This window comes from Sylvia atricapilla, chromosome 3 (assembly GCF_009819655.1).
Source record: "Sylvia atricapilla isolate bSylAtr1 chromosome 3, bSylAtr1.pri, whole genome shotgun sequence".
In the NCBI taxonomy this organism is placed as follows: Eukaryota; Metazoa; Chordata; class Aves; order Passeriformes; family Sylviidae; genus Sylvia; species Sylvia atricapilla.
In genome coordinates, this window is record NC_089142.1 from 96,948,988 (window position 1) to 97,017,236 (window position 68,249).

At 44.8% G+C, this 68,249-nt stretch overlaps 1 protein-coding gene across 1 annotated transcript; it reads right to left on the reverse strand.

Annotated features, from left to right (window-relative positions):
- Positions 1-334: 334 nt before the first annotated feature.
- Positions 335-32,797, reverse strand: PARP1 (poly(ADP-ribose) polymerase 1). The gene is made up of 23 exons (XM_066316298.1): positions 32,657-32,797; positions 28,739-28,901; positions 28,111-28,229; positions 27,185-27,399; positions 21,806-21,902; positions 20,269-20,385; positions 18,590-18,766; positions 18,025-18,166; positions 16,408-16,548; positions 15,449-15,691; positions 14,412-14,480; positions 13,561-13,693; positions 12,212-12,407; positions 10,810-10,938; positions 7,515-7,598; positions 6,612-6,734; positions 5,978-6,106; positions 5,177-5,275; positions 4,482-4,634; positions 4,072-4,199; positions 3,654-3,715; positions 2,512-2,626; positions 335-1,178 (listed from the first exon to the last, which is right to left on the reverse strand). The coding sequence occupies exons 1-23, from the start codon at positions 32,774-32,776 to the stop codon at positions 1,097-1,099; spliced, it is 3,036 nt and encodes a 1,011-aa protein (XP_066172395.1). The 5' UTR covers positions 32,777-32,797; the 3' UTR covers positions 335-1,096.
- Between the last annotated feature and the right edge of the window lie 35,452 nt (positions 32,798-68,249).

A 68,249-nucleotide genomic window follows, 5' to 3' on the forward strand; every position in this document is an offset into this window, starting at 1 on the left:
CCATCAGAATGAGCTTGAATTGTTCCCTTCTTGGGAATTAGCCCTCACTTTCCCTAATCCCTCAGGCAAATCAGTAATTTTTGAAGAGAACGATCTGCTGTTGCTCTATGGTCGAGTGCTTCCATACTGCTCAATGACTAACTAAAAGTGAGAAGTAACAAACATCATGAAACATTGAAATTATCACTTTATATTGCTGCTTTGAGATGGATTTCAAGACCACTGATAGCAGAGCAACGGATCTCACTCCTGGTCTTGATGAGTGAAGCTTGAGCCCAGACTCAACTTACAGCTTTGTTAGGACGTGAGTCTACAACAACCAGCTTACATCATGTTGAAGGTAGGTATTTAAAGGAGGTTTATTTGGGCTAATACTAAATTCAGACAGCCACAAGCTCATTTTCCATATTTACCACACCAACTGTTGACAGACGAAGTCTCAGTGGAAAGTCCAAATTTTAATTTCACCATAACTTCCTGAAACATGACTACAGATTTCAATATTTGGCATTTGATCCTCAAGAGAGATACCATGTTTAAGAACATTCTACCAAATACATTTAAATTATGACTCGAAACCAAAACAATTTGGAAGTTTTGAAACATAAAACTGTTAGTATGAAATTAGCTTTTATTTTTTTTTTTTACCTCAAAATAAATGCACATTTATTGTGTAGTCAAGTGAAAACTGAAAAAGAGTATCTTGAACAAGGGGGAACCTTAACAGAGCAAGTATCACAAACATGCTCAAGTTCCTTCTCCTGCTTTTGCCCAGCTCTGTTTGGCTAGGAACAGCAGATTAATTTCCTTTCTTCTTTCTTGTCTGTTTGGTCAATTAAAAGAAACACTTAAAGCACCAGAATTAGAAGTGGTATAGAACAAAAACAGGTACTTGTTCTCATCAGAATTCGGGTCCATGTATTGCCACACTTTTTATATAAAACTTTCACTAAGTGTTGTACTAAATAGGATTTAGTAATTTCTTCTGCAGTTTAGCTCTTGATATCTTGGTAAGAGAAGTCAATGCATAAGCATGTCAGAAGTCAACGCTATAGTGTAACTACCGTATAACTCTAACAGGGCTTCTAAATACTGTTCACCAGAGTGATGTCTTATAGTTGAATTTCAGCTTCAACAGGTACTTCAGATTTACCTGAGCAACATCATACACAATATATCTAGGAAGAACGTTAAGGAATAATTACAGTAGTTGATATTAATGCCACAGAAAAACCTCAAAACACAGTGAACTTCACCTTTGAACTTAAGTTACCATACAGATGCCTGTGTGATTAATGAATTCTTAGAGCTCAAACCACAAAGCTTTAAAATCTGACTTTTCCATGAAACTGAAAAGATTTTATACAATAGTTAGGAACAAGCAATTAAGTCCTGTGGAGAATAGTGCAGCAGGAATCCTGAGTGACAGGCAGGTGAACTGACTTAGATAGGGGGCTGTGGCTCCTGAAAATTATTTTTTGTCAGAGTAACACTCATCTCTCTTGTTATCTAAGAGGATAGATGTAGCTCAGAGGAGTCAGAGGAGTCATGTAGCTTAAAAAAGAGCTACAGTTTCAGACCCAGCATTTAAAATTATCATTTCAGTTCTATTGCTACCTTCCAGCACAAAGTCAGTAATGCCCTCTTAGTTTCCCACTAAAAATCCCAATCTGGAATGACAGAGAAGAGCTCTACAGTGATTGTCAGTGTTTGCACATTCTTATTTTTCTAGAGACATTCCCAACTCATCTATATGTTTCACAATGCTTTAGGCCTCAAACTTACCTCTAATTCCAAAGTGTAAAACAAAATGAATATACATCATAGTACCTCAACTAGCCAATACCTAACTGTATTATAGCTCATTATCTGACACGTGGTGTATCTAAGAAAACTCAAGATAAAACCAGTATTGCCATGAGTTGTGTTGCCCAGACTCCTTGTAGGAGGAAAACAGCACACCAAGGCCAAAGGCAGTTTCTACAAATCCAAAGATTGCCTTACTGGGTTATCTGCATCACTGGCAGTGAAGAGAGTGAGCTGGATCTTAGACATCACCGATTTGTATTCTTACGATCTCTTGTGGATTTAAAGCACTAATGGATTTGGAGGCACTTCTGCCTAGAAAGACACTTAATGGCGACGTCTCTGATTGGCATTTGGGGCTTACCTCAACACTCGCATTGCCCTCCTCTTGTCCTGGCACATCTCTGGACAAGACACTACAGGGCAGTTTTGCCTGACCACTCCAATAACTTTTAGTAGGATACCTGTTGGGAAACAGCTATTGGTACGTGCACTGTTTCTTTTTTCTTTTGCAGAATGACAATGTAAGTGCAACAGCTGTAAGATCATCCCCCTTGCAGAAGAGATTGTCTGAAAATACTCACCAAAGCAGACCTAAACCAAACAAAACACAGTGAGGCAAAACTCCTAACTGGCCTTAGCAAGGTCCTGCAAATGCAGGGGCCCTCAAACACCATGTGCAGCCAACGTAACAACAAAGGATACTCATTATACAGAAGACAGGTATCATTAATTCCTGTGGAGATCCCATTCCCTAAGGGAACCTCGACACCACCAAGGGTGGTAGTGGCTGTGGGATCAGGCGCCGTTTTGCCCAAGCCTAGAAAGGAAAAACAACATTAGTTACAAATCTAGGCAGCAAACACAGACTTTGCATGAAAAGAAAATGATCCAGCCAGCTAAATACTACTTCACATATACTTTCAAATCAAGTGTAGCAACAGAACAAAATACATCTGTTTATTCAATTCAGCATCGCCATATTTACGGCGGTTGTACTCTGCTACATTAAAAATGAGAATTTTAGACTTGCAACTGTTAATTGTCTAATCTGTATGATCAAAGCTAAACCAGAACAGATTTGTAGCTCTCATATCCTAGCTCCATTAATGAAAGCATGCGCATCACAACATTTTCAGACAAGTGCAACGAATCAATTCTTATTCTTGTTAAAATATTCAATATAAATCTGATTTGACACCCATATGAACATGAGTAGTATGTATAGAAAAAGCTGGAAAATCACTTTTTATTCTATTTTAGGCAACCTATTTTTTAAGCCTCTCGAAATGAATAGTTCAAGATAAGCCACCCATTACTGATGATACTGGTACAGAAGACAGTCATGATTACCATTTCTTTTACTTGAATTAGACAGCTAAGTCTTTTCTCTTCTTTTTCAATATATGACACCTTTTGCAGATAGAAGTGTAATGAGAGCAGTTGTTCCACCTAAACTTTTATTCCTACCTTTTCCCTTCTGTCCAAGCTTCTAAGCCACTTTGAAAGCGAAACAATTACTCTTCTGATCTATTCATCTCTCTTCTAAAATTCACAGTATTGTTACAATTAAAGCGAGTAAGAAGTTGGAGAATTTTGTATTTTCTCCAGTGTGACATCAAATAGAAGTTTCCTCCTGAACTTCAGCACCTTCAGTCTTAACACTCCGAGTGTATTAACTTGCATCTTGAAACACCACATACGCATCCTGATGCAACTAAAGGGCAACATTATACAGCTTAAAAGAAATAAAGTTAAGAAATGACTATAGCTGTCTTTGTTAAGCAGAGCACCACATCCAGTCTGCAATCAATTACAGACTACCAATGACAACTACTGATGCTTACCTTTGACACTGTGTTTTCCCTTGGGCAATTTTGTGATGTGGGAAGCATTCTTTAGTTCATACCTGGACAGCACAAAGAACAACAATAGCACTTTGCATTCATCTTAAACCATCTTACTAAAAAAAAAAAAAAAAAAAAAAAAATCACAAATTTCTCAAGCTTTAGTTTATCATGAGCTAATGTAAAGTTAATCTAAATTTTAGTCTTCTGGAACACAACAGCCCTTCTTGGTCTTGGTATGTTAGCATTTTCTACAAGATTCAGCTAGACCTGTTATTTTAGGAAAAAACAGATCTTGTTTCTGAAGAAGAAACACATGCTTTTTCTTCACATTGAAAAGAAGGTTTTCAATCTTAGCATCACCTTCTGTGAGGACATATTAAACATATTTGGCAAATACTCTTCATAAGTTACGTACATATTTCCAAGGGCAACTTCTCCCAGTAGTACTAAACCTATAGGATCAGCTTGAGATGTGTGACAGTAGTTTGCACTCTTAGATACCATGTCTGCAAAATAGATGCCTTTGCCGAACATGTAGCCAGTCTGCAAGAAGGAAATAAACAAATAAATTTTAAAAATTGGGGCAATAAAATAACACAAAGGCAACATTGAATCCAGCTGGCTGGGCTCCCAGGAGAGCAAAGCTGCAACTCAAGCTCTTGTGGACACCAGTAAACACCCCACTCAGAGGACATGACATTGTCTAAACGGTGGCAGAAAACACAGGGCCCTCCCCACAGAGAAATTCCCTTATTTAGGTTGTCCCTGACAGTGTCCATCTCCGGGCACAGGGATGTGGGCAGGCAGAGAAGCAATGTCACCTACCACAGGGGCTTCGGGCGGAGCTATCCGCAGACCCTGAGAGAGGATCCCGGCGAAATTGGTGGTGCGGGAGCCGTGCCACAGCAGCTGGCGGTTGTGGAGCTGCTTGAAGGGCTTGTAACGCTGGCTCTCCCCCTCGCGCTCAATCCTAAAGATCTTCCGTTCAGAAGAGGACACGAGGAATAGAATAACCAAGCAAAGAAACCATTACCTTCATGCAGCTCATCAGAGGGGAGAAAAAAACAAATCATCCGATCTGCAATGTACATTGATCTGCTAGGGAAATTGATCAGGATAGGTTTTGGTGTTTATAATTGGCTGTGTCCTGCTAGCAAAAGAGATGGCAGCAATCACGCAGTACTTGTTATTGATTACTTCTCTGCCTTTCCTTCTGCATTTTCATGAGGCCCTTTTTCTGAAAAAATCATTCAATGAACTAAGGCTCAATTTCAGATGATTACTCCTCCGCCTTGAGGCAAATTAAATTAAAATAAAAACACCAAAGCAAAAACACCTCATTAGATCCATCTCTGCCTAGACTTTCACTATTCTAATTAAAAGAAAATGTTCTATCAAATCATTCCTTCAACAGAGGAAACTGGATAAACTACTCGAAAATATAAGGCAATTGCAAACAAGCAAGTCAACTTAGGAGAGTCCATCCTCCCAAAAATAAACCCCAGAACTGCCCAGCTTACATCCACGACTTTGAGGTCATATGCATTGTGCGTAGCAGCATGAGTGTTCTTCACATACTGTTTGATAATCTTGGCTTCTTCTGAATCTTTGTCAACAACCTGTAAAGAGGCAAATGAGAAGTTTCCTCAGCACACAAACTAGCAGCCATCTTATAACAACATCCACCCTGTGCCTGCAACTGCCCCTTTTAAACCTCCTCAACCATTTAAGTGGAAATACATTCCTAGCTAGAGAAGATGGACAGATATACAGACAGCCACAGAATGTCTGTGACAACGCTGGAAATTGAGATGATTTTCAATTTCACTACTCAAAGAAGGATCAGCCAAGGAATGAATCCAGTCCAGCTTTCAACATCTTCAAGAACAGGGCCTCCATGGCCTCTCTGGGCAACCTTTTCCAGTGTTTGACTACTGTCAGAGTAAACAAATTAAAAAACCCAAACCAAACAGCATCAACAACAAAAACTTTTTCTTTTGTTTAAACACAAATTCCTGTATTTCAATTTCTGCTCATTGCCTGTTGTCACAAGAAACCACTGAGGAAAGTCTGCCTCTGTCTTCTTTCCTTCTTTCTCCCATCAGGTATTCCTAGATATTGATACAATATCCCTCAAGCTTTCTTTTCTCTAGGTCAAAACAGCTCAGCTCTTTCAGCATCTCCTTGAACACATACTCCAGTTCCTTAACCCATCTCAGTGCCATGTATCTGTCCTGTTAGTTTGGGTGATTTGTTTTACTCCAAACTAACAGGACATCAGCTTGTATTCACAGCCACTCATTGCCTTTTATTTCCTTTACCTTAATATCTGTTTTAAGTTTTTCATAGTTGATGTCAATTGGGTCTTTATCTCCATCTTCATTTCCACCTCTGAGAAGGCTGTAAGCAACCTCAATATCAAGCAAGTTGTCCAACATCTGCACTTTAGCCTGAAGAATTGAAACAGGTAATGTTATGTTACTTAGGCCTTTGACATGTTCAGAGTAAGTCTGGAATACCCCAAATTAGAAAAGTGTATGACAATCACTGGCTACATGGCGCCATCTAATAACACAACAACACTGTCTTTAAATATATATATACACACTTAAATATATTAAAATAAACACACACACATATATATACACACATAACACCTCTATCTTCTAAAACCTTATGCATATAACTATTTACACAGATACATGCATATAAACAAACAAAGATTTTTTCTGAAGAAAAACAAGTTTAACTTTATGATGGCATGAGGTTAAACTTATTTTTCTTCAGATTATCTTTTTGCTTGTGAGGTTTCAATGCTTAATTTAACTTCTGCTTTTATGAGGTTAAGTAAGCGTTGAACCTCATATATTCTCTATATTAGATGTCTAACATCAAGACCTGTTGCCTGCAAACAACATTTTCCAACATTTGCAAAAACCAGTTTCTAGTCAATACCTGAATGTATTCCAGGTTATTTAGGAGAGGTGGCTTCTTCATCCCAAAGTCATGAGGAATCAGTGTATAGAAGCGGTTGGAGAGGTCCAAAATCTGGGATTCTGAACCACTGTCAGAAACTGCCTAGACACGATAACAAGCACCAAAGAAAATTACTGAGTAAGACTATTTCTCCATTGCAATAAAAACACACAAGATACTTAAGGACTAACACAGAAGCAGCAATGCAAATAGTGCTTTTGCTGAAACTCTCACAGGACTAAAAAGAACACTTCAATTTAATTGTCTTGTGTGTAGCAAGTCATAGTATTTGCACAGAAATACATAGAATTGTGTATGAGAAAAATTCAATGGGGATTATGCTTCTGGAGAGCAAAATAAAGTCTTCAGGATATATAAGTGGTGCATAACCTTGTCAAGGTTCTGGTCTATTCTAGCAACTGAAAATCTTCCTGTATCTATGCTCTCCCAGGGAGCCTGTGATAAGAAAAAATAGGTTACGCTGACACATTTTTGCAATCTGTAAAGGCCATACTATGCAGTGATTCTGGAATGGTTCAGATCATGATGTGTAAATACAGCAACGTTATCAAACCAGACCCTGTCCTGTGTCAACTTAACCTTTATTCCTATCCTCTGACAGACTTCTCTGGGGTGAAAACACCAGCTGACTACTAGATCAAGGCAGCAGCTTCATTTGCTCAGCCTAAAGTTTGTGCTACAAAAATGCTGAAGACAAGTACTGCCCACAGTGAAGGGAACTAACTGGTTACCCATGGAAGCCACATCCTCTCCTCCAGAGAGAGAGAAGGCACAGATCTTTATAAGCACAGCTCAGCATTCATCCCACTGAGCCCAGTACACCAAATTCCCTTTTTGCTCTGACATCTCTTTTATGCTCACCTGCTGAACCTCATTCAGGATGGAGTATGCACTCTGGATCTGTCGCTTGCTCAGTTTTCCCAATGGCATCTTCTGCAAGTCAATCTGATAAAGATATAAGTATTAACCCCAAATTTCACTACAATTAAACCCCTGCAGCATTCCCCCTCTGGTTTCTAGAGAACTAATTTCTCCATGCTAATAGAACCAACAAAGAATGGGAACATTTTTCATTCTGTGGATCGAGGCATTATATCAGAAGGACACACCATTGAGAAGACATCCTATAACCAATGGAATACTGCAACAGGAAGCGCAGCACACATGCTAGGGCAACAGAAAAAGTACAATATTTAGTGTCTGGCATGAAGTTTAATGTTAATCTGGTGTCAGATGCATTCCTTCATCAGCTGAGTAACTACACGCTTAAGGCTGGCAAGGAAGCAAACTGAATGAAGTAATTCTTGCTCATAAGATCATCTCTGTCTCTAGGTACAATCCAGACACCCTCTTCCAACTTTACCCTACAATTATCAAGAGTCAAATGCAAAGATGCTGTGAGGTGCTTCATATTCATGAAAAATGCGTTGAAACCCCTCAACTAAGTTAAAAGCAATGTCTTGGTTGCCTGCATTTATCCATAGATTTAATTAATTGTTGGTTTTCTTTATGTATTGATGCATCTTGGGAGAGTATTGGAAATTGTTACATTGTTGAAGGACCACCTGAATGCAAAAACGTTCAACAAAACTCAAGCCCAGTGGAGGCTTTTAGAAAGATCACAAATACACCCGCTAGACTCTCGACAATACACACCATACACTCTGCAGGGCAAACTAGTTTTTACTGAAGTTGATGAATTTAAGATTTGGCTCAAGGACAGAAGATCCTATGAAACCATGACTATCACACACTGTCTGGCCAAGTCCCACATTATTTATCCACTATGGAGCTAGGAAACCCAGCTGTATGCGAATCTTCTCAGCAAGATAAACTCAGAAGGCTCTTCCAAGCCACAGAAACTGGGGTGATGGCCCTGAACTGATTTTGCACGGAGATTGCATGTCCTGCACTGGACTTCAGAGAACTTTCACCTTTAGTGACAGCTAAGTGTAGGTAAAGCCAGATACAAGGAAAAGCCAAGATGGGCTGCAAGAGGGAAGACAGGCTTCAAAACTGATCATATCTTGGGGACACAAGAGGCACAAAGACAATATTAATAATCTCCCAAACTTCTGGGCCAATACTCTCTTGCTGAGTGCCACTTGTACCAGTCTGTATTATTGTCATTATTAGCTGAAAAATCATGCAGGACACATGAAAGTAAATTAGGCCACTTAACCTGGATGTGCAGAATAGCTGCAGACTCCTATACCAACTGTAAGTTTTATAAACACGTAAAGTAACACACATAATCACTAACAGATAAACACACCGATAAAATGAAGCAATGCCCAATCATGCGATTTAGGAGCACAACTCCAACAGAGCCCACAAGCAGACAAAAGGCTGGAATTTGTGTCTCCTATGACCTATGGGAGGTAGACAGAATCCTGCAGAGCTTTGGTTTAAAGCTAAACTGCACCCAAAGCTTTATCATTAGATGTGCCAAAAGAGCACAGCAGCCAAGGGGCTAGGCCTAATACAGCAGCACTGAAATTACCACTAGGTGCACTGAGTGCAATGGGAAGAATTAGCTCCACATCTCAGATGTGTGCACTAGGATTGTCACAAGAGACAAGGGAGATGTTTGCCTTCCACCCAGGCAAGAGAGGACACAGCACTAGAGTCGACTCAGTCCTCTAACAAGCCACTTCACATAAACCAGTGACACAGGTAATGGCAATAAACTCCTGTATGCTTGGTGAGATGAAATTCTTGAAAGCTAAGTTAGAAGCAAGAGGATAAATGCATCAAATAGATCCACTGTCATGCAAAGGAAAGACCAAGAATTTTCTACACTGTTGGCAAAGCAAAAGGTGGCTGGATGGAACAAAATACTCAAGATCAAGCTAATTAAAGGAACTGAGCAGTTGTTTCTGGAGGACACATAGAAAAACCTCTAACCAGGAAAAATATTATTTCCTCTAACAGAAAACAGCTGTTCAGCAGCATCAGTACAGGAAGATAAATATAATAGGAAGACTGGCCCATCTGGAGTCTCAGTTCTGCCTATGGATCTGCAGATGGTATGAATTAACGTAGTTTCAAAAGAGTTCTACAAAACCAAGTGACATGAGATGATGATCAGTTCAGTCTTTAGCCAGTTACAAAAAATTATTCCTATTTTACAAGACTTTGATATAAAATATCACCAGAGATACAGGAGATCATAATTAACCCAAGGTACTACAAAATGTTGGGCAGGCCATCTGAAAGCTTTCAGGTAAGCTGCAGAAAATGGTACAAAGCCTGTTCTAAAAGGTAGCCACACCAAATAATGATAGAGAGGGCAAAGAGCAGCTGCTAAAATGGCAAGTCTTAGGCAGCATAACTAAGCTGGCTGAAGAAAATTGAAGTTTGTTATTTAGAATTAGTTTGAATGGCTGCATTGAAACAAACTGCAGGATCTCTGCACACCAGTAAAACAGTGCAGGGAGAGACATCATGCTACTAAAACACTCCCTGAAAGCTTGCCAGAGGGATGGATCAAGAAGTATGGAGGAAAGAAGAATTGATGAAAATAAGAGTTTTATAAGAAGAAATGAGAATTACAACCAAAACAACCTCAAGTCCACCCTGTGCAGAAGAGGATCCGGACTTTGATAAGACACTTCCACTGCTGTATGTATCAACTAGCAGCATTTCTCTAGTTGGAGGTGCATCTCATTTGCTACCTAAATCCATGGTATTCCTGCACTTCCCAGCCCCTAAATGTGGTTCCCTGCTTAGAAAAAAAGGAGTGTCACCAGTGTCACATGACCAGCACATTGGTTATCTGTGTTAATACTGTAAGAGCAGTCAGCAAACAGCAGTCACACCTATGCAGGTGTGACTGGAAAAAAACAAACAAAACCACAGAATGATCACTACTCCCAGAACTGGCAGTCAATTCTCTCAGAGGCTTGTTAAACTGAAGACATTGATAGATAAAAAATGCACCTGTGTTTTAAGAACTGCATGTATCATAACTAAAGTTACTACTTCCAGGGCTTGGCAAATTCCAGTTTAACTCTTGCCCTAATTTTAAGACAGATCTAAAACTCATACTTGGCTTTTGGGAAGTATGAAGCATTCTGAATTGTAAAGAACTTGCTTATGTTTGTGCAAGCATGACGGAAGGTTAGAAGGGAGAAACATGAATGTGTGTAGTCACCTCAAATTCCACCATTGCTTTCTTCATGCTTTCCACATCAAAGATCATCTTAATAAGATCTTGGATTGGCTTAGCGAGTTTTGATTTTGTCCCGGCACCTACTGTCAGTTTCTTGACAGCTTCTTCATCCTGGAAGGTAAAAATAGTATCAGAATTAGCAAAATCACAAAGGATAAAAGTAACAGGCTGGCTGCCATGGCAACAACTCAAAACCAATTTAGTGTGTGCATACTATGACTAGCCTGAAGTTCGTGGGGAGCGTGGGACATTGCTCTGACATTCTGGAACAAAATGGGCTTAGAAAACCACCTATTCAGTAATTTGGTAGATATTTCAAGAGATGGCATTGTAAAAAATAAGTAGAATTAAGTGAATAGGAACTCTCTTTGCATTGCTGCTTCACCTCAAGCAAGTATTAATTACTTTTTCTGCAAGCTTTCTGCTGTATAGAGACTTTCACATGAAAAAATGACTGTTTACTTTGCTGCTTTTATGAAAAAAACAGAGATAATAACTAGTTTCACCAAGTTTTTGTAATAAAAACTGCCATAGATGTGTACAGGAATCATCCATTAGCCATAATACCATCTTGATGCCTTCGTGGAGAGAGCATTGCATGAATAAATCATCAGCCAGGTGCTTTGAGTAACACTGTACATTACACTGAGACAGACACTTTGCCACTGCAATATTCAAATTTCCAGAATTAAAGCAAAGCTTTGAGTGCTTTGCACTGAAAGATGACATCCATTAATTTGGCCACTGAAAAACACAGTGTCTTGAAAATATGTGCTCTGGCAACTTTATAGCTATTAACAACATTCAACTATTTAGTCTGAAAATAGTTCAGGTAACAGGTATGCCCTTATATAAACACACAAACCCCCACTGGAAAGAAGGAAGAGAATCTTATTTAGCTTATCTGTCTACATAGCCAAATCTTAGTGTCAGTGAATAATTTCTGTCTCAGCCTGCTCAGTATGTGCACTAAGTGGAATACTGCATTGGAGTTGCTACAGCATTTGGGAAGATTTTGGAGGCAGCAGAAAGATGAGAAGCATCTATTTTAAATTTTAAAAATTTGAATTTTCAGACAGGATGTATATGAACTGACTGCTGGATAAAGTTCAAATTAATATCCTTAAAAGTTACAGAGTAAACAGGGAAAAGCACTGAAGGGACATCAGATTTGATAACAGAAAACTCTTTAGTTTCCCAACAGGTCTATTTTAATGGATGGTACTCCTTGATCTACACTTTTCCCCTGCAGAGAGAAGATGCAACAGCTGCATTTTAATTCCCCTGATTTGTTAAGGGCAAGTGATTCAAAAGCAAGCCCAGAACAGTGACAGCAGGGAATCTCAGCAATGCTCCACCTGGGACAGGGGCATTTCAGGCTTACCTGTCCATAATCTATTTCCAGTGGGTAGAATTTTTTGGGATATTTAGTGAAGTTCTTCGAATGCCAAGAATTGCCAGTTTTCTCTTCATACAAATTCAGGAAGTGCTCAATGGCCTCTTCCTTTGATGGCATCTGCTCCAGCTTGTTACTGCCGATGACAGTGCCCACACGGCCCCAGGATCGGAACACCCAGTACCTGGAGAAATGGACGGGAGGAAAGAACAGCCATCAGCTACTCCAGTGCTATTGGCAGCCCATTAATTTTATGGAACACACTCTCTCATCAGTGATTGTGGGAAATCAACAGAGGAATCACTGTATGTCCAAGACCTGGTGTGAAAAATGCCCAGTGTTAACAGACCAGAGCTAGAGCCCTGAGCACAAATGGGTGCACAGCAGGAAGAGAGGCCAACATCTCTTCAGTCTTGAATGTTTTGCAAATACAAATCTTCATACTATTGGGGCCATATATTTGAAAAACAAAGACAAAGCATCTTTAAGCCTCAGGCCCCAGAGTTCAGTATTTTACAGAAACCAGAAGTAAATCAAGTATTTGTTTGTACTACTAACAGCACCTTGAGTGAGCTTCTGTAGTATTTATGGGGATACAATCAATCATCCTTTCCAATATGTCAGGTATGAAATGCAGGCACTGAAATTCCTCTACGTACCAAATCCCAGACTTGATACAACCTCACACAAATGAGACAGCAACAAAAGCTTATTAAAAACACGATAAAGTGCAATAAATCTGGAGCTGGACCACACTTGTTGCTACCCTGGATTTCTGTGTCACTTATGTGCTTGGCAGGGGCAGTTTTATTTTAAAGACCCTTCTCAATCTCTTCACCTAATCAGCAATGCAACCACTGGACAGCTCTGCCATGCACCCAATGAGACTGGAAAGCTAAACACACAATCAGCTCCTGACTATTTCATGCATTTTGTTATGCTTCAGGGCACACAATTCAGACTAACACTGTGGTAGAACAGCCACAATCTGGTTTTGTTTCCCAAGGTTACAGCTCTGTTATTAGAAGACAAAATTAAGTTAGAGAACATGGGGGAAAAAAAACCTCACCTTAGGTTTTGTGAACACCCACAAGGAATGTCTCCATGTACAGCAGAGACTTCTCCATGGGTGGCTTGTTTGGTAGGTTTGGAGGAGTTCTTTTAGTTTTGGTTTGGCTTTTTTCATTTGTGTTGTAGTGGTTTTTTTGTCAAGTAACTATACCAGTCCATTATCTCCCCAAAGACATTTTATTCACACTTGGCTTCTGGAGTGTCAAAAATCCAGTATTTATTAGAAAAAAGTGAATGAAAGTATTTAAAGGGAAAACTAAACTCACCTGTTCTCTCTGTCATCCTCCAGCAGCTGCAGTTTATAATAGGAATTTGTTCCTTTCACAATATCTACTAGTCCCAGGGTTGCACTGAAAATTTTCCCACCTTTTTCAAAGACATGAGCAGAATCCTCCAAACCTGCAGAGAAGAAAAATTAGAACACAGAGGAGGAGGTTACTGTTTTAGCTTTCCTTCCTGCACTTGCACTCATCCAAATGTTTCATGCAGCAATGTGATTTAACAAAAATTCTGCAAAAACAGTGACCACACAGCTCATTGAAAACTACTTGGAACATATTTTCCTTTTAATGAATTGTGAGCACATCCCTTTAGATAAACTGAGTGAATATCAATCCTAACTACAGGAAAAAAATTGTAACCTTTGATAGAGGATGATCTATCATGAGTGGTTGAAGAAATCTTCAGGAGAGATGCAGCTCTGCAGGTGTCACATTAGCAAACGGACTGAAAACCAAAGGCTGGCCTTGGATGCAGTACAAATTGTCAGAACATCCATGCACCACAGGTTTGGAGAGCAGCATCAGCAGATGCTTATGCCAAACCTGTGTCCTCTGCTGCCTGGGCCTTTACTCACCCCACTGAGTGGGCATCCTAAAGCTGAACAAGGTGCACATCTTAGTTTAAGTGCTCCTTCTGAAGAAAGCTGCACTAGAAAATCCTGGAATATCCAGCCTCAGATGTCAATCAATATGCTTCCTTTGACAGCAATGTTAAAGGTTTAAAAATTCATGCTCTTTTATGGAACCCTCATCCTTTCACAGAAAAACCCTTTTGCAAACCATCATGCATCCTGAAGACTGTGGGTGGTGCAGGCACAAGGGCTGTTATCACTCACCAGAATCAGGGTCTACTGCTGCTCCACCCTTCACTGTTAACTTCATTTTCTTTTCAGACTTGCTAGGTCCTGCAGTGAAAGACAGTTAATTTTCTTCTTAGGTGAGCAACAGTCTGACTTGAAACAACCTTAAAACTCTCAATTTGCATAATTATCACTCCAAGGTGAATCAGATTCCCAGTATATGAGCACACCGACTCCAGTGGCTTTTTTTAAACCTAACTCTAGCAGCCAAATCACAGCCCCAATCCATCAAGTATATGAGAAATTACACTTCTCCAGATTCTATCTATCTATCTATCTATTTTTCTCTCGGCCCCAAGGGGTGGCCCCATGTCATTTTTTCACCTGCACTGCAGATAAACACAACCACAAATATGGAAGTGGGATTTAAAAACCTCAGAGGGCATGGAGTGTTTGGATTCCCTGGGGATGTTACTGTGGTGAGAGTCTGGCAATAACACACCCAACTGTATGACAGAAACCTCCGCTTGAAGGACACAGAGAACAAGTTCTCAAGAGAAGTGAGCAAATGTGAGGGTTTTGTTCACCATCCAGCACTAATAATGCAAGCTCTCTATGGTATTGGTGAGCAATGCCACCAACATTTTTCCTCCTCTGTTACAAAAATATTGCTCTAAATCAAGTACGACAGAAACTCAGTGCTCTGGACCTCTGTATTTTCTCACTTGCCAACACTCCCTGAGTAGTGTCTTTCATTTGGGTGTCCCAGGACCTCCTTGGAGCTGCAACACTAACCCAAACTGGCAGAGAAGCTGATGTTTTATGAGGAAGAGACTGGGCTGATGGCAGGGAGCCTAAGCAGACTGAAGTAGGGGAACAAGAGCCAGCTCAGGAGATAGTTCCATGTTTACTTCAAGCTAGTTTTGCCCTGAGATCCATTATATAAACTTATCCTGAGGAAAAAAAAAGGCAGAAAATTCAAGGAAAGAGTAAAGACAGATCACACTCAGGTTTGCTTTGTGCATGCACAGTACTGAACAGGCCTGTGGAGAAACCACCTCTTTGTTCCTCACCTTGTTCTTCTTTGACCTTCCCAGCGCTCTTTGTACTTGGGGGCTTGCTGCTCTTCCCATCCACAGCCATTTCCTCGTGCTCCATTTTCACCTCTGCACCCCAGGGTGAAAGGGCATGGAGAGACACAAGCTCCTGGAAGTCCTTGCTGGAAGATTTCACGTCCTGAAGAAATGCCTCTGAGACCACACGGACTTTGGCCTCCTTCACTTCTTCCATCTTCTTGCTCATTTTCTCCACATCCTCTGCAGAGACAGGATAGGAAGGGGAGAAAAAAATGCCTCTGTGAGATTTTACACCTCAGCCTCTCCCTCCGGCCATGATTCAAGGCTCTGTAACACTTTGTGAAAACACAGTTCCACTACATTTTGGATTCACCATGTTCTTTGGAGAGCCAGGTTCCTCCTTGGTTCAAAGATGCAGTTTGGGCTAGAGCAGGAACACTCCTGTTCTACCTGGCTCGTCCAGCTCTCCCTTTCCCAGATCTCAGCTGGAGCTGGACTTTCTGATGAATGGGAGCAGATCTCCCACCCCAGCAGTCAGTTTGCACAACTCCAAGGTAAAGCAAGAGCAGACTCTAAGCTGCCAGCAGAACAAACAAGTGCCCTCAGGCACCCACAGTCAGCTCTGGGTATTCTCCAAGGCAAGCAAGGGCACAGCCCTCAGCATCCCTCATCCCAACAGAGGTGGCTTGCCACCACCACGGTCTGCACACAAATCCCAGCTGCCACTGACCCCCGAGAGCCTTAAGGCACAGCCTGCAGGGTTAACTTGCCGGGTAAGCAGAACTCAAACAGCACACATCTGTCTACTTTTCCAAGCACACTCAGGCCATGTGTGCACACAAAACACTCCCCCTAATCCAAACACTGATCCCCAGACTGCTCTGAGGACAAGTGTCCTCTGTGATCTGCTTGGTTGTGTTACCACTGCTGCCAGTAACCACAGCATGGCTGCTCACTCTGGGTGCTGATGCACAGGGTGGCCTTGTTAGCTGTTGTCGTCATCTTCCCTCCCAGGTCCTCCACAATGCTTTTCACCTCCTCCTTGTTCTTTGACAGCTTCCCAACAACCAGGATCTTCATGTTGGTCAGTGGTTTGTCTAAAGGTTTGGAAATGACACGTTACCCACAGGCACAGAGCAAGACAAACAGCAAGCACCAAGTGACAACATCACCCCCTCTCTGTACAATCGGCTCAGCTGGCAGGGAGATGAGAGGCCAGGCAGGTCTGACCTGTGCTAAGCAAGCAGGAGAGAGTTCCCCTTCCCAGAGGAAAGGCAGTGAGGCTCAGCAGCTGCCAACAAACAGAAGGGATGCAGGACAGGGAAATTTTTGCACCCTTCTTGATTTATTTTGTTAAGTAAAAAGAATCAGTCTTCTTCAGCACTGTGCTACTAGGGACTGTGCTCTGCTTCCCTTCTTTTCTGGTGCCTGGGTAGCATGGCAAAAATTCACTGTTACATGAAAGCTTTTTTCCTTTTCAAAAGGAAATCTTTTCTTGAGGGGTTGCAGAGAGAATTATCTCTCAAGAAACACTGTTCCAGTCTTGATCTTATAGACAGTAAAAGGTTCTACCATTCTACCCAGAAGAAGTCAAGAGCAAGCTGGTAACCATCTGAGGCTCCATCACATCGTGTCAACATTGCCAAGTGTCTAAAGCATATTTGCACTGCTATAAGATAAATGCTATCAACTCTAATTGACTAGTCTAGAGCTGTGCTTTCTTTTCTCCCCTCAACTCAGATTGGTTTGGTTGTTAGCAAACAAAGCAACCTGGCTTTAATCTGGTCAACCTTTCGAATTTACTTTCAGGGGACACGGGGCTGGAATCAATTTGCTAATCAAAAACAACACCTGGGTTACTTTGTCTTCATTGCTAAAATAACATGATCTGGCTAAAGTTAACTGTGCAGAATTACTCCCACTTTTTTAACCAAGTAACAATAATGCCCTGCAAACAAAATTATGGCCAGAACTAGAAAGGCTGAGTAAGAAAGAAGTCAGCATAGTTCTTAACAGACAAGCTTTATCATCAAAGCATGCAATTCATTCCAGCAACCTACAATGGGTTTCTTAAGACCAGCCAGTTGGAGATAGCACATTTATTCTGTATAAGGGGAGTCAGTGATCAGTAAAGCCAAATCTCAGTAGGTGATGTAGAAACAAAACAACCCCCTGAGAAATCCTCTGGCCCTCAAAACCTAAACTTATTTGGAATATCTGGCATTATGGACATCCCTGGATGGTTTCCAAGAAACCAAGTGAGGTGGCATTTTGAAGCAGGTCTCCCCTGAGACACAATTTGCAACATCCGCCTTTACATTTCTGATTCACTCTATACACATCATTTCCTCACAATCAAGAAACACTCAAAATGATCCCTGAGTAAACAACAGAACCTCAGGCTCATGACCCCAGACAACCCAGCATATCAGGGCCTGCCTGTGCTGAGAAGATGAAGCAGGTATGACACTTTTTTACCAGGAGGGCAGAACAGTGGGACTGTTCAGGGGGGCCTGTTGTCTGGCTGGGAATGGCAGCCTGAACTCCACCAATCCATGCCCACAGACACTTACCCCTGGGTGCAGACACGGCCTCTGACAAAGGAGCAGATGCAGAGGGAGGAGGTGCTGAGTTCACAGTCGCAGCATCTGGAGGGAACACCCTGTCCTGCTTCTTACATTTAAATTTCTTCAGGTAAGGAATCTCCCGGAACTCCTGTGGGATGGAAGCACAAACAATTTAAAGCCAACAAATATTATTATAATATTTAAAGGATAAATTGAACGCTAGCCAGATGTTGACATTTATTTCACATCTTGGAAATGATTTTCAAGACACCCACACTAAGATGGACAAAACCCCACTTTACTGACTGAGAAAACAAAGCTGGAAGAGGGTTATGAGTTTCAAATCAAATCAACGACGTCTCTTTCAATTTAGCATTACTGGAAAAAATATGATCTATTTATGCATTAGCTGCCTACTCCTGGAGGGATGTGGCTGTGACAGGACTTGCCCGCTGTCACAGCTGCTCAGCACTGCAGCACATTCTGCTCTCCAGCATCCAGCACTGACTGCTGCTTGTTCAATCAGCTCAGAAACGTGCTTCAGAACATCAAATATGCGGTAAACACTTACCTTTGGGATTACCCAGTCTTTCCTGTTGGGAGTCTGTGTTTTAGCCACACACTTTGTCCAGGCAGTGATATCCCCTGAACAGTAATAAGCATCACTCTTGAACACAAACTGCCCCTTGCACTCCTCGCAGGGCAGCAGAGCTCCAAACGCCATCCCATCTGCTACTCGGTCCAAGATCTAAAGTAACAAAGAACACAGAGCAGGTCATGGAAGCACAGCAGGAAGCTGGAAGCACACACACTGTGTTACCCTGGGCTGCACAAGAACACAGCTGCCAGGCTGCTGGCACGGACACTTCCAGCACATCACACACGCTCTGAACACAAACCAAGCCTCTCAGCTGTACTGATGGATATATGATGCCTCAGAGGCATGGCACAAGGCTCATCCTGCTCACACCCCTGGCTCAGTCTCTCCTCTCCAGGAAGTGGGAAGTGATTCTCCTCCTCTGCTCTGCTCTCATGAGACCCCACCTGGAGAGCTGCACTCAGATCTGGGGCTCCCACCACAACAAGGACATGGACCTGCAGAAGCGAGGCCAGAGGAGGGCCACAAAAATGACCAGAGGGTTTGAGCATCTCTCCTGTGAAGACAAGCTGAGAGATATGGGATTGTACAGCCTGGAGAAAAGGTCTCCAGGTCTCCTTTTAAGACCCTGCAGAATGTAAACTACAAGGGCTTTACAAGAGTGCAGTGAGGCACTTTACAAGGCCATGTAGTGACAGAACAATGGCTTTAAACTGAAAGAAGGTATGTTTAGACTGGATATTAGGAATAAATTCATCACACTGAGGGTGGTGAGGCACTGGAACGGGTTGCCCAGAGGAGCTGTGGATTCTCCATCCTTAAAAGTGTTCAAGACTGGGTTGGATGGGGCTTTCAGCAACCTGATCCAGGGGGTGACATCCCTCCCCATGGCAGGGGGTTGAAAAGAGACGATCTTTAGAGTCCCTTCCAACCCAAGCCATCCTATAACCCCGTGGTTCAGGAGAACACACCTACCACACAGCACCTGACCAGGCTGCTGCGCCAGAACAGCAAGAGAGAAGACGAGCTACTGCATCTGAGCACATGAGTAGGTAGGTGGGAATGTAGGCTCAGACAAGTCCTGGTTTTCCTGCTAAGAGTATCCCTGGACCATTTTGAGTCTAGACACTTCCCACACTCCAGCCCACACTCCTTACAAGGAGTCTTGATAAATACAAATACTTAAAGCAGTATGTGGCCTTGAAAGAGAGCAGACTTCCACAAGTTACATAGACCAAAATGGACTGTTTTTAGAAAGGAAACTGGGAAAGAATTTGTACAATTTTTGCTTCATTTTGCATACTTTAACAGTTGAGGGAGGCAATGTGAAGTACCTTAACTAACCTGCTCATGAAGAGCCCACACTAAAAAAAAAATTTGGACCACTTTGAGCATAGCAGAATAAAGGCACTACACCACGACTAGGGTGCTGAATTCAGCATCACTCACCACCACACCACCCTTCACAAGCAAGTGTAACAGCAGTACCAGAGTCCTGGGACAGAAGGACTGGGTTTTGCAGCACATTTCTTTCTTAAGTGTTACGTTAGGAACATTCTCCAGACTCGTGGACCTCGCAGCAATACTGGGTCAGGTCAGCCACACCAATTCCAAGACCCCAAACACACACAGAGCAACTACAACCAACTCACGGCATTCTCCCCTGAGGGGACCTCCTGCTTGTTGGCAATCAGCAGCTCCTTCAGGTCATTGGTGGAGCAGACCTTCCTCAGCTCATCCTTGATGCCCCAGATCAGCTCTGTCTGCTCCTGTTGACAAAACCCAGCAGCTTAGAAAGCAATTGATTGCAAGCAACTAAGAACACTCCTCAAACTGCAGTATGTGCACAAGGTTTTAGCAAGTCCCTGTTATCTTAAACACAGATTATGAGATTAAGAGCTCCAAGAACCAGTGACTTCACCAAAAGGGAGAGTCACACATTTTACCAAACACCTAAAACACATCCTTAAAGTCACATCCTTCAAATGTTCCTGCCCTTACTTAGAAAGCTGTCAACGTTCTTTGCAAATTTCACCTACCTAGCTGACACTAAGAACAGTGGGGGATTTAGCTGCATTTGAGCCTTCTATTAAAAAATAATCAGAAATGCTGATTATCAATGTTCTTTTTTTAAGAAAAAACTAAGCATTAGAGGAATTTCTACCAGATCAGACACCTGCAGCAGTGTAGAGGAGGAGCATGTATATTCTTTTGGGCCTTTCTATAGAACTTGAAAGGCTTGGGAAGAAAAGAAACATCCTAAAATATCTCAGATAGTTTCTGAACATTATCCACTGGCTACAGCCAAAAATGTAGTCTGCACTGGAAGAAGTGATTTACTGGGTTAAGTGGTGTAATTTTCAGTGTTAAGATCATGCTTAATGAAATGCTGTTAAAAAAAGTGAACCCAAAGTTAACTCTGATCCACAAAGTGCCTCCATTTGTCTCCTAAACATCTGCATGGCAGCAGCAAAACTTTGAAAATATCTTTTTTGAAAACGATGGTGCTGCCACACAACAAAAAAGAAAACTCTTGTACAAAGCTAGAGCCAGTGCTTTTCTACAGCTCCATTAAGACTTCAGTTGCAGCAAAGACAGCTTGTTAGTTTTTCTTCTTGGGAACTTTTAATAAATAAAGAATTCCTGAAGCTCTACTGGGAATTCTTCCCACAACATTCTAAAAAGTGACAGGTAGAAAGCTGTGATCTATCACAATTTGTACCCAAGAACTGAAGACATCTCCCCAGAGGGTGAAAAAGATTTGATTTTTCATTAATCTAGTTGTGCACTTTATCTCTGCTTAATTTTTACGATGAGCTATTCATTGTTTTCCAAGCTCTTCTGCAATAGTGCTCGGGCTCCAAGCTTCAGCCACCACAGCCAGATGATACAGGAAGGAGCACAGAACCAGCCTCAGAGAAAAAGGCATTTAACCTAATCTCTTTAAATCCAGTAAGCCCAAGTCCTAGAGAACATCCTTCCTGTCTTTCAAGAGAAAGGGGCAGGGTGAATTGCCCTCAGCAAAGCCTCAGTGACAGGGCACCTCCTGTGCCAGGACAGTCTGTGCTGCCACTGCTCTGTCTGGGTACAAGGTACTGCCTTCTCCAGAGACTACAGCTCTTCAGTAAATGCCTGACACTGCACTCTTCCAACAAAGCAGTTCTTAGGTTTTGAGCAGCTAAAACTCACCTTCAGCTGTTTTTGCTGCTTTGATTCTTTCTCTTTTTCCTTTTTCTGCTTCTTTTTTGCAGTCACGTTTCCATCTACCTCATCTCCTTTTCTCTTTCTAACAGAGAAAAACAAAACCACACACATGAAAGGAAGTTATTGAAACGGCTGTCCAGCAGTTACCAGAGCTCAGATTACTGACTGCCGATATCTGCAGAGGCTTGAATATCCTCGGTTTTGGCAGGCAAACCCATTTTTCAAATTCCTCAGTGCTAGATTATAGACCTGCACTTGGCTCTGCGATGTGAGCTGCCTTAATCAGGTCATGTACACTTAGAGGTTTTCCATGGGGTAACTGATGGATGTGGGAGACGAGCACGTGAGAAAGACTGACACGTTCTCAGGTATATTCATCCATATCTGTATTCATCTGTATTCATCTCTACACCAAAGGCATACCTAAGGATCACTGAACAGCTCTCCAATTCTGGGGAAGTGTAGCAACGCAGGTTAAAAGACCACAGTGTCTTTCAGCTGAATCAACAGCTTGATCAGCTTAGACAGCCCATACTGAAATAGAGGAGAGCAAACAAGGTAACTGTAATGAGTTAACACCCTGGGAACGAAGTATTTCCCATCTAGTTTCTCTTCAGACTGGAATTAAGTCAGGCCTCTTATATCAAACAGGTGCAAGTTTCTGCTTGGAAAATGCTTCCAGGCTCACACTGGTTTTGCGACATACTGTTGGGAGTTGCGTGTATGGGAATTTATTGCTATTTGGTAGGCCTTAGAGCTGAAGGCAGAAGTTACAGAAAACACTGCTCAAGAAAGCCAAATGAAAACTGGGGGATATTGGCAGACTTCAGAGTGACAAGGGGCCTCAGAAGAAGAACATTTATGTTTCCAGAGTCACCCCCTTTGTCTGCCTGGAGCGTGTGTTCTTGTGAGGATGCCAAGGGAAATTCTATCCCAGCTGATACAGGATAGGCCTGCAACTCGAGGCAGAGCATAAACACAGCTTGGATCTCACACTCCATTTTGACAGATATGCTTTCTGTTATGAAACATCAGCCAGGTTTCTTTTTAAGAAAGCCTCTCTCAACTTTGTAAGCTGAGCCTGAGGGTTAAGTCATGAAGTTGACATTCTTGATTGCTCTCCTACTTACAGTTTTAAACAGTTCACTTTCTAGGACTTTGCTCGCTTTAAGGCTAACTCTGTATGACAGCTTTAAAGCTGCTGCAGGAGGATGTCAGGAGGTACTCTCCTCCCAGAGACTCCTGCATGTACACTCTAGTAACTCTCCCTGCCCTAATATTCAGCTAAGTGATCACTTAATTTGCAGTGGCCACAAAGCCCACCATTAGCGCCTCTGACCAAATCATAGTTCAGAGCACTTTGAGGCACTGCTTTTGCAGAAAATCTCATCTTCCAGCTGTGCCCCTGCCAGGTGCCATGAGTGAGCAGGGGCTATGCTGTACATCTCCCTGCCTCGTGGTGGGAGGAAACAGCCACACTGTGCTGCCAGCAACTGCTTGAGGAAAACTTCATCCTGTGTTCTAAATCAGGCAAGCGGCAAACAGTGTGCAGAACTGGCTCCAGCACAACCAGAGCAGTGCCTCCAACAGTCCCCAGGCCAAGCAAGTCCTCTCTCCTCCTTGGCTGTAGCCCGTGCAGGGAACAAGGCCAGAGCATCCACTGAGCCCCACCAAGAGGGCTCAACTTCCCCAACTTTTAACAGAGTCACGGGTACACAACAGAATCTGTGAAAAACTTATCAGCCTGAGAGTGAAGCATCCTGCTGCACGTTCCCAAACTGGGGGTTTAATGATGTCAGTGCTCAGGAGGGGTGCCCAGCCCTGTGCATCTGCAGTGCCTCCTGAGAGTCAGGCTGTCTCCAGCAAGCCAGCACTCACTCCCACAAAGTAACTTGTCTCCTTGTCTCCAAGGGGAGCAAATCCAGCACAGCAGCCGCAGGAAGGCGATCACTCTGCTGAGAGACACTGCGCCCCAGGGAATGCGTCCAAATTCCAGCAGCGACTGACACTGGCAGCTTCTCCTCACCGTCCAGGGGACAGCAGTTGCTCTCCCAGAGTGATTACTGTACCTGCTCCAACCACTGGAACAAAACACTGAGTGGGAGGGATCATCCCAACTGCAGGGAGGCACAAAGCTATTGGTCACCACCTCCTCTTTCGTGCCCAAGGCTAAAGCAAACACTAATCACTTTATACAGCCTGGAGAAGGGAATGGCAAAGCTCAATTCATCTTGCATCTTCCCAAAGCAGCACATCTTAGAACAGTCTGTAAACCACACCCTCGCTGACATACATTAAGAACACACCCACGAGGATCTCCCATCCCTGGGCCATAAAACCGTGTGTTGCCCACAGCAGCGGGGTGCTACTGTGCACACTCTACTGTGCACACTCTACTGTGCACACTCTACTGTGCACACTCTACTGTGCACACTCTACTGTGCACACTCTACTGTGCACACTCTTTCTCCTGCTGGGGAAGGGACAGCCTTCCCCCTCTGACAGGCACAGCCCAATAGCCTCCCTGGAAGGACTGGTGTTTCCCAGGCAATGCAAACCACTTCTCACCTTCAAGGAGGACACACAAGACTTACTCCAACTTTAGAGAAGATGAAGAGGGAAGTGAACCACCCCACTGTGGCCTGGCCCATCCTGACCATCTACTCTATTTATCACGTTCATCTCTTCCCCTCCCTACAATGAAAAGGTGGAAAGGACAGTCACAGCAACCCTGGATAAAGCAACCAGCCCATGCAGGGAGGAACAAGAGCTCCCCTTTTCACCTCCTCCCTGTGGAGAACTGCCAGACAGCTGCTGACCTGAGCACTTAGCATTTGCCTCAGGTCACCTCTGCAGCTAATCCAGGGCTGCATGGTATCTCTGGAGTGACACTTTGCTCCTGTCCTGGGCAGCAATTCCATCTAAACAAGCGAGGCAGAAAATACAACAAGTATTACACCTCAGAGCAGGAGGACAAAACACACACTACCAAAGAAATGCTTTCAAAAGGAGGTCACAAGCTGCTGCTGCATTCCCCACACCAGCATACTGGCATTCTTTCCACAGAGAAGCTGCAGGCAAGGACACAAGATCCACAAGTCTGCAAAGTGCTGGTGCTTAGGCAGGACAGCCCACAGCCCAAGGGAGGGTTGCATGTGGCACCCAGAACTGGTTGAGGAAAGGAGCCAGGATCCTTGCAGTAAATCCTCCCATATTTGGCCTTTACAAGAAAAGGATTTTCCAACTTATTCTTGGTAGCCCTGTTCCACATGTCACCTCCCCCATCTGGAAAAGACACGTCTCAACACCACTCTTACACAAAGGGCTGACAGGGCAGTCCCAAAGCCTGAGATTCTCCTCAGAGTATGGGCTGGACGTGCAGTACCAGCACCTGAATTTCCATGTGTCACATCTGAATTGCACAGACTTCTGAGTCAAGATATCATTTGAATGCAACGTAATTAGAAATATCTTTAAAGATAATTTTGAGAATCTCACTTGCAAGAGACACCTTAACACAATTTCTACAAGAGGCAGTAATTTCTGTTGTTATTTCTGTTATCTGATCAAATGCACAAGGTGAATTATCTGAGGTAACTGCATCTCATTCAGGTTTCTGGAGTGTTCTTCCTTTGGCTTCTCCATAACTCCTGTGTTTCCTGGCAGCAAAACCACCAGATAGCTAGCACTCCACGCCACCACACTCATGCTGTCTATTTACACTCTTGCCCATTCAGTTTGTTTGACAGGCCAGTTTCTCCAGTTGACCCTTAGCACCCTTGGCTCCAGCTCAGCCCAAAGAGCAGAAGGCAGTGGAGCATAAGACCAGCCAGCAACTTCACAGCTGAGGGGCTTGTTCAGGGAGTGCTTAGAAAGCAGGAAAGATGAGACATCCTGCTGCTTTTCTGGCGTGAGGTCCAGGTTCACATAACCCTACACCACCAGTGCAAGCTTTTTTCCACTGCAATTCTAAGCCTTTATTTACACAGTGACTTGGCAAACTACTTTGTGGCCTTTCTTTACAAAGCCTTCATATTTAGCATAGCATCCCCGAAGTGGCCCAGAAAAGCAGAGTGAGGGCAGAGAAGAGAAGCATTTACACAGTCAAATCTCCAGAGCTTTGCTGAGGACATGGGAGAAAACTACAAATAACCCTATTAAACTCATTGTTCTAGGACAAAGGAGAGCTCACATCTCAGCACAAAAAGCAAAGAACTACTTGAAAACCTGTAAGTGCATTAAAATAGTGCACTTCTGCTTGCACCAAGCAATGCACACAGAGGTAAAATCCCTGCAAAGAAAGACAGCAGGCTGCCCAACAGTTGTAGACATCTCCTCTTGGTCTCTGCCAGTTCAGCTGAGTGAGGTGAGCAGAACAGAACCTGACAGGGCTCTGGGCAAAGCCCCCATCCTGGGATGCTACAGGACTCTTCTCACAGCACCCACACCACTGCCAAATCCTTCTGGAGCAATGGCTTGCCAAGCAACTGAACACCACACACATCAGCTGCACACCTGAAGGACCAACACTGACAAAGACTGCACAGATTTGACACGGCCACAGCTTCTCAGAACAGACATCAGCCTCACTGGACATTTATATGCTGAATCTTTGCAAAAGCAAAGTGGAATCCACTCTAAAATGTACACAGAGAAGCCCAATGTTTTCCAATGACAAGATCTTTCTTATTTGTAGGATCCAGAAATACCTTCCTCCACAGAGACAATGCAACATTGAGTTGTGTTATGAAGCATGACTCCAGGCAAAGTCATTTCAAGAACAACTAACAAAAGCCTTCATTAACAAAGAAAGAGTCACAAAGCTAACAAGTCACCTGGAAGAACTTCTCTGTCAGTACAAGTTCTGTCAAGAGCCTCCACTGAAAATCTCAGTGCAAGGCAATGAAATTTCAAACACACGATAAAAGATTTGACAAACAAAAGCATCCAAGTGTAAGCACTACATGGCCAATGAACACCATTATCAGAATCAGTGCCTGTCACAGATCAGTAGCTCATAGATAAAAGATGTCAAATCAATTCTCTAACAAGTGGTTTGAGCAGAGAAACCATCGCTGATAACAGTATCACACAAGGAGACGCCGAGCCCAGTATCCATTTTTACTACACAGGCATTATTTTATGGTTGAAAGCCCTACATCAGCCCTCCAAATCACAGCTGACAACTGGACCGCACGTTTCCAGGGACAGGGAATGTCCATTGGCATCTGCCTGGGGTCACAGGAAGGATCAAACCTTCCTATGACCAATATTCTTTTAACAACGTCCCACAACATTTATCACGGATGTATTTAAAGGCAATGGCTCCTCCAGACAACACAATTTCTTCCACTAACCACCTACCCTTCACTCTTGGTAGCTGGGAGCTGCTTCTTCAGAGTTTCTTTATCTTCAGCTTTCAAGATGCTGAAGCCCAGGAGCTGGGGGGCCCCGTAGGCCGGGAGGAAGCCCAGCTCTGCCCGGCGGCTCACAAAGCAGTCCGGGTGGTACCAGTTGTCTATCATTCCCAGCTGCGGCTTTTCAGGATGCACCATCTTCTTGGAAATGCGGATCTGGCCCTGAGGTAGATTAAAGTGACACAAAAGCAATTGTTAGGCCATTCTGGAAGGAGCAGGATGCTGCCAACGTGATGCTTCCTAAAAACCTGTAGAACAGTAACAGTTCCTCTATCAAAATCTGCAACTTTTGTTCAAACCCTTTCCCTACAGTCCTTCTACTTTTTCATATACTCTTGCTAGGTTGAAAAAGTCACCTTTTTGAGTAGTTTTCTGTTCCAAATTCACTCAAACTGGGTAATCCTTTTGTCTTTATTCCAACTTTCAGTAAGTTTTAACAAGTAAAAACTCACATGAACAAGCCTCATAAAGGCAAATCTAAATATTAACTTTATGTCCCTACCACTCAAACATAACTGTTAACATGATCTTACCCTGTCTTACTGCAAATTAAGTTACAGATGTCCAACAAGTAGTTGGTCTGCAGTGCAACAACAAGCGTGGTGGCTCTCTTGCCAGAGAAAGGCTGGTGAGCAGCGTTCCCAGCCTGCTCCAAAACCCAAGTGAAAGGAGGGATCACCAGGCCTGAAGCCCAGGCTGCCATGCCTGAGGGATGCCTTTACTGTCAGCTGTCCAGGGCACAGTTGCTCCTCAGACACAGAAATGCAGCTCTGCAAGTGCTTTCCATGTGCAGGACAGACAGGAAGCAATTATAAAAGCCACTGTTTGAATTAAAACTGGTAAAAGAAAAGATGAGACGAAGAACTTTTTTACCTTTTCTATTTTCTGCTCACAGCCTTTGCAAGTACTTCTGTTGGACTTGGCATATTCTGCAGCAAAGTCATTTAGGCTCTTCTCAGCCTTACCACCTCCTTCCTGTTCCCCTCCTTTTCCTGGAGAACAAAGCAAATATAGAGTTCAGCTTTACTACACATTCCCTTATTTTCTTACTCTCTGTCTCAGATTGTTAGCAGTCTGCATTAATACACCTCTTGGGTTCCAGCCACTCGTTTGTCCAGAATTTGAATACAGAGCAAGACAAGAAGTCCATGCTCAAAAACATCAAAGAGCCACCATGCACTGCACTGAAGGTACCACTAAAACAGCATACTACAACAGCATCTGATAACACTGAAGAACTGAAAACTAAATACACCCATCATGATAACAAGAAATGTTTTTCAATATATCTGCCGACTGACTTGGCTTTTTCCTCTCATTAATTTAAGAAGCTGCTGCACAATACTGTCAGCATCCTAGCTCTGGAGGGTGGAGACGCCTCAGCAATTCTTCTGACATCACCTGGTGGTGCAATATGGACATCAGATCACCATAATAACAGCACAACAAAAGAGAGCACAGTTCCAGCTGAGCCTCCAAACACCATGAAGCTTCGGCCTACCTCCTCCAGGGCCTCCAGTTTCAATGGCTTTCTTGATTTTCTCCTGGTCTTCCCAACGAAGCTCAGGGAAGCCGTCAATGTCTGTGTGGGACACAAGTCGAGCCCGCTTCCAGAAGCAGCTGTAGTGGTGCCAGTGAGGGACTTTGCCATCAAACATGGGTGACTAGCAAAAAAGCACATTAGGCCAAGATGAAACAATTCAAGCAGAAACAAGGGAAAAAACAAAACAAAACAAAGCCCAAGACAAAAAGGAGTACTTGGATAAAAACACATGATTTCTCCTCTTTATTCTCCTTTAAATCAAAAGATGGATACTATTTAGGACAAACTCTAAGAAGAAAATCTAATAAGACAGACAAGCTGCTGGAGAGATGTTCCCAAAGGGGATAGACATGGAAGGAGCATTTAGGTAGCTTAACCAGTTCATCACCCTGCTGCTCAGTCCATCTGTTTTACTAAAAAAAAAAAGGTCACAGCCTCAGCATGGCTGCAGCAGCCCCTGTGAGACTGTGCATCACAAGAGGCTGCTGGCCTCACTCCACAATCCCTCTGAGAGCCACTTCTCGAGCAAACTGTCTATATAACGGAGAACCTACATCAGGCACAAGACAGGAAAAGTAGCTCCATGGATTGTGGCTTGAGGAAATTCCTGAGTGGCCTGCAGGAGGCAGAGACAAAATTCAAAGGTAACACCAGAGCCCGATTAAAGTTCTACATCAGAGGTTGACAACAGGCCACAAAGATGATCAGAGGGTTGAAGAAGCTCACCTCTGAAGACAGGCTGAGAGAGTTTGGGATGTTCAGCCTGGAGAAGCCTCCAGGGATATCTTTCCAATACCTGAAGTGGGCCTACAAGAAAGCTGGAGATGGAGTTTTCCACAAGGGTGGAAACTAGTGATAGGGTGGTGTGGCACTGGGAAAGGTTTCCCAGAGAAGCTGTAGATGCCACATCCCTGGAAGTGCTCAAGGCCAGGTTGGAGGGGGCTCTGAACAACGTGGTCTAGTGGGGGGCATCCCTGCCCACGGCAGGAGGCTGGAACTAGATGATCTTTAGAGTTCCCTTTCAGACCAAACTGTCCATGATTCTGCGATCAGGACAGAAGCAACACCCAAGTCCTCTCTGAAGCGCAGCTCCAGAGTGTCCTGCCCCACACCAAACACTTGTTTTTCAAGTGCTCCACTTGTTTAAAGCTCAGACAGAATAGGTACCATCTTGGCATCACTGCAGCTACCCACCAGGCAAAATAACCTTACAGTGGTTTGGCTCCAAGTAACACACACAAACAACAGCTGAACTAATAATACTCAGTGTGTAATTATTATTACTGATGATACAGAACTAATGACCTAGCAAAGTCTAGTAAGTGTCACTCACTAACAGGAGGGAGATCTCCAAGCCAAAAACAACAGCAGAGCTTCATGCATGAGCAGGAAGGAAAAGGAAAGGGCTTTGAAAACCACAGCATGGAACCTGGAGAGCTCTGAGCCCAAACTACAACCATCTACCCAAACTGTAAAAGGACATTTTTACTTCCAGATGGATCCTTCCCACAAGCCAGGACTGGATAACCAGCTGCCCTTGCAGCGCCACAGCATCAACCCTGCGGTTGCTCTCAATGTGTCTGTAAGTTTACATGCAGTTTTGGCACTGCAACTTGGGACACTTCTGGGCTCGTGTCTAGAATTTTGCAGGACTCAGGGCTGTTCCCAACACAAAGGCTTTGAGGGCACAAGCCACTGCGGCGTACAAGAGAGCAGAACTGGCTCTAGCTTTAGAACAACCATACAAGCAGTGGGTAATCTCCTCAACATGGCATTTCAGACCCTTCTCTGTGTGGAAAATGAAACCTCTAGGCAAGCTGGTCTTGTTTACACAATTTCTCTCAGCTCACCTATCTCTAGACCATAGTTTCCTAAACAAACTAAAGAAAAAAGAGACCGATTGACTTCAGTAGTGCACTTTCAGATAACAGAAACCATTCAGTTCCAGCTGGAAGCAAAAGGCAAAGCTGTGCTGGTCCTGCAGGAGCTGGGTGCCTGCCCTGTGCCAAGCTCCCAGAATCCCACTGTCATTCAGAGCTCTTCACTTGAGAAACCAAAACAAAAGGGAGGTTATAGCAGACACAACTAAAGGCCTCGGTCTGTATCTCCCCTTAATTTCTTCAGCACAATTTGCAGAAGAGCTCGATACTCTGCGGGCACAGAGGCTGCTCTGCAGGGGATTTCCCCAGGAAAAAGCAACTGATCTGCGTGCTCTGGTAAAATTCAGGCGTTTACAGCGTGATGCTCAGCAGCAGGGTGTGCTCTGCTGGTACCGAAAACTAGCAGAGGGCAGAGGAAGGAGCAAACAAATGCAAGAGGCTGTGGGAAAACAAATAAAAATACAAGTGTTTGGTGTAAGACAGGCAGTTTTGGGGAGATGGCTGGCAATGAAAGGCAGTGGCTCTGTGCGGAATATCATGGTCACCAGGAGCTCACTCCACAAACCAAATCCTAGAGAACAAGAACACAACCCCTGGCCCCCGTGCTGAAGGAGGGCAACCCGCCTCAGCTGCTGGGCAAGACAGGAAGGAGTAACAAACGTGAGGAAGCCGAGGAGCAGCAGCCGGAGCAGGGGAGGAGGAGCCGCTCCAGCGAGCGGCGTTGGGCAGCCGGGGAGACAAAAGGAGAGGCGGCAGGAACACGTGCGAGCAAACGCTGCACCTGGCACCGCACGGTCCCACGGCTTTCCCCGCGGAAGGAGGCTCTGGGGAACAAAGGCAGAGGCAGGTATTTCCCCTCCGGGGCAGCAGCTTTGCCTCCAGCCCCGGCAGACCTGCCAGCCCCGCCCGGCAGCCAGCAGGCCTCCGCAGCCCGGGCGAGGGGCGACCCTTCCTGCCCGCCCCTCCCAGGGGAACAAGAGAGCTACGTCCTTCAAACCCGGCTCCTCGGGCGGCGAGGAGGCACAGCATCCACCCATCCACCCATCCATCCATCCGGCTTTGCGCTGCCACGTCCTTGCTCGTCTTCCGCAGACACACGCGTTTGCCTTTGCTCACCTTTCACAGCAACAGCCCCAAACTCAGCCCGCCCCCGGGTGCTGCAGGCGCCCCCTCCCCTCCGCCCTGCTGCAGCCAGCGGGGACAGAACACCCTCTCCCAGGGCCGCGGCTGTGCCTGCCCTGCGGAGTTCCTCCGCATCCTCCCGCCGCACCGCGGGATGCCGGGCCCGTGCACGGCTCCCAGACCCCCAACACAGGACTCTTCTACAGGGAAGGCGAGCGGTCTCTTCCCGAAAAGGCAAATAATAGCATGAGGGCGGCGGAGAGCAAACCGTGCCCTCGCAGCCCGCTCGCCAATTGCGGTTCGCTGTTTCACCCTGCCATGTGCCAGCCGGCTCTGCGAGACCGCCGGGGCGCGGCCGCTGATCCTGCGGCCCCCGGGGCTGCCCGGACCGCTCACGGCTTTCGGCCCGCAGCTCCTGTGCCCCGTATGCAAAGCGCGCACCGAGCGGGGATTCCCCGGCCCCGCGCTGCGAGCGGCAGGCGCTTCCCGGGGCACGGAAAAGCCGAGCCGCGGAGCTCGCCTCCCGGACGGCAACGAAGCGCCTCTGTGCGCGCCCCCGGCCCCGAAGGGCGAACTTTGCACCGCCGGCCCCAGCCGGCCCCGCAGCCCGGGGGATCGCGGGAAGCGGCTCGCCCCGCCCGGGGAGCGCTGCGGGCTGCCCGGCGCTGCTGCGGCCACAGCAGCGAGCCAAGGCGCCTCTGTTAAAAACAGGCTGCGCTCGCCCCCGCAGCAGCGAAAGGCGCAGCCGAGCGGCTCCGGAGCACCGCGGCGGGCGGAGGGAGCGGAGCCCCGCGCTGGCCCCGCCGCCGGCGGTACCGAGCGGAGCGGCCGGATCAACCCGCCCCCGGCCCGCGGCGGCCCCGCCACGCGGTACCTGCACCATGAGCGCCAGGCGCAGCGAGTCCTTGGCGATGCTCTCGCCGCACTTCTTGCAGGAGGCGCGGCCGCTCTTGGCATACTCGGCCCGGTACAGCTTCTCCGCCGGCTCCGCCATCGCCGCCGCTCCCGCCGCCGCGCCCCCGCCCCGCGCCGCGCGCCCGCCGAGGCCCCGCCCGCGGCAGCACCAGCCGAGCGCCGAGCGCGCACCCCCGCCCGGCCGGCGGTGCGCATCTGCCGCTCGGGCATCGATTGCGCGCGCCTGGAGGTTCCTCTTGTGTATCAATGGGGGGCGGGCGCGGCGGCGCGGCGCGTGCTGAGGGGCCGCGCCGCCCCGTGAGGGACGAGGGTTCGGGTCCCGCCGCCGCCCCCCGCCTCCCTGTCCCGGCCCCGCGCAGGGCGGCCTCCCGCGTCCTGGGAGAATCTGAGCTCAGCAGCTCTCCCGCAGACAAACACTGCCCGCGTGATGCCCCTTCCAGGCGGGCGTTCCGGTGGTGCCCAGCGACGGACCATGAGCGATGGTCGTGGGCTAAAACACGAGAAGTTCCACCCCAACATGAGGAAGAACTTTTTTATATGAGGGTGGCAGGGCACTGTAACAGCTGAGGGAGGTCGAGGAGTCCCCCTCTGGAGACAGTCAAACCCCACCTGGAGTCGTTCCTGTGTCACCTGCTCCAGGTGACCCTGCCATGGCAGGGGCTTGGACTGGTGGTCTCCAGAGGTCCCTTCCAACCCTGACAGTCCTGTGATTGTTTCCTCCAGTCCCTGGGAATGAGAGTGCGGCTGCTGACAAAATCAAAGAAAACCTCTTCGATAAACAATCTGAAGGGGTTTTTTTCCTACTCACAGTAGATAATTTTCCTCTGCTATCAGCAGAGGGCATTGGCTCTGCAGCTTTCCCGGAGGAAGGAAGAGTGGAGCACTGAAGTTACTCCACAGCGTCGCTGAGTGTTTGTCATTAATTTTATAGAGATTCTGAAATTAGGATTCAAGTGAAGCAGGATGTGCAGCCCCGGGTGGGCTCCAAGCAGCTCGCAGATGTCACTCAGAGGTGCACACCAGCATCTCGGCAAACCTGAGGTGCTGACACACCTTTTACCCTGCGCTGCCCTTCTCCGGGCTGTCACACATGTGCTGGGCACGAACGCAGGGTTTGCCTCCACGGCGAGCCCCCGACAGCCTGGGGGGAGAGGACACCCCTGGGTACGTCCCTGCGGATTTGGGGAAGGAGGAAAAGAAATCTCTGCGAAGCACTAGATGGTGCTGCGAGCACACAGACACCGAGATGCTCCAATGCAGCGGAATCTTTGCTCTTGCTGATAACTCCTTCCAGGAGTTCTTGGCCCAGACACCAGTGGTTGAGAGGCAGATCGGTGCATTTGGTCCCGTCCTGAAGAAAAAGGAGGAGAAAAGCCGGGGGAGTTCATCTGGATGACCGTCACACTGCCTGGTATGTTTGTCAAAGGTTTGCCCTGTTTGAAGGTGACCAGCAGATAGGTGTGGAGTGGCATTCCCAGTTCAACAAAACTGCTGCCACCCTGCTGCATCCAAGGGCATCCAAGGGAAAGCAAATAACAAACAATTAAGGGTTGACTCGGAAGAGTTGTCCTAAGTGAAGTGAATGCCCTGTTTAACCCTGATCCCGCCTCTGCCAGAGGCTAACATAAGAAAGGCCAACAAGCACTACTTATCTCCCAAATATTTCCCAGCCTCATGCGATTTGTGGCTCAGAGATTTCCTGCATGCCATCATCCTGGGGGAAATTTTTCTTCCAGGGATTTGTCCAGTTTCTCTGAAATAGCTCTTGTTGTTTATATGCTAATTATTTATAGTGTTTGGGCAAAAGAGAAATGACTGCTTGTTGGTGTTTCCTCTGGCTGGGGCCACTTCTGCTTGTAAGAAAGGCAGCCCTGTCCAAATGCCAGGATGCTGCTCTGCAGCTTGCAGCCTAGACACTTGCAGAGGACCTGTAAGATGTCATGAACAGCTGTACACAGACATTCACAGGCTTGCAAGCATAAAAACAAGCAAAGAAAGTGACTGTAACAAATGGCTGTGCTAAGCTTAACTTTTTTTCAGTTATGAATGCATACTATATAAATACTGGTCCAAATGGGGTTTAGTGGATTTTCTTTTTTGAAAGGGGTAGGTGGTTCTGCTTGAGAGGCTCAGGTGCAAAGCTCTGGGCACTTTACCTTTTCAGCCTTACTTTGAGAATTCCACAGGAGTTTGTCTGGCTACAACCAGTGCCCTGCTTTGAAACAGGACTATCTAAATAGCAGGAATGACATTGTTATGGTTCTTCTTTTTGCAGTGTAATTTCCTCTGTAGGCAAAGTGTCATCCTGATTTGTGGTGTCAAGAGTTGCCAAATCATGTTAGTCCCTTCCACAAATCTGTTGATCTCAACAGAGCTGCCTTGCTCTCTGTCTTCCCAAGTGTGACAAATGGATCACAGCACATCCCTTCCTCTCTCCCAGTGGGGCAGTGGGGGACCAGTGCATCAGTGCAAGCACAAACAGCATCGGGGTTACCAAGTTTTGTTACAAAACAGGGAATGCTTTGGCAGCAGCTGAGAGAAGTGGCATCTGCGTCTGCAAGGCCACTTTTCTGGGTAACCTTCCCTGTAAGTAAATACAATATTTCAAGAGCCCTCATATTTGGCTGCTGAGTTTTAGCAGAGCCTGCGTGCAGCAGGAGCAAGGGCAGTTAAAGCAGGTAATATTTTTATGATCCCTCACAGTCTACATCCTTTTCTAACAATATTCCCATCTCAGTGGACTGATGACCTCTGGGATCCTGATGGATAACAAATGCTTAAACCAACATGTGAGACCAGTGGTTTTTTCTTCCTCTTTGTTACCAGAGCAGAACTCATAGCTATCCTTAGAGGTGTTTTGACTATCTCTATACACTGACACTGAGACGCCCAACTGGCTGCTGGTCCTTACAATGTGGTGCTTCCCAGGAAAACCAACCCATATCACACTCGTGCCTATGGGCTCCCATAGCTCACTGTGCTGTGGACAGGAACATAGGTGAGGAAAGGGATATCATCAAAGGGTCTGATTTGCAGGCTTCATCACAAATGTCAGGATATTTGGGATTTTCTTAAAGCCTCTGTTTCTGCAATCTCACCTCTAGGATGCCCCCAGCAATTTCTGATATCCAGAGGCAAACCCCACAAAAACAGTAAAGAGGAAAAGAGTGGCCCAAGAAACCCTGTCTCTCGCAGTTTTGAGCATCTCAAACTGAAATTCAGTGTCAAGCACTCAGATATCTGGCTTGTGACTTCAGGGCACCACAAAGAATTATGTTTTCTTTTCTGGGCCATTTTGCATTAGATCCTTCTGAAAGGCAGAGGGAAGTAGGTCAAACTGCTGGTACCAGGAAGACGTAAGTTATCTCTTCAGTGTCACAGGACCAATGCTTCCCCTCAGATTGTGCTGACAGAACCCTGAGCATTAAATCTTCCAGACTGTCTTGCTTTGGGCTCCATTTCTGACACATGCTTGAGATGTCTCCCTGCAAGATTTCCACCCTGCTAAGCATCTCACAAAGGGTGAGGAAATGTTGGACATATCTAGGGAACATGATCACTTACAGCCTGTAGGGGAAGTCAGAACTGTTCTTGCTCAAGCCTGAATTTGTTGCTGCAGGAGGCTTTTTACTATGTGGTCTTTGATAATAGATAGCTCAAGAGTTTTGTAACAAAAATCCCTTCAGTGCTAGGTTATCCTGTCTGTATTGATGACCCACTTTTTTTCATGCCACTGCACATAATCAGTGTGGCTGGGATGACCCTGTTTGCATCCAGGCAAGAGGCTACAGGCAACCACTGCTGTGGCTCAGCTGTGCCTTCTTGCTTATGCAAGTGATCATCCCACTGACATCCCTGAGACTACACCAGTGGGAAAGGGATGTCGGATAGTGCACCCCCAGCTAACTGAGCATCTTACTGTATTTTCTTTCCATGGAATAAATCCTGTCTGGGAGTTCTAAAATGTGTTTTGAATAGCTTAATAATTTCCTGTGGCTCCTCTCTCCTGGATGATCATTAACATATGCAATCTCTTTGGCTGGATTTAGAGTGTTCCTGCAGGGCAGAGGTGAAGTTTTGGTGCCCAGAGCTGGCCTCCTTCTCAGTCCCCCTAAATAATTCTGCATTATTTAGCACAGCCCAGCACAGAGCTCTGTGTGAAGCAGCTCTGATGGTTCCTCTGTTCTTTAGAAATGTCTCTTAAATAAACCTGCTTTTTCAGCTTTCCAGATGCCCAGGGAGGTGGATGTAGGAAGAGGCCAGAGAGGAGGGGTTGATAGAGGAGAAACATGATTTCAGACTGTCTGGGAGTATAACTGAGTAGCTTTCTCTCAGTAAATTCAGTGGTGTGACTACATATCCTGAGTCTGAGGAAGATAATGTTCCAAATCCAGTGGCAGAGCCAAGTGCATCCACAGTACTTGCCATAGTTTGTACCTGGGTGCTTGCCAGGCTTTGAGGTTATTCACCCTGATATTATCCCTGGATAGGAAAGACCGTGCCATTATCCCTGTTTTACTGTCCCCATGTGGCAACGGAGACACAAATCACTATGCAATGAAATTAGAGGAAATTAAGAAAGGGTAAAAGGAAATTTGTTCTCATGGCAGGTTAATTAAACTAGAGCCTACAGCCAAAGGCAGATGTTGTGGCAAAGTAATGCTGAAAGTGATTGTTTAGAGTTCTCCTAGCTGCAAATGTTAAAAGGGACATAAAACAGTGAGCTTTGGAGATAGAGTCCGTACCTAATTTATGGTGGCAGTGAGGAGACATAACATGGGGAAGAGATGATCTTCAGTCTCACCATGGGTCCTTCATTTGAAATGCTCAGCCTGTTGAGCTGCTCTGGAGGCAGAGGAGCACTTGCTGAATGGGCAGCTGTGGTCCATTCTCGATTTCTGCTACCTGCCAACAAGAATAAGAAATTACACCCAAAGAAAAAGCAGTCTCCAAAATCCTGAGCTAATCCCACAGCCTTTGGCAGAGTTCATGAGAAATTATGGCAAACTCCCTCATGGGCTAGCTGGCTACCTTTTTTTGTGTGAATGCTGCCCATTAGCTTGTTCTCCTCCCTGTGTTCCCAAGCAGCATCTTTCCCCTTTGTAGTGCAGGGGGCTGTTAATCTTCCTGCCTGTCTGGGTGCCACTTGTAAAAGGCTCTGCTGCCAAAGGAAGGAGGCACCAGCTGCAGCGCCGAGAATGTTCAAGAGCAGAAACAAGGAGAGAGATTTGGAAAGTTCCTGATCAGAGATCTCTGTGTGCCAATCCCAAACCTTCTGGAGGAGTTTAGTTAAGGATGACAGCTTCCCCATCTGAAGTTGTAATCCCAAATACATGTTGTCTCCACACAGGCTCAAAGCCAAGCTGTGACTCCTGAGTAGAGCACCCCAGGGTAGATGGCCACATCTCTGGGGTGGCAGATACCTGCCCTACTGTGCCAGCAGTCTGGGTATCCTCTGGCCCAGAATAGCTGCCAAAACACATATTGGGCAGCACAAGATACCAGCTAGAGAGTGTGCACATGGTTTCCAGTTTGGGTCCTTGAAAATGAATAAAGAAAAGCAAAACAGAAGAGCCAGAGGGATGAAAGGGACAGAGCAGCCAATTAAACTCTCAATAGCATTGTGCTGTTGGGGTAAAAAAGAAAATGACATTTCTGCAGTCCTGTGGGTGCTCTGTGGTAGATTGAGGCTGCACACGCCCTTTGCAGAGATACCACAGCCTCTGAAACAATCCACCTTTGAAATGGGAATTTCTTACAACACTCTGTTAAAGAGCAGTCAAACTGCACAGGGAATTGAAACATGTCCAATTGGTGACTCAACTAGTCCCCATAATTTATCCAAAATCTAAATCCCATCTGATTTTGACTGGTACAGACAGCTGAGACCTTGCTCTCGTGGCACAGCTGAAAACAGACTTTGCTTGTACCCACACTGGCTCCTTTTGTCAGGCAAAGGCCTGAGGCATTTGTTTTGGTGCTCTACAGCTCTGCCCAGGTGAGCAGCAGGATGTTTTTTCTGGTCTTTGAACATCCATTATATGACTGATTCCAGTAATTCATTACTTGCAACAAATGAGTGGTGACATGGAGGTTACACTACCCCATAATTCATCTCCCTTGCCTCTTGATGAGGAAGTTTCCTGTTACAGTGGGCAGACCTGTCCTCATCACTCTCCTTACAGGCTCTCTTTCATTCTCAGTTGCCTTCAGACAGAAATGTGTCCAGTCCCAGAAGCTGTGAATGCCCTCTTTCCTCAATTACCAAAAATCTGCAAGGTACTTTCTTGCCTATAGACCCCTGGGTTTAGCTAGGAGCACAGCAGTGGTTACACTATTTGGAAGTGCTAAATATTTCTACTTGAGTCATAACTTGCAAAAAAATCCATCCAGCTCCTCTGTAACCCATTACTTTCAGAAAACTCCGAACAGCTTGTAAATGCCCTAACGAGGAGCACTGACCACTTATCTAATAAAATTTTCTTTCTGAAGTGTTTCTCAGCTCTATTACAATCACACAACTTCATGACAATAAGTATCTCTGAGTGTGGATTTGATATTGGCAGTCTTCTTTTAAATTGTATATTCATGACAGGGAATCTTAGTTTTCCTTTGTGACTAGTTATCCTTAGGGGATATCCTGATTAAAGAATAATTGGTTTCTTTGTCCTAATAAAAATACACTTTTTTAAAGGCATCTGATGCATTCACAAATATGCAAAATAGTCAGTCCCTAATTCAGGTAGCTCTTATTTATTCAGGTTTCTAATTCTGAAGACCCCGTTTACACAATGGATGGCAGAGAGAGGGATGGCACAGAGGGGGAAGGCTGGCAGCAGAACCAGGAGCCCTGGGTTTGCTCTCCTCTCCTGGAGGACAGTATCAACACCAAGGACCCACACACTGGTGTTGCTCTAATTAGAGCAAACCAGCTACAATCAGATTAACTTTATTTGAGCTGTTTGTAGACAAACTATGCATAAAACACACCACAGAGCAAAAGCTCACAGGGCACTGGTAACAGGTGGCATAAAATAAAGCAAGCAATGATGTAAATGACTGCTTGGTAAACACATCAGCCTGGCCAAAGGCAACACATTTCAGAGGAAAATGTTTGTTTTCTGTAAAGCTCCAGTAATCTCCCCAGCTACCAAAGTGAACTTTACAGGGGATTAGCAGTGCTGGAAACCGGAGCCCTCTTTTCACCCAGAGAAAAAATGCACAAGGGCAGTACAAGGCCAGTGTTGCCATGAGTACATCTTATTTCTGGGCACACTGACCTCTTGGTGGGAGTAGGAGGGGATGCACCCGTGCTGAGGTTGCAGCAGCCAGAGCTGCTGTGCCTGGGTGCTGAGAGGTGGAGCTTCCCCACCTGTGACATGGCTGAGACCAGGCACCCACCCGGGGAGGGCTTTGCACACATTCAGCTGCTGCCAGCTAATTTTAGATACAGTCAACGTTCAATTACCTACAGGGAGCTTAAATGCCCCTGACCTCCCACAGCACTGCTGGCTGTGGTCCAGCGCTGTGGAGGGTGATGCAGAGGACAAGCAGCTCTCGCTGTCCTTGACGCACTGGCTGCTGCAGAAAAACCACCTTTGGCATTTCCCAAAGCAGAAGGCTCTGGGTTTGCTCACCAGGTCTTGTGTACAGGTACTGCCTCATCCCTTCTTTAGGAGTTATTGTCATCTGCCCCAGGGTCAGCTTTGGCAGAGGCCTCACTGCTATTCTCAGCCTCCTCTGGTCACATCTCTGCTGACCCCACGGTCTGCAGTTACATTTCACAAACTGCCTTTGGAAAGAGCCATCCTCCTTTACAGTGTCAGCTAACTGCAGGGACCAGTAATCATCAGTTTAGCTAAAGAACTGCAAATCAATGACCTCTGGGAGAGATCCTGGAGTCCTGTGGTCATCCTTTTATCAAGGCTGCACCTGTAGCTGCTAATTTGTTGTCCTGTGCATGCCGATCTCTGTGGCTGCTCATTAAGTGAGACCCATTATTGTTATTGCTGCTGGCAAGAAATGCTCAGACCCCCCACTGAACTGAGAGTCTCTAGGAATAAATGGGATATGAAAACTTTTATTATCTCCTTTTCAAACATCAAGAATTCGGTGACCAAAACCAGCAGGGAATGTGTAGCAAGGAACTTGCATTTCCTAGCCAAGTGAAAGCATATCAAAATCAATTATCTAGGGCATGAAATAGTTGTGGTTTTCCCAAAGGAAAATACTGTTTAGCTTAATTGTTCTGCAAATAGTGTTAGTGAGTTGTCATGAGTCATATTTCTATTCACATCCCCAGGAATCAAAATAGGCCAGAGTATGACACTGTATGCTTCTCAGGACAAAGCAGGAAAGAAAAAGAAAGGAAATTAAATGTATACCAGCGCCTTGGTTTCTATCAGCTTTCCTATGGCATAGCTTTCATACTGTGTCTCAGTTTCTGGCCTCCTGACACCTCAGAGGTCAGAGCTTCCTGTCCCTGCTGCTGAAACAGGCCTGCCCTGATGCAGCAATGTTTCTGAGCTCACTCAAGTGCACGAGCCTCCTATGCCTGTCTGGAGTCAAACATACACTTAACAAGTCTGTTGGATCCTTTAACCTGACACCCAGCACAGATTTTCCTTCCTAGCTTTGTGTTACACATTATTTATCAAAAGTGTGAGCTTCAGCAGGAGAACAGACTGACTACAGCTCTTCAGACACTTGGGAGTACAGCTCCCAAGAGATCTCTTACAGCTCCTTGAGGTTTCCTGTTTCATAGACATCACTCTCACAATCCCACGTTGCTGCCACTGCCATCAGGTGACCAATGCAGGCAGCCAAATTCAGAGCTGCCCTTGAAGTCTGAGCACAGTGACAGAATCGCAGCCTTTTCCTCTGGATTTGGCTTTGACTTATCACACCTGCCAGTTTTAAACGGGATCTGCATTCCTGAGGGGATCAGCACTTAGCATCACATATCAAATCCACCTGGAAAGACAAAGGGACATCTCAGACATGACCACCACAAAGTGTTGGGGCACTTACAGGGTTTTTCAAAAGAAACTTGGACAATTGAATTGGAAACTTGTTTGGAGAGGTTTCCCTTTGGCTCCTCCTAGTGACAGATCTGGTCTGAATTCCTTGATCTGTGCAAAGCTTTGAGTGACGTTCGACTCTCAGATCAAACATGGTTTTTGTACATTTTTGATCCTCGGTGAACCAATCATCTGAGCCTGCAGCTCAGACCAACCCAGCTGGAGTCATAATATCTGAAGTCTCAGTCTGGATATGCATCCTGCAGCTCTGCCCATCTTTTTTTCGTGTGACACAAGGTCTGCTAATTGGGAGTGCTTAGAGAAGATGGAGCCAGGCTCTTTGGAGCAGTGTACAGCAGAAGGATGAAAGGCAATAGATTTGAAATGAAAAAGAGGTTGTGGTTTTGATAGGAGGAAAAAAGGATTATAATGAGTGTGATGAAGCAATTGAACAGAGAGGCTATGGAATCTCCATCCTTGGAGATAATTCAAAATTTAGCTGAATCCTGAGCATCCTGCCGTTGCTGCACTAGATTTGAGCAGAGACCAGCAGTGGTCTCCTTCCACTCACCCCAGCCTGTGACTCTGTTATGAAGCCTGTTAGCAGTACATGGGGGGAAAAAAGGAATAATTTCCACTTTTTTTTTTTTTTTTTTTTTTTTTTTTTTTTTTTTTTTTTTTAATGGAGCAGCAATTCTTGTGTTCCTGGTGAAGAACTGAGAGGGTAGTATGGCATTTGATATGCCACCAAGGAGAAAGAGACATAAATTACCTATAAGCCTAGAGACCAAATCCTATCAGTAGCTGAACCCGTGCATTGAGGTTAATGGAATTTGAGGCTGTCCATTATTTTGTAATACCAGTTTTTAGGAAAGAGAACCTACATGAGATCCTCTTCACACTAATGTGCATGGCACAGTGTCCAGCAGGTTCAGTGAATGCAAGCAGGGTTGGATGCCTCAATTTTCAGGCTCAGCATACGCATTGTGGTGGAGTCTGACAAAGATGTGTGCAAGTGCTTCACCCCATCCCCTTTTATCACTAAAACCAGAAACCCCTTGCAGAAAGGTGACATCATGGCTTTCTGAAGGGAAGCTGAAATTGCAATCATTTCCCTTCACTTCCCTCACTGGTGTTCTGGATGGCTTTCTGACTTCCAGAGACTTTGACAGCAAAACCCATTTTCACACTGGGCTTCAAAACCCACTCAAACTTTTCTTCTTCACGGGAAACACAAGAACACCAGCCTCTCTCTTTTCTGTCAAGGAACAGGCAGTGCCAGAGGATGAAGCATCAGATAGATTCTTCATTCTCAATTGAGGCTAATTAGTGTAATTAGAAAAGAAAATCCACTGGGTATTTGAAACAGAAATTGCCTGAACTCAGAATCAGAGCAGCATTGCATGAAGGACCTGGACTGCCTGATAAAACTCCAGAGGTTTCCAAATGCTTGTTTGGACATCTCATTCTTGAGTGAGGAGAGCCCGTTGAAAGCAGCTCCTTCAGCTTGCTTTACAAGCAGCAGAACTCTAATCTTTTAGAACTTACAAACTCTAATCTTTTAAGAACTTACAAAAACCCCACACTTGCAGAAAGCATGGTTCTGCCCTTCTGAGCCTGACCCCTGCTCTGATGCTCTACCCAGGGATGCTGTGCTCTGTGTGTAATCAAAGCACCACTGGTTCCATCAAAACACGAGCTCCTACTTCTCCACCTGGTGAATCTGGTCCACAAAACTGAGTTCTGATACAGCATTCCTCCTATGCTAGATGCAATGCTTTGGGGAGTAAGAAATTATCACCTCTGGCTTTCAGAAGTAGGGGTTTTGGTGTTGGCAATATGAAGTAGTGAAAGAGCAAGATGCTAGAGAGAAACATATCAGCAGATATGGAGGAGGGTGAAAAGGAACAGAAGAGAAACACAGAAAAAAGAGAATTAGGAAGGACAGTGTAAGATCCAGAGCTGGGCTGCAGAGTAGCACTTCCCCACATCTTAGAAATGAATTTGAGTCTGGGGCTCAGGCTCTAGTACCTCCTTGAGTTCTGAGAAATCCTCAAGATCTGAGACCTACCTTTATGGCTGGTGACTGGTTTTACAGCAGGTCAAGACAAGCTCCACATCTCACTGCAGCCTGACTGTGGAGAAAGATGCCTGTGAGCCCAGGCAGAAAACTTGTGGCCTGGACACAATTTTTCTCTTGTACTCTCAGATATTCTTTTTTGTGTGTGTGCCATGAAGCCAAATTCCATTGCTTAATGGTAAAGATCAAATGGATTTGTACTGAACAGACGGGAGAGGTATTGCATAAGGACTTGTTCCTGTGTTCTTTGATTAGCCTGCCTATTAGCCTTTATCTCAGACTCTTGGAAACACCAGCTTTCTATCAAAAGGAAATGTCACTACTTTAACTAATATACTTTTTTATTTCCTTTGCAAGAAGCTCTAATTAACTTTTTCTCTCAGTTCAGCACAGCTTTTAAAAGAATATTTAATGTCAGGCATTAAAGTTTCCATATTGGCTTGCAAAGGAAATCTTGACTCACAGAGATTCTCATCGAGGGAAATAAAAGGCAGACTATGCCTCTCTTCCCTGCCATGCAGAAGAAAGGATTTGTCTTGGTGCAGCTCTGCTAACTTATTGCACAGGTGATTTTATAACTAAAAGGAGCTTTTTCCATGCAGTCCTCCCTAAAGGGCTCTGAGTGATGGGAGAGCTACCTCCAGCACCCACGACCTCCAGCATTCTCATGCTCCACTCAAAGAAACACTGAATCTGGCAGGCCTGTGGCTCTCCCCTGTCCAGAAGTCAGGGAAAGCTGCCAATTTTAGGCAATCAGTGTTTTACATTTTTCCCCAGCTAAATAATTCTCCAGCTTTACAGATCAAGCAAGAGGCATTAAAATTTGATTGCAATACTGAATGCCAGGCCCTCTGAAACACAGGACTTAAAATTATAACAAATCTGTTGAACACTTGTTCAATTTTGTGTCTCTGCTTAAACTCCTCGACTGCAGACTTCAAGTGTAAGCATATGCTTTGAGAAAAAGCAATTCCAGTATTTGCAGAATCAGGGCCATCTGAGGCACTGTTCCTATTCCGTAACAGTCCATGTAATCTCCAGATCACAGCCATCTCCTGCCACCCCACGGCAGCCTGATGGCAGATGCAAGACCTGTTTGAGATAATGTTAATAATGGTTATTCGTAACCATCATTAGGGTTATTATTATCATCGCAATATAGTTTATAGGAAGGCACAGACTGCCACATGCCAGGAAACTCAAATGGATTTTATCAAGGACTACATTCAACAGCAAGAGTTTGCCAGATGGGAATAGATCCCACTCATCTACCGATTATCTTGTCCACCTCCATGTTATTGAGGGCAAGGTCTGAGATTGTGAGCTGAAAGAAGCTATAGTAATGCAAAACACTACCAGGAACCAGGCAACATAGCTGAATAGTCAAGTCTTTCTCAGAATGGGGGCACACAAATGTTAACAGGAAGCCCCTAGGTTATATCCCTTTCCCAGCCCTGCCTCAGTGTGAATTGGTACTGTGAAGTGTGAAGATTTCCATCTGACATTTTTTAGCACAGCAAACACTGTTTTTATCTAGGGGAATATCTGATCCTTTCTGGTAATCTCCTAAACCATTTACTGCCTGTGCAGATCGTGGAAGGAACATTTGAATACAGCTAATTGCTAAACATAGCCCCATTTTCAGCAGCAGAGGAGCTGGCAGTTCTTTCAAGCCACGTTAAAAATACTGCCTGAGTATGACTTCAGCAGACATGCTGCTGCCTGTGCGTGCTGCCAGAGTGAGTGGGACTGCCTTGTCCCTGCTCGGGATTTCCTCCAACACGTGACACAGCTCGTGGGTCCCACGGCTCAGAGGCAGGTGAGCTACCAGCTCTGAAAACGTGACCACCTACCTCATGCCTCTGGCTTCCTCTTTGCAGATCTGCCTATTTCCCAGTTTCAGGACATACCTCTGGGTATTAGGCCAGGTTGGATGGAGCAGTCCTGGTGTAGTGGGAAGTGTCCTGCCCATGGCAGAGGGGTTGATCTTTAGGTGCCTTCCAGCCCAAACCATTCCATGGTTCTAACAGTAGACTGCAATGAGCAAAATGTTCCTTATTAGGTGGGAACCTTTAGGTTCCTTTGGTGTGCAAGCCTGGGGGTCTGAAGCCAGAAAAATGACAAGCTGATGGATTGCTGACCTCTGCTAATGAGGAAGAGCAGCAAGTCCCATACGCTGAGAAATCCAGCCAGTGATCTCTCTGAGCTGGGCATTCTCCACTGGTAAGGGAAAAAGGCTGTGACAAACCAACAACTGACAGTTTTGTGGGGGACATTTTGGTTATAATAAAGTTTAATGTGTGGAAACTCTTCGGATTTTAGAGGGTAGACTTAATTTTCTAAGCAATACCCCCATTTTTAATCTAAAAATCAGAAGATCACTGTATTTTTTGTGTAGAAAGTTAGAAGTATTAGGAGCGTGCAATTTTGTACCCACATTAGCAAGAAGCCTTTGAAAAAAGTTGGTTGCTGCTACTTGGATGGTGGAACCTGTGCACAAAGTGCAGGTGCTGTGTTTTAAAATCCAAACCATTCTGTAATTTTGTTTCAGTACTGCTTCTGAAGTTACTCCTAAGTCACCCATGGCTGCTCCGGTTTGCTAGCCAAAGAGATATAAAATGTCCCAGGCCCCAGAGGCTGTTAATTAGATTTAATTTTGCTTTGCTGCCTCTCAGGAGTACAGGATTTTAGGCAGGAGGGTGTAACTGATTCTGGATTCTCTGTGTGAAGCACAGGCTGGGAGTTGTTTCCCCCAGCTTGTGCTATTTCCCAAAGGTACATGGAAAGTGCTTGGTGAGACCTAATAAAGAGCAGAAGCCTCAGACACACCAGTAAAACTTAGTGGCCCAAATGAATAGTGTGGCCTTCAAAACTGAACTATAATTCTTTCTGCCAGGTGTATTTGTGAATTCGATATCATCACAACCAAAATCTAACTTGAGAGTAAAGCTTTAGGAGAAAAGAAACAAATTGCAAAACATCTATGCTACATTAACCAAGAAGGGAATTCCTTATCTTCTACTCAGTACAAGCCATTTAAAGAGCTCAATATTGTATCAATAAAGACCAGATCCAAGGCTTGGATAGAGGGAAAGGAATAAAAAAGGCTGCTGTTGATGAGCCTGAAAGCCGGGAAGAAGCCAGACTAAAGCTCAGACTGGATGGGATGATGTGACACAGCCACTCGCTGGAATTGCGTGTCAGAAGTTTTTGAGTAAAGGATGTACTCTCAATGCTGGGACTGTGACCAGCTGTAGCTGCTCCTGCTGCCCAGACATCCCACTGTGAGGACCACGTGCTGCTGTGCGTGCCTTGAGAGCAGGACTGGAGTAGGAATGGCTCTGACAAGGCAGGGGGAACCTTGCTGGGGAGGCATTTCTGCTAAAAAGCTGGCTAAAGTTGTAGAGATACCGTGTTTCTGACAGTGATGGGCTAAACTTCAGAGGGCAGACAGACAGCATGTATTTTAAAGTCAGAAACCCTAATAACTCAAGAGGGAAGTCCGCAAGCTCACAAGGGGATTTGCTGAGCAGTAGCAGAAGGGGTTTGGGGGCCAGGGACCAAAGCCTCCCCTCTGACCCTGTGCAAAGGCTGACCTCCAGCACTGTAGGCACACCACTCTCCTGCCCTCTGAAGAGAAGCCTGGCCCAGCAGCAGTATCTGTAAGGATCCCAGCTTATTGTAAGGAGTCTTGAAATATTCCCATTCCTTGTGTTGTTCCCCGAAAATCCAATACAGTCTGCCTGGTAAACTACCTCACATTAGCTGAAATGCCATATGGATCACTAATTAAACCTAAGGATAGTTGTTGCTGCTAGATGAATACAGCAGCTGCTCAACCTGGGTGCTGCAGGAACACAGACAATCCCTGCTCCTGCCTCAAAGACTGCTTCTTCTGATTAAATGTGCAAAAATACCAGGATTTAAATATTAAAGCTCAGGAGATTGATTCAGTGGTGTTGCACTGAAAGTGTATAGCAGGCAAAAATTAACTCTGCCTCCCCATTGTTGCACGGTAACTGCTCACACTCTCTCCCTCCTCTCCTGCCCCTTCCACGCTCTGGCAGGGTACAGCCTTTCCTTTTCTGGTCATATCCCAGACACATGGCAGTGGTGCCAGGAATTTAACACTCCCTTTGCTGCCACATGGATGCAAAACATTTTATAAATGTGTTTGGGCTGACCAACTCTCTTAGTCCCCTTGAGCCAAAAGTACAGGCACATCTGTGGTGTTTGGGACTGAATAAAACTCTCCCAGTTCAGATGGGGGCTGACAAGAGCTCAGGAGCAGTGTCCCAGCACTGTCATGTGCTTTAGGGGACGGGCAGATGAGCTTTCTCCTAAAATAACACACATGCATCACGCATGCACACATTAACCATCTCTCAGTGTTTCCCCTCAGCTGAGATTCACTTTGTCCATATTGCCTAATTCCTTCTCCCTAAAAACACCCACCTTTCCGAGCCCATCCCACGGGCTGCAGGCTGCTGAGCCCCGGTGCAGCCTGGCAGTGTGCGCCATGAGCAGAGCTCTGGTCCTGCCGCCCTTCAGGACTCCAACATTGCCCCTCTCTGCACGGCTGGCCTCGGAGCTGTCTCAGGGTCAGGTTTTGCTTGCTGAACGGCACACTACACCCTCACAAAGGATTTTTCTTGGTTAATTGAAATAAATGTGATGATTAGAGAAGACTCCATTAATAAATTAACACATTCCATCAAAGGATCTCAAAACATTTCTGTCAACACATACTTCATCTTGCATCAGCTGAGCAAGGCAAAAAATCAATAGGATCCTTTGTAAAGAGGAGAAATGAAGCCAAGAGCCCTCTGCATGCCAGTGACAGAAGTCAGGACCCTCCAAGTCTCTGTCCTATGCTCCAACTCCAGGCTGAGCTTCCTCCTGGTGACACATCAACTGCATACGTGCTATAGGAGATGACAACGTTATATAAGTACGAAGTGGCAGGATTATGGGTGTGGGGGAGAAAGATCTCCTGGGGAGAGGGGACATTTTGCATCAATCACTCCCTCCCCCACAGCCACCCACCAGCTGCAGGGATTTTTCAAAGCACTAAAGATGATACCGTTTGGTACATTTTAATCAGTTTCTTACCCCATGCAATTATGGTAGAAACGTTACTTAAAAAAAAAAAAAAAAAGTAGATGCACAGCAATTAGGGACTCTGTAACCTGCAAAGAAGCTACATTTATGTGACAGCCTGTCCACTTCAGACACCACAGCTATTGCCTGATACCTCGTCTCACCCTGCTGGACAATAGCTGAGTCAAGTACTAGGACTGCAATTAAAAAGTGACAGCAGTTTGAGTGCAAAGTAAAGCAGAAAGGCCTGGGAAAGAGGCGAGGGGAGACGAGACACTGATATACACATTTTGCTAAAGGAAGTGAGGAAAACCAAACTCTGTCCAAGAAGGAACAAAGTGTGCTGGAAATGGGCTACAGGAATGATGTTCTGATCCTAGTTTGATACTCTAAAAAAACCCTTGGTGCTAGAGGTCAAAGTTGTGAGCCATTGTCTTCTTCAAAAGAATAGTGAAGATCCTTGTCTCTGTCCTCATTTCCCTCTCAAACCTTCAAATATTTGTTTTTCTGTCTCAAGCCACAGACATGGAGAGAAGGGAAGGGGCTGAGGCAGCTCTCTGGGCCAGAAGGGAACAGCACCCTGTGACTATTGTTGTCGCAGTGGCCATGGTCAAATCTGCACAGAACAGTGGCCTTTGGGCTACTGCTCCTCTTTGTTTATGTTAGAGTTGTGCCTGAAAGCCCTGTCCCTAGAGGGAAGAACACCAAGGGAGCAGAAGAGGACTAGAGAAGCTGAAATCAGAGAGGGAAGTCTGGCCTGCTCCATGCTGCAGCAATCCCTTCTGGGCCATAAATCTATCATCTCTAATTTTAACAAACTGCCTGAATCTGACAGGCATGAAACATAATATCATCTAGGCTAGCTGGGGAACCACAGAAATGTATTTCACTTCTCTTGTTCATTGGACAACCACAAGAATAAAAGAAATACCCTAACAGGTATCCAGACCCTCCACCCTGTCTCAGATCACCTGAGCCTGGACACTTTCCTGCAGCCTCCTCAACTCCCTGCTCAGTCCATTGGGATGCAGGGCTGTTGTTTAGGGATGCTACAGGTTGTAGATTTGCAGAAGCTCACTCCTCACTGTTGGGAGAGGTACACATAACTTGTCTACAAAATTCATCCCCTACCAGTCTGGTGAAGTGCACCTTAGCTATAGCACTATGCAATTTGGTGCTCATTTTACACCCTGACTCCATGCTGGCCCACAGGAATGGTACAGTGCCCAGGGAGGGCTTCTGCATGCTGGAGGACACACTCCTTACACAGCAGCCAGAGTGAATGCTGTGGGGTCAGATAAATACTGTGAACCAGGATGCTGTGGTAGGACAAACCAAGCGCTTGCTGGGCTGCTCAAGGACCCTTCTCAAGGACTCATGGGAAACACTGCTGGGGAAAGATGCTTTGGAAAATGCCTCGTGTAGGGGTCTCCATGGGGATTTATCCCATCCAAGACATCCATCTGAGGTATTTCAGGTGAAGACTAACATCACCAGGCTCCTCCTCTTGTCAGTTGAAAGGCTCAGCTTACCCCTGAGAGCAATGTTGTCCATGTGGGACCACCTCAGGGTTCCTCAGTATTCTGCATGCTCACTTAAGCTGCTGTGGCAGGGCTGGTTTATGTGTATAACCACTGTGGGCAGTGGTGTGAGCAAGAAAGAAGGGATCTCACCCTACCAAAGACATCCCAGGAGCCAGAAGCATTTCTGTAACTCTGCATGCTCTCACACTGTGCCTCAGTGTGATCCACGGGGCTGAGCCCACCCTGCAAATTCCTCTGTGGACCTGCAGCAAGCACCAACCTTACGACAGAGTCTGGCCCCAGCAGAAGTCCAGCAAGCGCCCAAGCTTCCAGCATCTCCTCCCCTTTGCCAAAGACGCTTTGAGGGGAGGAAGCAGACTCAGCAACGGGCTCAGCCCATCTGCTCCTTGTGCTTTGGTGCTGCAAAATTAGGAAAACATCCTCCCAGCCCCTGCCAACAGCACAGAGCAAAGGGGAGGTAGCAAGGCATGGAACACAGGCAGGTGGGTGCCAGCCCTGCTAACTGCAGAGGGGAGGCTCCCTGACCCATGGAAGAGAAACGGAGTCAGCCTGGAGCAACATCCAGAGTGCATGCATGCACTCTGGCATCAGAAAGTCTTCCCAGATTCCTCTGACAACACAAACAGCAGAGCAAAGCCAAGCACAGACCTCATGACTCTGTGACAGAGCTTGAGAGCAGCATCTGGCTGAAGGGAGTGGGAGCTGCAAGGCAGGGGCTGTTCCCAGCACACAGGACACAGAGGAGCTTCTCTCTGTGCCATTCCCAGACACATCTGGGCTGTTAATAAGTCAGGAAACCTCTCCCAAGGAGCCCTCAGCAGCAACATGTACTTCTTCTCCTGGCACAGGTACTTACTGACCCCCCCAGCCAGGCGTGGTGAGAGAAGCAAAGGTTCAAGTGCCCTATTTCTCTGAGAGGCAGCAAAATGAAAATAAAGACAACGCAAAAAACCCTCCCAGCCCATGCTAAGACAGGGTGAGAAGCCAGGACAACAAGGAGGCAGCAGTCCTGCATGAGAGATGGCTCCTCAGGCAGCTCCCTGCTGTCATTCCTGGGGCTGGGTACACCACAGGCCCTGAGTTTGTCCTCCAGTGGCTGCTTTGTGCCACATATTGGTGCTGTGGTTCCGGCAGTCTGGAAGCTAGACTGCTCTGCCCTCTCAGCCATCGCAGTGCAGCACAGCACTCCTTCCAGCAGCTCAGCACTTCTGGCTTTACCCCCACATCTCATCTGCTCCCCAACCCTGCCAGTGACTGAGCTGTTATTAATGGACCTGAAATCCCGCCAAGAAAATCTCCTGGCCCAGATTTTGTGTGCCCTTTGCCCTTTTGCTGATTAACTCCAAAAAGCCTTCTGAGAAACCTGCAGCTGTTGAAATGCACATTTGCACAGCAAGATGAAATCTGTCTTTTCTTTTTTAGCAGCAATTGCTTGCTTTTAGTAAATGGAAGAGTAATCTAGAAAATGCTTGATTATTAGGCCCACTCTTCCTTAGCATATCAGTTTACACTGCACAGAAAGCTGTTATTAACTGATCATAATTCAGTTAATATCAAGTGCTTCAGATCTCACAGTACAGTTGCCAGCAAATGGGCAAAAGCAAGTCTAATTTATCCATCTGTTGCAGGGAGCATAAAAGGGAAAGTTGCCTTTTCTACAAGACAGAGCAGGCTGCAAGTCAGACATGTAGAAAACATCCTGACATTTATGTCCAGCTGGAAAGACCTTTTGTGTTTGGGCTGGTAAGAAAATGGACAAAGGAACACGTAACTTGAAAAAGGACTCTTAAAGGTCAAATAAAACTTGAGCATGACCAGGCATAGCCTGAAAAAATCTTGAACCTTAAATCAGATTCTGATTAGCACTGGCTGAAGGTTGACATGAAGTTCTAACATGTGAGGATTCTCAGATGCCCGGGACTCACCACCACTCCTAGAGGAATCCATCTCTCTTTGATAAGAAGCCAAGGCTAGGCCACTGGACATTATGTATTCTGTTCCAAACTATCCCCTGGATCAGAAGGAAGCCCTGGAGTACCTTCAATTGCTCTGCTCGTGCTTTGTGCTTGGTTTTATCAGCAGGCCTCACTTCCCTGCTGTGTCTGCACTTGGATTTTATTTTCTTTCCCCTTCCAGGCCTGTGGGACCACAGAGTTTATAATACAGAGCTGTTCTGCTCCTGGCCGAAGCCAGCAGCATGGAAAGCAGCTGCAGGCTGCTCTGTGTTCAGGCTGTATTTATTGAGCTACAATCTCTGTGGGAAGGGAAAAATTTTGTTTGGTGAATGCACCTGGAGCCGTCTTGGAATTCTCTGATGAGGTCAGGGTTTTCAAGCACTGCAGGGAAAAGCTTGAACAGTGTTACCCTTCACTCTTTGCGGGAGAGCAGAGACATTTCAGCTTGGTGCCCAGACAGTGAGCAGGATGCCCCCCATCAGGAGGGTGGTGGGATAAAGCAGGTGGGTACTGGGTGCAGCAGCAGGAAAGACAGACAGAGGACAGTAGACAGTTCTCTTAATCCTAGTCCTCATGCTGTGAAGGTGCTCTTACAGGACAAATGGATTGCATTTACTGCCTCTCTATGCCTCACTCACTTTTTCTTTCAGTTTCCAGTTCTGACTGTTCTACCCCAGAATGCCTCCCATTACCCCCACTAGAGAACAAATTTAGTGTGTATTTCTTAAAAGCAGGAGACTTCCACTGAGGGCTGTCTGCTCAGCCCTGGCTGTCTTGGCCCCATCCCCATCCCTCAGGCACCTCGAGTGCCTGCTCCCCAGCAGCTGGGGACCTCCTCAAAGCCATCACAGCCACCTACCATGGTCCAAGTGCCAGTCCATTCCATTGCCTCAGATCCACCCAGATACACATCTAAATCCTCTAAGGAAGAGTCCATGTGAAATTTATCAGAGATTTTGCCATTAAAAAAATCAACAATGGACAATCCCAAACCAACAAACAAAATCCTCGGTCTCCCATTTGGTTTTTTTTAGGGTCCCTTGCAGTGCAGCCTCAGGCTGAAGCTTTGTCAGTGTGACTGTTTCCCTTCATTAGCTGACAAAATACCCCGAACTCCCCTGTGTCTGAAAAGGCCTGTCCTTGTAGGTAATTTTCCATCAGTTGTCCGTAGATAGTGACAAATCTCCCTTCCCCACAGGGCTTCTCTCACAGCTGGAAGCTGCTCTTTTTCCTGGATGGACGCCAGATTTACCCACTTAGGTATTGCTGTTCACAGGTGTGACAGGAGTTTATAAAGTCCCATCAGGGCTGAAGCAGCTTTGGGGAATTCAGCTCCTGTTTCTCACCTCTTCCCCCTCTCTCATCCCTTTTGAGAAAAGCTTTCTCTGGCAGTGGCATGGAGACCATAAAATTAAATCTGAGCGCAAGGGGATGAGGTGAGCAAGAAGAAAATGGGGCCAGAATTGTCTTTGCTGAGGTCTGAGGCTCAAAGGTGGCACCACTGGAAAAGTTGGAGAACTGCTAATTGAAGTGTTTCTGGACACAGGGATTTTAGATTAATGCTGTAATCAAGGTTTACATTTAATAATTTATCACAAGGAAAAGGAAAAGTCCCTTGAGGCTTCAGTTTCTGTCCTCTCCACCTTTGTGCTCTCCGGGAGAATGAGAATTTGTGGGGTTTTTAGTAGCTCTTTGCACTGCCTCCGTCTTCTTTTGCAGTGAGCTGGGAAGGTTTCCCAAGGTCCTTGCAGGTGGGGATGGTCATTTGTGGAGGGTGAAAAGATGTTTACTGTCTTTGACGGATTACCCCCCCTCCAGAGCCAGCAGTAGCAGCACTCTGCTAATTGTTAAAGCAGCCATCCCATACCAGCTGGCTTTCCCAGGCACAAACCAGCCACCCTCTGCAAATGACTGAGCAAACAAAACAGTTTCATATGGCTGGTCCCCAGGGAGTGACAAATCTGCCCCTTTGTGCCATCATGCAGCAGGAGGGAGTTGGAAGTTACAAACATGTAGGTGGTTTCCACCTACACCGAGAGAGAAGGGGAAATGCCAGTCTGCCCCTGGAGTGATTAATCCTGCAAATGAACCAGCATGTGCTTCATCCTAAACAGGGATGAGTTTTTTTAATTAACATTGATTTCCATTAAAGCTGATGGCTCAGATTGAACCTGAGAGCTCATTCACCAGCTCCTTTGTCTCTGTAGAAGGGACCAGGAGGAACATTTGCACCACTCTGAAGGACTGAAGAGGCCTCAAAGATCTGCGAAGGGTTGGCACATGGACTAAGGGCTGCATAAATAGTTTCTGCACTGAATTTTAGGTGCTTACCCGACCAAACTCTTCCTGTGAACCTCACAGCAACTACTAAAGTCTTCCCAGGCAGCTGAGTTTTGAGAATCACAAAACTGTCAGGGCTTTCAGTCTGGATCCAGCTTAGTGCTTTTATGGTGCCGTCTCATATCACTGATGCAGGTGGGACAAAACACATCTTCAGGAGAAGTGCTTTCGTCCAGCCTTCTTTGGCCCCATATCCTGTAACTGCTCTTGGATCCCAGGGGCTACACCAGGAGCAGCCATAAAACACAGAAATGAATCAGAAGTGATCGGAGTTGCAGAGAAATTGAGAGGATGGAAGGAGGTGTGTATGCGTGGAAAGAAAAAGCAGTAGGAATTGCAATAGGTAAAGGAAGTCCCACATTTGATTAGCAGGCACACCCCCAGTGGAGTAACTGGGAATAAATCTGGGCCATTGCATATGTTCACCCTTGATCTTGAAAAAAGATAAGGAGAATGAAATTTGAATTGAAAGAACAAAAAGCTGCCACAAAACCCCTACACCAGCATTTGATCACACTTTGAACGCTTGACGAAAATATTTCCTTCTGAATTATCAAAACAAGAGCTCAGAGCAGCAAGAAATAATCACAGAAAGAAATGAGACTGGAGAGTAGAGTGGTATCTCTGGGAGGCAATACTATCGTCTGGCCAAGTCACTGTACCCCAGCTCACAGTGACGGAGTTTAACCAAATGCTGCAAACAGAAGAATTGTCAGGGCAGAACATCTTGTTTGATCAGAAAATGTGGTCTTTGCAAAGTATGAGGAAAAGAAAGCACAAGATTTGAGCTGGAGGTTTAGATGTCTCATCTTAGAGAATGCTGGGCATGCAGAAGCCTCTGCTGCAAGGTGACAGGCTCCATCTTTGCTTTAGCATGTGTTCATGGGGACAGATATCTTTAGGGCAGTAGATTACCCTGATATCTTGCTGGATGTGTGTTTACTGAAGCGTAATAAACTAATATCTGAGTGAAAAAGCATTGGATTCAGCATAGAAGGAAATCAGCAGGAATTAATGTGAGAAAGTCTTGGTATTTCTTGCTAAATAACACACACAAAAAAAAGGATCAAACTTTTCTTCAGCAGCCTGTTGTTGTAGTAGCTTTTCTGTCACTTTCTAGTGACAAATGCTATAAATTATATTCCAGTGTAATACACAGAATAATAAAGTTTTTTCAAATGCTTCATGTAACTAGGAGAGATGAGACAAAAGTAGGCTATATTTTGATATCTGTCTTAGGCAACTGTCACCAATTAACTTAGTCCCTTCATGATTTAATTCCCTTATCTTCACAACTTCTCAGTGAAGGCAGACTGTGCTGCTCTCCATTCCAAGGACCCCAAGTGAGAAAAGGGGCTCTTTGCATTTCCCATTCTGATTCCCACCAGGTTAAAGTCAAGGCAAAGTACTACTTGTAACTGAAAAAAGAAAAAGAAGAAAAAGAAAAAAAAAATCTCCTCATCACTGTAAGGAAAGAAAACAGCAGGGTCCAGTCTGCATTCTAGTGTAATAGCTAAGTGTTGAATTCCCCTGCTCTCCAAGTCAGCGACTTTATGCTGGCTTAACCAGCATAAAGCTTTTCTTGCTTAACCAAGACAGGTCCGAGGTCAGGGTCATGTGTGGGTCCAAATACAGAATTTCAGGCCTGCTTTGGTTAATTTGAACTGGCCGATCTATTTCAGTGTTTTAGAAAGAGCTGGTCCTCTCGGTTCCGGTAGGAAAGGAAACAGCTTCCAAAGGTTTCCCCCCTTTATGTAAATAAGCTGCAGCTGCAGCAGCTGATGGAAGCAGCATGATTGCAACTCTATTAAATTTCAGTACATGTAATACATGTCCCTGTCGGTTATTCAGAGTATATATAGTGCTCTATGCACCTGGCAGAGTAAGAGCAGAATCTATGATTATTAGTCCCCAGACATAAGCTTAGTTCAGTCATTTGTCCAATTATATTACCCAGGTATTTGCTTGAATGAAGAAGTGAACGGCTTTGGCTTGGTTCATTCATTCTTCATTCACTTCTCCGTGTACAAGCAAATGAAATCCTTGGTATGTGCTTTCACAGGCACAATAGGTTTTAAATTAACTCATCCAAGTGAATCAGACCCAGACCAAATACATGAATTCCGTGATCAACGAAAATGGAACAGAATTACTCCTGTATTCAGCACTGGTGAGGCCAGACCTAGAATATTGGGCTCAGTTTTGGACCCCTCACTACAAGAAAGACATTGAGATACTGGAGTATGTCCAGAGAAGGGAAACAAAGCTGGTAAAGGAGCACAAGTCTTAAGAGAGGTGTCTGAGGGAGCTAGGGTTGTTCAGCCTGGAGTAAAGGAGGCTCAGGGGAGACCTTTCAATTCTCCACAACTGCCTGAAAGGGAGGTATAACCAGGTGGGCTCAGTCTCTTCTCCCAGCTAACAAGTGACATGATAAGTGGACTTGGCCTCAAATTGTCCCCAGGGAGGTTTAGGTTGGATATTAAGAAAAAATTATTCACATGAAGCATTGAAACTGGCTACCCGGAGAAGCAGTGGAGTTCACCATTTCTGGAAGTGTTCAAAAAATGTGTGGATATGGCACTTGAGAAAATGGTTTGGTGGTGAACATGATGGTGGTGCTGGGTTAACAGTTGGGACTTGATGATCCTAGAGGTCTTTTCCAACATTTACAATTCTGTGATTCTACCCTTGGACCACCACATTCTGTCAACTCCAGCCCCTCTGAAATTCAGAGCTGACAGATCACAAATCATTCTAGGAAAATATTCATACACAAAATATATACTAAGAATAAAGAAACTAATGAAATCAATCAATCAATCATAGGCAGAAAGAAAAAGCTAGGCTTATATGTAGAAGGTGAGATTTGCCTTGATAAGAAACCAACTGTATAATTACTCCAAACTACGTAATGAAATCTTTCTTGGTTTGTACAGCTTTTAAATAATATATTTAAAATAATAATTCTTTCCAGAAAATAATAATTCTTTCCAGAAATGTGTTACCATTGCATTCAAGTGCAGTTTGCATTATTTATTTTAATTATATATCCAGTTCAAAAAACAAGTAAATGAATACCTCATTTCACTTGTCCACAGAGCACCTGTGAAGAGGGTGAACCTTTCCATATTTATGTCTCCTTTTTTCCCCCCGGTTTTCTTTCCCACGCTGATTTAGGAGGCTCAGACCCACTTTGCCAAAGCCAAGTCTCACAAGTTAAAGGGTTACAGTGGCTGCTGCTCCAAGCTGGCAGTCTGTCAGCAAGAGAACTCAAGTCCCATTCCCTGTCACACATAACAGTTGTTTTAATTAGGTTCTCCCCTTTCCCCCAGAATTATCCAGCTTATCCAGAAAAGGCCATTTTCTTTGTGATAACCTCATGCAAATAATCTCAGCTTCCATAGCATCATTTCTCCCTCACTCCTGGGAAAAAGTCAGGGTAGAAAATATAACAGGAAAACTGTTTCCAGCACATTCCCACTGCTGGGTCACTGAGTTTCATAGTCCCTACTAACTGACTTCTCCTGCGATGAGTAATTGTTTGGAGATGTCACTGCAACAGTGATCTACATTTAAGGCATGGCTTGCTGCAGACAGGATTTATTCTTTCAGAATCACCTTGTTATTATTGCAATTAAATTGTTCCTTCCCTACAAACACAGTGGTAGTTGAAGGTTTTCTGTAGGCAATTTTAGCATAAGAAAAGGACATTCATTCAAGACCTGCATGTTTCCATCAGACTTTAATCTCCTGGAAACAAATTTTCAAAGCATATTTCCAGCACAGCTCTCCTTAACCAGAGAGTTGCTAGGGGAAGTAAAAGACCTTTGCAGGTAAGTCAGTAGTTATTCACAGGATTTAACACTCACTTCTTTAAAAGCAAAGTGTTTGACTCTTTGAGTCACATAAAATATTTTTGAATAGAAAAAGAAATTAGGGAAAAAAAAAACCCTCCAAAAGAAAAATAACATAAAATCCAAAAAGAATCCCAAGGGGAAATAAAATCACAGCCTCTCCCACAACTCATCTCAGAGCTGGCCTTGCTCCATTCCTTTTCCCAGCCTAATGCCACTGTGAACCAGTGAAAATCTGTTCCTCCTTTTCCGTGGAGCTGGAGTCTCTGCCAGCTTTGCTACCTGAACTTAATTTCTTCGTGGCCAAATAAATGCCAGAGCTGGTAAAAAGAAAGCCACAGGACCATGCAGGGGCTGAGGGAAGAACATTCCCTTCTCTACCTGGCAGCTGTTAGATCACTGACGGGATACTGCACTCCAAAGTGCCCTCCACATGTTCCTACCCTTCTCTCTCTCCAGGGCCCTTCTCAAAACTTAGCCAGAAACTGGGCTCAGCTACTCCAAGCAGCTCCCCAGCTGAAACAACCAGTTAGTTACCTGTAGAGGTCTTTAAAGATGCTCTTCTTTATGCCCTTGTACCTCAGGACCTTTTTTTTTTCTTGTTAATATTGAAAGGCCTCTTGTTCATGGATATTTCCTGACATGACAATGGCCGTATTTTGGTGTCTGAAAGAAAAAAATGCAGTGTTTCCACAGCAAGTTCTTCTGCAGGAGCAGCCAACACCCTGAGGCACCTGCCATGCTCCTCATCCAGACACCAGGCACCCATCCCTGGTTTCAGGGACACCTTCCCAGGCAGGGAACAGCCGCAGCCTGCTGGGGGTTACACTGCAAGGTGACACTGCCATGGGTGCGTGGCTGGAGTCTACAGCAACCTGCAAACAGGAGCCCAGAACTCCTCCTGCCTCCTCCTTTTCTTGGAGAGGAATTTCCCAGCAATGTCTGCTCGTTCTCTGTGGTGGTTATGGGATGTAGCTGGAGTAAGAACCACACTTGTCTCAGAGCTGCTCTGATAGGGACCTTTCTATCTGTTTTCCCTGCTTGAATAAATCAAGTGAAAAAGGAGTCCTGATCTTTTCCAGATGGACAAAGGTCACCAAGGCTCCAGGGTCACAGCCAGTTCTTTCTGCTTTCTGAATGTACAATCTCTTCCTTGGAAGTCTGATGCAGCACTATAAAACAGAGGAACTGGTGCTATATTCCTATAGCACAAGAGGTTAACTAATGTTTACGAGGTGCTTTGGGACTAAATGTGATATATGTGTAAATTCGATTATTTTAATAGACCTTCACATTGCTATTTACTATCATTATTTTTCTGGGACTATTTTCAGCAGCATTTTCCATATGTAACTTGAATTTATTCTCCCTTTGCCTATTTAAATTATTCCTACAGGAAAGGCTGAGGGCTTAATAAGAAATTTGAATGGTACCTGTGTATTTTATCTCAGGTGGCAGATCTGACACCTCTGAATTAGTGCAGTGCTTTGTATTACAGTCTGCCAGAGAGGGCTGTGAGGTCTTGTCAGACCTCATAAACCAAACAAGGTGGATCCTTGGATGGAAACCTTGGAAGAACACCCACATGCCACGTGAAGTAATATTTCACCTTCTGAATCATCAGTCTTGCCCCTGAGTCATTTCTACAGCAGGAGTTCATCTAGGTGGCTGAGATTCTTTGCTGAGAGTTATTACAGTTACTACCATTCAGAATACATTCAGAGGGAGTCCTTACCATCTGTGGTCATTAAAGAGCTCAGAATTATTACCCACACAAAGAACAAAACTCTGTATAAGTATTTTTCACAGGTAGCAGGCAGTACTTTATCTTAGAAAATCCTGCCAGCAATTTCACTTGGATTCAGTAATTTTGTCCTTTTGTCTGCCTGCAACAATACTAAACCTACAAGGTTTTATTTTTTCCCAGGCACTTGGGAATAACTGCTGTTACAGGAGAACCAAATGCTGACCCATCCAGCAGTCCCCTGGAATTTCTAGAGAATGTGAAAGGGAGCTGCAGGTGCTTGATACACCTCTGAATCTGGCCCCAAAGGAGTGTGAGTTCTGGAAGCAGTTGAGCACTGCAGAACACTCTGAGCTCCTTCTCCCGCTCTGAGAGCAATTAAGACCAGGAGAATGTGCCTTCAGAAGGAAATCCACACTTGCACACCCAGAGGGGGGCTGATGCATCCAGTGCCTGATCTCTCTGCACACGTTCCTGGCATTCCCAGGGGTTGAAGACCTGATGCATTCTGAAAATGGGCTGAGTCCTTGGGGCCCCTGCCCTTAGCACAGAGGTGTGCTTGAGCTGCCAAATTACAACTGTGCAATTTCAGGTCTGGATCTCAAACGCCTACGCAACACCCTTCTACACCTGCAATCTGGGATTAAGAATCATCTTTATTTTTCCACATTATTAGCTTAAACCCTAGTTGCCTAGCCCTAGTTGCTATTGTTGCTTTGCAGAATTAATGCAAATTTCAGCCACAAATATTGGGTTTTTTGCTTTAGAACAAGAAATGGTAGCCTTCTCTAAGTGTTTCGAAAAGCCCTAAGAGACATATTCTCTCTAGTCCATTCAATGCTTTGAGGAGAAAAATTACATTTTCCTGTACAGAGCCATTTATAATTTATTTTTAATTTGTATGTATGGTACAATTTTGTCTGGGGAGCTTGCTACTGCATCTCATGTAATTTAATATTTCAGGAAGATTAGGATAAAAAATTGCTTGTAGAAACCCTATGACAGCTTCATTACTTAATTCTCTTTCTGACCATGAAAGTTAACCCAGGCTTCTTGCTTTCCTCCCATAGGTACAATGGCTTTGTTTTGTTTTGTTTTTGATTCCATAAGGGATCTTCCCTTATTGACTTGTTTCTCCCCTCAGTGACAGCTATGTGACCTTTTTCAGGTGAGAGAGCATATCAGCGTAGATGTAAAATGTAAGATATTTATTCAGTAAAAATTGGTGATCAAAACCACGCTTGGAATAGTACTGCTTATTTATCATACTTTCCCTGAAGAGCCTCAAAGTGTTATCAGTGAAAAGCCTGAGAAAGCTGTGTTGTCAAAAAACTTGTGAGACTGAGAAAACATAATTGCTTCGTTATGTAAGGAAGGTTTGTTGTAGCTTCTGTTGCCTTGCTGTCTAACAGAGACAATGCTTGTGGTTTTTGCTTCTCAGCTCAGCTTTGGCACTATGAATTGTTCACCAAAATATTTTTATTTACTTCTCTACCCATCTGACTTGAATGGTGTCATCAGATGAATGCTTGATATCACACTAAGGGGTTTAAAAGTTACCGAGCCTGAACCAGAGATCCCCCAAAGCACTGCAACAAACCAGCTGCAGGCACACACATGCTCTGTTCCAACATGACAGAAAACACGTTACCTTCGGCACTTTCAGCAGGCCACTACAAAAATCAGGAGTGTGTCATGAACAGTTATTGCCAGAAGAAGCTGGGAGCAGGGATAGTAACTTTCCATCCACGTGATCACACCCAAACGATGCTGTTTTCAACAAAACATGCTCTTGGGATTGGCACAATGCAAATTTAGGTATATCTTGCAGGTTTATGCCAAAATTACATCCATACTGACTTAAGCTGTTTGGGAATTATAACTGGCCTCTATCCTGTCTATGTACTTAGAATGAGGCACCCAAATCTTAACGGTTCCCTAGAAATTAATAGGATAATAATAATGTTTTGACTTCTAAAGATCTGTTGGTCCCAAGCTGAGAAAAAAAAATAGTTGCCAGCTCACATCTCTCCATGAGAACGAAAAATAACAAGGATGATGGCTCACCATCTGTTCATTAGTTGATATGGAGAGGTTGGAGGATCTCAGTCCAGTTCTTAGCAGATGTCTCTCCGCACGTCCGTGCCCGCTGAGGCCGTGCTCACCTGTGTGCACTCAGCTGTGTGCAGAAGCAAGACTCAACACCAGCACTGCCTACTTAGCTCTTGCACATGCACATCCAAGCCCCTCCTTGGAGGGGCAAATTCTATTTCAAACTGCCTGAATCCTCATGTCCTGCTGACACAAGAGCGTTACAGTAATTGGGATCAAACTTGAGCCACACAAGAGATTGTTCTGGGCTCCCACTGATGTGTGTCACACCTCTTTAATTATGTCCACGACAAGGCACTAACAGGGAAAGCTCTCTAATATATTATTCCCATTCCGACCACCTATTAACACCACAGATGAGAATTTTTCTGCTGGATGCATTCTCTCACTCCAGTTACGTGTTCCTTTGCTGCATCTGTAAGCTGTATCAACTTCTGAAACGTTTCAATTTCACTTTAGAAAGACAGTGCACCTGCAAATCTTAGATCATACAGGGGTCTGTATTCAGAGCTTCACCAGTCTGCTGTCTACAGCAAATTGAAAAAAAGGCTGTTAATTTAAAACTACACCACAGGATATGCCTTCCAAATGAGTTACTTCATATTTGATTGAGCATTTGCTTTTCTCACCTACAAGATTTTGATTGCCACTAATCTTGCTGGATGTAGTGTCCTGGATCAAACTGGCTTAGACTCCAGCGCAGACTTCAGTCTTTACAGGAAAACTCTGTGCTGGGAGGTGTGCTTACAAACGCAGATACTTTTCCCTGGACTAATTTAACAGGCCGATGTAGCTCCCAGCTTCAGTCTTCCAGCCTTGGGGAGATCAGCAGGCCTGTGCAGGGTCCCCGGGGAACCTGCTCCTGTTCCTGCTGGAAATACTCTGATGGGAGCTCGCTTCATCCTCCCTTGTCACACATTACAGCCAACCTGAGGGTATGTGCAGTGGGGAAATGGCTCATCTTTGCCTGATGAGTGAACAGGGGAAAGCCAAGGGATGGTAAGGGAGGAATATAAAAAATTGGCAATGTGTCCTTTTTCTGAACAGAGAGGCAGCTTGTATACAGCCAGGAAGAGAAGTCTTAAACTGTGGAAACAGATAAGACGGAGAATGAATGGCAAACCACTGCTGTCCTGGAGTTACACACACTGGCTGGGGAGCACAAGCAGCTCCTCTTCCTTGGAGGAAGGTGTCCCTCTTCCTACCTACCCCATGGGCATCACTAACAACAGACACGTCTCAGAATCTACAAAATCTACACTTTTCTTTCCCTCAGATACAAAATTGGATTCTGTTAGTCTTGGAAAATGCACTGAGAAAAACTGGAAGTTCACGAGTCACGAGCAGCTCATGGCTGGAGACATATCCTGAAGAATCACCATTGATTTTCTGTGTTCTCATACTCACCCCATGGCATAATTTCTTGGCCACTACCCAGCAACAGGATGCTGAGCCAGATGGACCTTTACTCTGAGCAAATGTGGCCTTTCTGATGTTCTCATGTAAAATATGACAAACTGGTACTTACAAAAAGCAGTACAATTTTTAATTTACTGCTGACAAAAACATCAGTTTAATATCCATTATCTCCACCATTAAAAGTTCTGGTACATGCTTCTTGTTTTCTAATGAAGACAGTAAAAGCAAAAATACTCAGAGACAGGCTATTTACTAGCTTTTTCATCAGCTGTTGCTTCTAAATTTTCTGATTATCTTCTAGTTTTTGAGATTAAAACCAAAAGGAAAGGTAAATTGATATTGCAATGAAGAGCCACCAGAAGAACAATTCCTGCAAACCTCTGTGGAAAGTTTGGAGAACAGCCTGGTCAGCTGCTTTCCTTGCACTGTACAATCTTATTTGGAACATGGATAATTTGTCTTCCTCTGAGGACTCCATGAGGGTATCAAACCCCAGAGAAGTATGTCTACAATGGTTGAACAACATTGGTAGACTCTGTTTTCCTAGAACAGTGCTGTACAATTAAAAAGCTGCCACTTGGATACTGGTAGTTTCAATCTTTATGGCAGCTTTTGCAAGATTTTTGTGCATTTATAAAGTTACTTTTTTGAGGAAAAACATCCAAAGTTACATCCTCATTATTGCTTTGAAAGGAAATAAGTAACGGATGACAGGTACCTCACAAGGATAACTACCCAAGTCCAGAACAGACTAAGAATTCCCTGCTTGGGAATGTGATGGGTCAAGCACAGGATAATACAAGGCAGACAAGCAGGCTGTCCACTTTGAGGAACAGTAAAATTATGTCCTCCCTCTCATCTCTGGGTTCATTGATTTCACAAACAGGTGGGACAACATTAAATTACAGCTTCAGTACTGCCACTTGACAGAAGTGAACACAAAGGCTGTGAGGCCCTGAGCTCCCACTGGTGCCTGTGACACCAAATGGATCATCTGTGTTGACACTGAGAACAAGCACAGAGGGAAAGCACACTTGCTTTGAAAGTCACAGCAGTGATTGGGTGTCAAAACCCAGGGGCTGCCACTCAGCTCCATGCAATGCACCAGTGCTCTGCCCTTCCAGCTGAAAATGCATCACTGAACCACATTTCTTGCAGTGAATGATTCAGTAGCTGCTGGTCCCGTGGCCTTAGATTAACTGGTGAGAAACCCATGCTGGAGCCAACGGAGTGAGCTGTTGGAGCTGTGGGCTGGGATTGCTGAGAGAGCACCTTACCTGAGGGATAAATGACAAATTAGTGGGTGTTTGTGTATACAGATCCTTTAAGGAGAATTGGTTGCCTGACCTTTGATTGAAATGTCTCCTTACAGTTGATATCTTACAACTGGGACACTTTTCAGTGACATGGACCCATTTTTCCTGTGTTAGCCAAGTCTGGATTAGTTTTGACGGTTCATCCAAAATGGAAGGCTATTAAATATATATATATATATATATATATTATATATATATATATATATATATTTCGTCCAAATTACTGGACTTTTCTTTTGCCTATGAAAAGTTCTTGCACATGCCTGTCACCTCTTAAAAGGAATACTGGATTAACTGCAGTAAGAGCAAACTCATGATTAGCTCCAAAGAGAATAGCATTTCATTGTCCAAGTAAAATGTATAACACTGCAGTTTTGTTTTCCTTAACAAAGGTGCAGGCACTAAATTTTTGAATTCAGCTCTACTTTCTTCAGCTAAACACAAATACTCCTCAAGAATTTTCCTCAGGACTGTTCAGTAGAGTTCATTCATGAAAAACAAAATGTAAATCTTTTTACAAGGTTGCGACTTGGAGGAGGCTTATGTAAAGATACTTCTAGAAAAGCGTTTATTTATCCAGCTCCAAAATATAAGCTAATAATGACCATTTCTAAAATGAAAACCCAGCTAATAATGTTAAAAATGAACCTTTGTCACCCTTTTTCAAAACAATTCTTGATAATATGAAAATGCCCCAAAGCAGCTTTCATTTTGAACCTGTTCAATTTCTTCTTTGCTTTAAAGACACTGACCAATTTTTCAAGTTTTAATTGCCTTCTGTGTAAGGTCCTCCCCATGGAAAGCCACATCCTTTCCTGAGTTTATCCAGACAAAGTTTTGAGCAGAGCTTTCCCTTCCATTACAAAAGCAAACCTGATCCTGCAAAAGCAAGCATAATCCTCCCTGCATTACTACTAACTGCACTTTAGAGTACTTGTAAAAACACATTCTCCTGGCCAGGCAGTCACATCAGACACAGCTGTGGGTCATGCCAAGTACCACTAGAGAGATAAATTAATCTTAGCTCGTAAAATCTCTCAGAAGACAACCACATCCCCCAGCTAAAAAAAAAAAAATAAATTAGTACTTTTGCTTTTGGGGACTGAGCCAACTAATATTTAAAAAGCAGATGGGTCTCAGCTTGGTCCTTTTAATGTAACTAGGATGTACTCTGTTGAGCAAATGCCTAATAACTTTGTGGGTGTTTGCTTCGAAATGGCATTTAGTTCAAACACTGGTTCAGTGTCTGTACTTTAAAGGGTCAAGTGGAGGTGCTGAATTTGAAAGAGGAGGAAATTCAAATGCTTCATTTGGTCCTTTAGAAAAGATGGAACTCAGAGAAGAATAAGACTAGAGTGGTAAATAAGACTCAGGAATGTGACAGAGACAGCATAGCTTGTGCACAGATGCACACAAAGAGGTACCTGATGTGCAAAGGATTGCTCACATTTTTGTCATGTCAGAATGAGACCTGCTGACTCCTGAGTTATCTGTAAGGACAAGGTGAGGAGCATTTCACAGAATCAGTTAGGTTGGGAAAACCTCCACGATGGAGTCCAGCCTATGACCAAACACTACCTGGTCTACCAGACCATTGCTCTGAGTCCTTTTCTTAGAGGCCTTCAGGGACAGTGACCACCTGTGCTGTTGAAGAAATACTCTCCTGAACTGTTACCCTGTGAAGCTCACTTTGTGCCATTAGAATAATTAATCTGCCATGGAGGAGGTTCCTGGATGGAGAGTTCACACTTGGATTCAGCTTTTAGGTGCACATAGTCCTGATCCAGAGTTCCAATTCAATCTCAAACCTAGTTTAGCATGACAGTGGGCAAAAACCTTCAATTGTCTCAGAGCACCCAAGTGAGAAAACCAAACCCCTGACAGTGATGCAGCATTGCTCAGTCAGAAGCGGGTCAATACACAGAGGCCTTGCAGCAGAGACCTTTGTGTTCCTTACAGGGAACCTCCTTTACACTATCCAGGTATTTCTGGCTGAGGACAGTTTTCAGAAGGCGACTTTACATGAAAACAAACAAGAGGGTAATTTCCACCTTGACAGAAATACCAGCTGCAAGTCAGTTTTCACCCTCCCTTAGATCAGCCTCACTGAGGGATTCAGTTTGGGATGCTGCAGTTCCCCTTTGCTCATGACAGTACTGTGGAAAACACTGGCCTCACCTTCTCCACACTGCCTGAGCAATACAATAAACACGGAATGTTTTGACAGCATCTCCTCTGAACTCTGGAAACAGAGTTTGCTGGAAACACCTTAAAAAGTAGGTTGGAATTCTGAGTTTACAGAAGGGATTCTTACTCAGTTTATCTGTTCTACATGCTTTTGTAAATCTTATCTTTACTAATGAAGCAGCAAGCACAGGGGAATGAGCTGGATTTTGTCCTGTCTCTGGCACCAGCAGCCGAACTGTCAGCTCAGCACTATTAGTAGATTTCCTCTTGCTTGGCTGATGAGAGAGACAGAACACATTTCTCGGGCAGAGGATGGGCCTGTGGGTCAGGTTCTCTGCTGCAATACAGACTCAGGGATTTCAAAGTGAATCTTATGGCACAGTCATGCTTCAAAAGTAATGGTGAGCTTCTATACTCTTTCTACTCAATGTTTTCCAGAGTAAGTCCTCAATTATTCAATCTTAAAAGACAAATGCCACGGCTATGGAGCCAAATTTCTTGCTAATGGAGTTTGAAGCAGCATCAATTTATACATACTACAGGAGACCAATCTCTTTGTAAAGAGTTCTGCTGATTTTTATCTATTATTTTATTTTAGGCTTCTTACAGAATTATTTTTAGCTAGCATTTAAACAGAATTTCCTCTGGAGGAAACCCCTACCTGACAAAAGGCTGTCAGGATCCTACCTAGCACCTTTCAGTACGGGAATCAAGCTGGCTGCATTTTGGAAGTAGTTCCTTATTTTATTAAAGAAGCTTATGCAGCCCTAGCAAGTCTCCCAGTTGACTGCATGCTTTCAGATATTTTTGACAAACACAGTTTGATTTTTCGTTCCTTTACCAGATTTTTCCATTATCTCCTTTGACACATCAGCTTACTG

Coding starts and splice junctions, on each gene's coding strand:
- PARP1 (XM_066316298.1), bottom strand. CDS start 32,776: ATGGCGGAGCCGGCGGAGAAGCTGTACCGGGCCGAGTATGCCAAGAGC. Junction 7,599..10,809: donor AAGCAATGGTGGAATTTGAG/GTGACTACACAC, acceptor TATCTTTATCAG/ATTGACTTGCAGAAGATGCC. Junction 6,735..7,514: donor TCCTGAATGAGGTTCAGCAG/GTGAGCATAAAA, acceptor TATCGTGTCTAG/GCAGTTTCTGACAGTGGTTC.